Raw genomic sequence first — 58,019 nt, forward strand, 5'->3', positions numbered from 1 at the left:
AAAAGCAGCTGCTGGCCTCCTGAACAGAAACATTGCCATCTAGAGGTCCCTTGCCTTGTTTGTAGAAGGGCGTGGGAAAACTTGGGAGGAATTTCGACCCTCCCCAGGCACCTGTGCAGAAGAGAGCTGTTAGCAGGGACAGGGAAGCTGAGGTTTAGGAGTACAGCATGGGCCAGACTCCAAGAGATTTCAATCAACGTTAGATAGAGAGCTTTAAGGGATGTTGCAACACTTGGGTCTTCCTTTTCTCCTTGGGAGAACTTGGCCAGAGCTTAGGCAACTGTTCCTCCTGAAAGCTTGCCCTCAGCAACCCACTTGGAGAGACGTGAGCTGGGGAATCTTCCCTACGGCCATAGGCAGACTATCCTGAGGTGACCGAGCTCTCCTATGGGGACACACCAATGGAGCCTTACCAGAGTCTGTGAAATGGAGAGAGGTGTGAAAGTATCTGGCTCAGCTGTGGATCTCAAGCCCTTTCTGCACACAAGAAAGCACCAACCACCCAGCAACATCCTCTGTAAAGGTGGGCTCAGATCCCAGCAGTTCCCACTTTGGACCAGGTCCCGCTCCACAGTGGAGATGTTCTCCAGAAGCTTTTTTGGCTCACACTCCTCTCCAAGTTAACAGCCCCTCACGCACTGCTCTGTCTCCATCACACAAGACCAGAGGCACATCAGGCCACACAGTGGCATATCAACCAGCACCTCCTGGTCAGCAGAGAGAGGCAGGTCCTCCACAGAGGAGTATGGTTCAGGCAGCAAACAAGTGTCCCCTGCAGGACTGCCACAGTGTCCTCCACTAGCACATTGAGTGCTGCAGAGATCGCACCTATGCCAAAGGCCCTGGGAATCCCAACCCCAGGAAACCTAAACGACAGCATAGGAGGCGGCTAAGCAAGGTCTGCAGGTGGTCACACAGGCTGTGACCACAAAGAGCATGCAAGCACAGAGAAGATGCTCCCTCTCAAGCCCTGACGGGAGCTGAAACAAGCATGAGGAAGAGGGAGACCATGGCAGCCTCTGTCCTTTCCAGTGACACATTAGCCAGCAGCCAAGGCCCAGTGTTGCTCCTGTGGCTGAGATAGTGGCCCTAATAGCAGGGGCAAGCTGGACATGAAGCCAGGGGTCAGCAAGGCAAGGAAAGCAGGGGCCTGGGTAGACCACAGGAGAGAGGATGCACCAGGGAATTCAGCTGAGGTCAAAGGTAACATTCTTATTTGAGGTAAACTGAGGCTGGCCCGGTGAAACCAGCTGGCTTGCACCATCAAAGAACAGAAACAGGAGCATATAGCCTCCAAGCTGAAGAAACCTCTCAGACCTACAGAGCAGCCTGCAAGCAAGAGGCAGATCTCTGTTGGCTGGCACTTCAGCTTCCAGTCTCACCCTCCAAAATCCCCAGCAATAGCAAGAGCTGTGCCACTACCCAGTCATTGTCATGCCCAGAAAGTGGCCTAGACACCTTTAACTGCCGCACGGCAAGCACACACCCCGCTGCAACCCACCACCACAGCGGTGGGACACATCCTGGTGCTATCTCCACCTTTTCAAGCTTACCTGGGAGTGCCCTTCTCACACATGGTCTGCAACTTCAAGCACGTCCTCAAATCCCAACCAGTGCTTAGTCTGGAAGCTTTTGTCAGCAAAGATTAATTTCTGCAGTTTGCAGCCACCTCAGAGCTTGAGCTCTCTGGGGAGTAAGAGAAAAGATAACAAAATCCCCTGAATGTGTTGATCAGAAAGAAAGCCTGGTCAGGTGTCCCACCGTCCTCTCACATTTTTAAACTGGTGAATCACTGGAACTACTAAAGAAAAGAAAAAACACGCCCACCCTGAGCCCAGGAAATCGCACCTGGGAAGGTGAGAGACTAGAAAAAACACATTCAAGCAGAGGTTTTGAAGAAAAAACACTCTTCAGTCATAATTAGGGCTGGTCCAGGCCAGGCAGCCATTAAGGTGCTTGCGCAGGGAGCCATGGTTATTACCCACTAATGGATGAGTAAGAAGACACCCCATGATTAAAGCTACCAGCGCCTCCAAGGACCGGCGGGGAAGCTTCCTGCAGCTCTTTCTTCCTCTCCTCCACGGTCAGCAGGTTGGTGATGGATGTCTGAGTCCCAACCCTCCTCTCCAACAGCACATCATTTGATTTGCCGCAGACGTGAGGCTGGACATCCCCGGCAGTGCTCTGCGCACCAGAAGAGGTCACCGTCTCTTTGAATAACGTCCTCTTGGAGTGCCAAGAAGTGACATCAAGCTTTGCCCCTTGCCACCCCCTTGGCACCACAAGGACGCTAGTCAGAGCAGGGGTTACAGGAGGCGCGTTCCCTGCCGTCTCTGGCTGCTCATGCATGATTTATACCTGCTGTGTCAGACGGACATTTACATACTATAGCATTGATTGCACGTGCTGCCTCCCAGCACCAGTGGCACAGCTTACAGAGACAGGTGGGAAGAGTGGTCTGCACCATGCCAGCCCAAGACCTCCTCCATCCCCCCCTCCGCGCAGGAGAGCTTATCCCCCTTACCCTGGCAGTGTAGATTACTGCGTAGCCCTGGCAGCCCAGGGTAGATTACTGTTTGCACACAGGAGATGTTTGTAACAACACGACTGTCTCCTGGGATGCTGCTCTACAACGGATCATGTTGAACAACCTGAATTGCTCAAAAGATTCGCTGCTGAGATGCTGAGACAGTAGAAGAGTCAACAACACGCTGGCACAAGAGACACAGCCGGGATACAGACCACATGGAAGGCACTTGCCTCCCAATACCCCTCTCAAACTTCCCTCCCCGCCCCAGTACAGGCTTGCAAGCCTGCCTTCTGCTCTCTGACCCTGCTTTTGATAGGAACAGCAGGTCCACAGATCAGTGGATCAGACAAACAAGTAACAGCATGTGGCTCACGGAGCCGGGGAGAAACAGCCAAAACACATAAGAGACAGACCCAGCCACAGGGAGAGGGCAGAGGGAATCTGCACCATCAAATGGCATAGCTCTGCAGAGCAAGGACCCCTGGCCATCCCAGGTCATGGCTGGGAAACTCTCCTTCTCCCAGCATTTGCACTTTCAAGTTACTAAATGATCTTACTTTAAAACAACCCTGAACATCTCATAACAGGACAGGGTCTATGGACATATTTTCTTCTTCCCACCCAAACCCCACCTTTGCCACAGCTCACCAGCCCAGACATGAACACATGTGAGCAGCCACCTGCAAATATCACAGACCGCTCTGGAGCAAGTTAATATTTATGGTGGCATCTCTGCTGCCCTCTCTAGCTGGCAGGATCCAGGGATGACAGGGTGTTGAGGCCATCACTCTGAGGCACTCAGTCTGAAATTACAAACATTGTCCCATGACTGGGTCACTCACCACACTATCTTGCATCATCATGGCCAGCTGGAACCATCAGTAATTTTCAGCTGCAAAGTAAGCATTCAGACAGGGCTGGTGCTGCTTTCCCAGCCACAAACCGTGTATTTAAAAACCAAAGCACAGATAGAGAAGCACCGAGAGGGGTGGCAAGGGGGAAGATGTTCGTTTGTCCTTGGCAGAACAGCACCATGGCACCAGCAAATGCTTGGCTTTGAGGGCAGAGGAAAGCACCGGCAGCTACAAATTACTAATCAATGTCGGGTAACAACAACAGCAGCTAATAATGAAGGGCTGATCAGCTTACTACAGCAGTAATTATTCCTGACACCAGCCCTCAGAAGGAGCATCCAGGCTTAGCACGCTGTCTACCGTGATGATAACCCAAGATAACTAGAGAAATTTTGTGCTGGAGAAAAGGGATGGGGGGGGTGGGTGGGTGTAGAAAAAACCCTCAGCAATTAGCAAGACTTGTGGTGCTAATTACACTGCGAATGGTGTGCAGGCTTTGTCAGAGCTAACTTGAGCCTTCCCCATGACACCAGGGAGGGATGCAAAGTGCCAGCACACCTTTCACAAAGCAGCAGTGACAAACACTTTCGGCACTTGGTTATTTTTCAGAACAACAGAACTCGCCACTGCCAACGCTGAACTCAGCACCAGCCCATAGCCATCACAATTGCCTGGGGAAAAGCCTCTCGCCTCCACAGTGCAGAAATGGCTGGGCTTCTCTTCACATCTGCAGGTGGTACTGAGTCCACCTAATCTGGGTACAGGACCAATTCAGGCAGTGAGGCTTTTGGGACAAAACACAGTCAGTCTAAGGCTAGAAATCTTAATTTACCAAAGTGCCTGAGGTGTGTATGTTCAAAACACACTGCCTTTACCCACAGCCATTCAGGATCCTGTGGCGATGACACTCTGCAGTGCTGCAGTAGCTCAGACACAAAGATCCCCATCACTTCCAGCACAACTATTGGGTCCTCCTGCTGAAGAAAAGTTTCCATCAGCATCCGTTCACCAGCAGAGTAAGAATTATTGCACCCGGCAGGTGTAGCAGCGTGAATGTGCGAACACACGCATGTTTCCCCCATGCACTTCTTACTGCTAGAATAGGTGAGAAAAAAAAAATATAACAGCCCCAAAGGCTTGCAATCGCACATGCCTCCTCACCCACTTCTCTCCCAAGCAGGTGTAATTAAGCACAACATTTTCTTGCACCCTTCATTCAGGAGGCTGTCAAACTGCTCTCTCAGCAACGGTATGTATTTTATAGACCTGAGCTTCGCAAGAAGGCAGCTGCTTCATGGTGTGGGTCACTGCAGCAGTCAGCGCACGCAATCGTAAGTTCTGCGAGTCCAGAGATGAATGAAGAGGTTGCAGCATTTCGCTGCACAGATCAATGCAGTTACAGCAGCAGCAAGAGCATTCTGTAGCCAGTTCATACCCCATCCTCCCAGGCTCACAGGGTTTGGCACCTTACAGGGAACAGGGGTTTTACCTTGGCCATGTGGTCTTTGCAGAGTGCCCTGCAACCAACCATGAATACAAACCAGACATTTCACCAGCCTGCCAAGATGCAGCAATTCAAGAGACATCAGAGGTGCCCATCAGCTCTGTGTTCACCACCTGAAAAACTTCCCAATGCACCCCAAATGTAGTTCTACCCCTCTCCCTCCCTGCAAGAGTGCCCTGTGCTGGCCTGCCCCCACCCCCAGCCCACTTGCAATTCTGTGATACAGCCCACAATCCTATTACAGGGCAGCATCAGGGGGACACAGCTACCAGCCCTTGCACAAACAAAATCCTATTACAACGGAGATCCTGATTCCAGCCTTTATTTACAGAAATTATTATTACAAGGGACCCTGAGGGAAATCATGGTTCTGGGCTTTATATACTGAATTCGTCATTGCTAGGGAAGAAGCCTCGTAATGCTTTGAGACACACTGAGATGCAAACTACCTCCGAGTTGTATGTCATGAGTAGGGAAGGGAAAAAAAACCAACCACAGACTAAGCCATCACAGGAGAAGAGAAAGGGAATGGCATGCGTATTTCTTTCATCCAGCCCAAGGCAATTTCCATCTGCAAGGTGCGCTAAATCCTTTGTACCACTCGATTAAATTACGGCTGACCTAAGCACAGATTGTTGTTCTGCCAAAAAAGCAGTCCAGCCTCAGCATCCTCTGCAGGGCGAACGGCCATGGCCCTGTATGGGCATGTGGGCAGCACAAGGAAGGCAAGGAAGGGAAGGAGGAGGGAGATGCTGCAGGGCTGAAGCAGTTCAGAGCCACTGCCACGTGCAATACCACAAGCAGTGCCAGCACTGACATCGAATTCTGGGCTGAAGCATCTGCTTTCAGGTGAGAGAATACAGATGAGGAAGGGGAGCAAAGTCCTGTTGCATCCTCCTGAGATGCCATATTTGGATGCACAGGGAAAGTCAAGGCATCGAGCACCCTGGGACACCCTCCTGCCCGCAACTCATGCATAGCCCAGCAGCACTCACGCACCAACACGGTCCAGTGGTCAGAGCATTCCCCTGTCGCATACCTTGACTGGTTGATACTAGCAGAGGGAAGAATTTTGACGTCCAATAGGGAACAGACGGGAAGTCTTCCTGGAGGCAGATCAACCTGTCAGATGCACGCTGTTCAGGCATGCTGAAAGCAAGTAGGAGGAGGAAGAAGAGGAGGCATCTGACCTTATGCAAATCTATAGGAGTGGCTCCTAAAATTTGTCAGTACAAAGCAAGCAAGGCATCAGAGAAGAAGGGGAGGGGATCTGTACAGTGAGGTCCCATGACACTGCAGCATCAGGGTTATAAATCAGCGAGCTGGCACCAGACTGATTGTATGGACCACACCAGGCACCAGCAGAATGACATACACCCACTACAGAATGACCTTCTCCAGCAGAAAGGTCTCTTTCACCCTACAGATGCTTGGAATAAACAACCCATCATCATTTTGCTGGTACAGAGACAGAAATTTTGACCTTAATGCCAGTTCTGCAAGCCAAGGATGCTCTGACAGTGACTGACCTGCACATATTTTCAAAAGATGTTTCTTCAGCTGTTCCCATCCACCTGTACCTAGAAATTAGGCATTCCACCTAAAAGTATCTCCCCAAGGTGAAGGGCCCAGGGAGGTGTCCAGCATGTCATAACATCAGAGAGAGACAAATCTGGCAGATAACAGAAAGGTCCCACCAGCTGACATCAACAGGTGACCACGACAGCTCTGCAGGAGAGAACCAGAAGTGGTATTGCTCAGGGACAGCCCAGGTATGACTGGCATGTCACAGAGGGGACATCAGCGCAGGGAGCAATCTCAAATCCTGAACCAGACTTCCAGAAATTGAGGCCGGAACCAAACTGTTCCTCCTTTGCATCCTCAGTCAACTCTTATCTGCTGCTGCTGTCTCTACCAGGAAGGGAGGCCATGGTCTTCCTCACCTCTATGGACTGCAGCCAATGCAGCAGCCCTGACAACACAGGGTAACACAGGTGCTGGCCTCTGCAAAACTGTTTGCCAGCATTTCAAGGTGAATCTGACAACGCTGCTGCTTTCCTAAGTGTTAAGAACATGCTTCAGTTCAGCTTTTCATCTCAAGCAACACACAGCACGTCAAGGGCAGCTTGCCAAAAGCAAAAAACACATACAGGACAAAAAGCATCACCCCTGGGAAATCTGCATCTGAGGAAGGCTAGAAACCTCCTCCCCCCCACCCCACTCCCCAAACTGACAGAGCATAAGGTTATTCGAGTCCCTCCCCTGCTGAGACAGTCTCTTTCAATTTATTCAGTGGATGCATTTCATACTTCACCTGCAGAATGACTGTTTCCTGAAGGAGGAAGAACCAACAAGAAGTTTGGGCACAGCACAAAGCCAAACCTGGATCAGACCTCTTTTCTTTACTGCTTCTGCCCCACTAAGGAGTGATATTGCAGAGAGACTGGCAATATTGTTAGTGTCTGAGCCGCAAGCCAGCAACCCTGAACTGGAAGGAACAATATAGCCCTCTTCATGAACCAGTCCTGCTTATTCTCTTTTCCCAACACAATTGGAGGCTAAACTCGCACTCCAATAACAGTGCTGGGGATGAGTCATCTTTGCTGCTGTCAGCTGGAATGATAAGGATGAAATTGCATCGCTTATCAGTAATGAGCCAGCAGGGAGGTGGCTGCAGGACCCTCGAGACTGGCTGAGGTTTGCATTAGGAAACCGAGCTCAAAACAGGGATGTTCTCAAAAGCCCCGACCTTTTGCCCAATTCCTATGCAAGCTCAGCATTGCTTCAAAGCCCAAGACAAAGTTAAACATCTGCTTGCAGAGAAGGTAACTGCTTCTCACACCTGCCTATGGAGTAGAAAAAACTTGGGGGGGGTGGGGGGGTGGGTGAGGGGTGCTCGATGACAATTTTAGCACCAAAATGTAGCAAGTTCTTAATGTTTTCAAGCTGGGAGTCCTGCAGGGTCAATATAGGTGGACTCGGAGATCATAATGTCTCTGACTAATCACACCCAGCTCTTGGCTGGCTGCCCAGTTAAGGATCTGTATTACTCCAATGGGAAGCTGACCCTGATTTAAAGTCAAGCCCACATTTTACAGCTTCCATTGCAGCTGCTAGGCTCTACCTTACATACCTTCTTTTTGACATAGGTGTTTCCTCTCCCTGTTTTGGCTTGCCACCAATAAGCAGGACCGTTGGCAGGGTCTGGTAATTGACAGGTCTAAGAAAGCAACTTCCAGCCAGCAAACCAGTCTGATACATTAAACAGCTGAGCAACTAAAACAACTGGTTAAAATTACTTGCAGCAGAACATCAGTCCTTTGGGGACCTCTCCCTAAGCCAACTCACATTAGTATTTATTAATACTAATACCTAATAATACTAATATTAACACCTTTCCACAAACACACTTCACCCTCAAGATGCAAGAATAGGAAGCTCATTGCAGAGAAACAGCCACCCAATGTATTGGAGAAGACATTTCAAGAGCACCTCCCCAGCTCCAAAAGCAGCCCCTGATGTAGCCCTTGGCCTGCAAGACAAGTGCCCATGTTCCTGTGGCATATTTAACCCTGAAGAGTTACGGCTGACCAGCATTTTTCTCCTGTAAGTTGAAACGTAACAAGCTGTGTAATGCCAGCTCAGGCTCAATGATTCACAATAGAGTGGGCATGCGAGAGATCACTTCTTACCTAAATATATATAATTTTGGCTGACAGCTATAATGGACATCAGAGCCTTGCTCTCCATGGGAGATTCAGCCAGAGATCACCTCTGTGGGATCAGCTATCTGACCGGAATATAAAGGCAGCCGTTGGCATTTAGATTGGTGCTTCAGGGATTGAGACCTGAAAAAGGCAGTTGCCTTCCCAAACAGCAAAGTAAAGAAGATACAGGAGCTGTAGGTTTATTTGATGATTTAATCAATAAGATAATTATATTAATTCAATAGTTTGATACAAAGCCACTTCCTTTCTGTTTGATTTAACTGCATTTCAGAATTTTCATGGCTTAGTTGATCAAATACATAAAATAGCAAATTTGTGATAATTAATCAAATGTATTTTCCTTGACTATGAATTGCAAGAGGTCTGGAGGCAAAGAGCACAAACACCCAGCGACCACATAATGACAGCCCATAGATTTGCATCTACAGTCATCACGCAACCTACTAACAGTGCCAGAAATCATCTAAAAGGCAGGACAACCATACCATGAGGGGACCTGGCAGAGACCAGAGATGCTGGTGCATCCTCATCCTTTAAGTGCGTGCACCTACGCGTAATACAGAGGGGTCCAACCGCTTCTAGTAATGGAGTAAAGAAGAACTAATATCAGGTATAAAGTTATTTTCCACTTACAGGGAAAAGGAGAAAAGTGTCTTCCTTCAGGAGGATGGAAGAGCCTAGGAATGCATTTTTTAGCCTTGTTCCCTAAGGAAACACCAGCTAGAGAAGCCCATCAGCACCACCACCACTCCTGCCCAAAGGCACAGTTAACATGATGAGCCCCATCCTTAGGAGAAATGCCCCAGAGAGTGACACTGTAAGAGACTGAAAAGCCACAGCAGGAATCTCTACGTTGTTGGACTGCAGGGAATCCCTCTGCAAGGCAGGAGCAGATACTGGTCGCTCTCCTTCTCGCAAAGGTACGCCTCATGTTGCTGGGCTCCCATGTTTGAGAAAGCATCCTCCCAAGCTGGGGAGATTGGTGCTGTCTGAAATGATCCTTGAGTTTTTTGTCTTTCCCCAGGAAGGACAAAAACCCCCCTCACACACACCCCTGCCTGCAATTATAGCCATACAGTAATTCCCAGCTTTACCACAACCTGCTTTCAGGCTAATTCTCTTTTTTCCCCTCCCCCTTTCTCCACTTGAAAGTTATCCAACCCCTGACAGTGCCAGAAGAGATGCAGTAAAGGTGATCACAGGTCAGCCTCCTTCAAACAATTCCAGGGTCTTCTTGCCAGGTTGTTCTCTGGGTAATACCATCCCTCCAGCAAGAAAGAAAAGCCTCTAAATTAAAAAGACCTGGACAGCAACCCACCAGCTCCCACTCCTGCCCTGATCAATGAAGCTTGCTAATTAAAAGCAGTTGACCTGAGCAAAGAACGGCTTGGAGGAGATTAGCCCAAGGGAGAGAAGATTTAGGAATTAAATTACTTGACTGGTCTGTTTTACTTTATTTTACAACCCCGTTTTTTCCTCCTCTCACACACAGGCAAATGGTGGTTTTGAGGACTCAGTCCCAATTTGTAAGAGCAAAGGAGCAGAGAACATGGTCCTGCTGTTTAATTCACTGTCAAACACCACCATCTGAGTACTTGGGGCTGTCAGAGCAGCTGCTCAGTCTGATCGCCAGGTGACAACTGAAAAACAGCCGTGTGGCACCTAATTTCTCCAGTTTGATTAACTAGTCTTTTGAACCCTGCCACATCAACAGGACTGTGAACAAACACACAAGCAATGCTTCAGACACTTGCTCTGACTCCACAGCCAGGGTCTCGCTGATGTATTTATCTCTGCCTGTAACCCCTGGGAGATTTATGCCCAGCAGGCAAAAGGAGATGACCACCACCCAAAAGCAATAGTGCTCAGGTCAGGTCCCCATCATCTGGCCTGATCAGCAACTGGCTGGTTTGAGTGACTCACTGCACAGGGCTATAATGCAGACAGGAGGTCCTACGGCACGCCGGCACATAGCAAACACACCGGGTCTCACAGGATGCGCTAGAATAGCAAGGAAGCAAACAAAGCGCTGCGCTCTTTGGAGAGCTCTTGTATCTAATTTTCAGAGTTGCTTTGCCCTGTTCATGACAGTGGGAACTGCAGGAGCTCAGCACCTCTAGAAATCCTGTTAATAGGAGGCAGAGGAGAGGAGTGTAATGCTTCCTGGCTTCAGGAGAATTCACTAGAGACGTGGGGGGTTTCCCCCCCATACAAGCAGAAATTCCAGTGCAAATATGAAATACGTTCTCCTTCAAACATCACTATTCGAGGGCCTTCACCACAAAATAACTTTAAGGGGATTTGCCCACAGCATATGCATTTGCACGGAGAGAAAGAATATTCTTGAGAGAAAAGAACATCTTCCTAACAAAACACTTGGGATTTTGTGTACGTTCCACATAGAATCTTGGCATTCATTTTCTCTTAAAAAAAATCACTGTCTTGGAGTTGAGGGGGATAAGACCAAGAACAGGAGCCATAGCAATCCGGTTTGTATAACTTAGTAATCCACTGCCCTTTTTTCTCCTGCATCCCATTTCTTTTCTCATTCAAGACTTTTCCTTGCTTGGATGCTGCGAGACCCAGCCTCGCTGGTTCGGGAGCTCCCACACTCTCAGGCCACGTGCTGTCTCCCACTGCAATGGTATATGTACTGCAAGTTGCTTTCACCGGGTGCTGCTCCCTCCTGTCCCGGGCAGCCAAAGGAGGCAGCAGGCTGTGCAAACAGCTCACGCACCGTATCTCCCAGACTAGCATCCTCCCTTCAGAGCTTCCTTCTTTGCTCACCATGCCTTGTTCTTGCTCATCACAGAGAACAGCTCATGCAGAATGAGCCACACAACTGTGAGAGGAGCTTAGCTCACACACAAGGAAAGAGAGTAGCCCTCTACAGTCCCTGTTCCAGACAAAACACACACCTGGAAAAGGGTTGCTGCAGGCCTGGCTGTTCCTTGCACCATCCTCTCAGTGGGCTACCACATATCTTCTGTGCCCTCGCTTCAGTGGCTGCTCCAGTGGTTCGGAGACTGGGTCCTCCACCACGATCCAAAGGCTTCCTGTGCCCAGCAAGACCTGCAGGGAGAATTAAATGGTGCAGCAGCTCCATGGCACCATCAGCTGCCAGCCCAGGCAGCACAGCCAGCCGCAGGTACGCATCTCCAACTCCTTATTGTATTTGCAGTCACTAGGCACAAGCACTTGCTGAGAGCTGGCAAATGGGGCTGCTTTGGTCCTCGGCTTGCTGCTGTGGCAAACTTGCTCTCCTCCAGTTTCTACCTGCTTTGGGGGACTCCGGCCAAAAGCCAGTGGGATGACCAGCTTCTTTTTCTGCACATGAAGAGATTGCTTCTGGATAACGTGCTATGGGGATCCCTGGTGAGAAAGCAAAATGGTCATGATGCACCTGGTCCTGTTCTCTCCCACTTCAGCTCTGGCATACCTGCAGGGCCCAAATGGTCCCCCCATACTCCTGGCTGTTGATACCAGATCTTCAGAGTCAACTCAGCTTTCGTTCCCCCATCATTACGCTCTCTTTTCACCTTTATGCAGCCTGCAGCAACTTGCTTTCCATTTTCCAACCAGCATAGCTTGGACACACCTGATACTGGACTGACCCTCAGAGCAAGGCAATTTCTATTTCAGCTGCAATTCCCAAACTAAAATAATGCTGTATTGCTTCCTCCAGTTCCCTTAAACAAACTGATTGAAGGGGTGACAAAAAAGTGACTGCATAGCATCCACCAAGAGGAGCTGGTCATGAAGTAGGACCCTAAGGCATGACCACCAGAAAAAAAGAAAAAAAAAACCAAACAAACAAAACAACAATGCCTCCTTGCAAATGCCAGCCAAAGGAAAAATAATTCAGCACCAGAAATCTAAGCATAGCCAAGGTGCATCTCAGTGAGGCAGTAATTTGTATTCCTCTTCACCAAGAAAAGCGGCACATAAGCACATAGCAGTAGAGACAAACACACACCATGCTGCAAAACCAGAGATATGTCTCAGAGGTGCCCTAGATGCCCATACAACTTGTAAGGCTCACCAAGCCTACAGGGGCGTTGTGGCTCATGCGTTGTTTAAGCTGCATAAACAAAGATGTCTGAGATGTTATAATATACTGTTACTCAGCTCTAATTCCCCAGCTGCTGTGCTGTCCCTGATGTAACCCCATCGTTTTTATTACCAGGAGGGAGCCAATTGTAAACCCAACCACATTTCCTTCTGAAAGGAAGAAATTTCATCAGAGATGCAGCAAAACATCCTCATCTGACTTGTGAAGCAAGAGATGTCTTTAAAGAAAGTTCCTCTCTCCAGCAACACCTTCCTCCTGCCCAAAGGCAAGAGAAACACAGGAAGGCATGAAGAGAAGCAATGCTGGATAGTCCATCAGAGGAAGGTGCTGAGATACAGTCCCTTCCAGCTACCTGGCTGAAATTCAAATGCTGGATTAGTGTCTCTGGCATGCTGTTAATAGGAGGCAAAGGAGAGAAATGTAATGTTTCCTTCCGGCCTTTCAGATCTACAAACCTCTCCCAGGTAGCAGACAGTCTGGTCCATCAAAGGGAGACGAGAATCTGAAATGAAGCCCATTTGTCATATAAAATTTCCAGGTAGGAGGAATCAAGCTGAATTTGTATCAGGCAGAGATGCTGTAATAACACAGTAGCAGCTAGGAATTCCAGTCAGGTGAAGGTCAGGGCTGCTTGGCATCCGTTACAGTCATGGGCCTCTCAAGAAAACCAAAAAAAAGCAAAGGACGACACTTCCCCTTGGCAAGCTTGCTCTTGTCCAGCTGGATACAACGGGCTTTGAAGGCTAGAAACTCAGCAGGGTTGGCTGCAGTGAAATACAGAGAAAAATGGAGATATGGAAGAAGAAAAAAGTTAATCTTCAAAACCAGAAAGAATTTTGTTTATCTTCTCTTTGGTCACCAAGGTAGCTCCAGCTGTGACTTGCATTCTGGGCCTGAGAGGAAAACACCAGCTGGAGCTCTAGAGAATTGGAGTCACTTCTGCATCGCCTTTGTACTGAGTTACGGCTCACATAAACGTGAGGGTGGCAAGTCCTGAAAGTCCCCTTTAGCCACATAAACGGAAAAGTGCTGCAAAAGACAGACCTTGATAAAACATGATCCAAATGGGGACATATTCAGCATCCCTTGGGGTATGTGACAGCTGTCCCAACAGCTCCAGGCAGAGTTCAGGCACTGGCTTTTGCCCAGATCCATTCAGCAGGTAGGAATAAGAGCAAGCACAGAGACTGGCATCTATATATCCTATTTCTCCTATCAAATCTCTGCAAAAGCAGCAGTTTTCCACCTCCCCCCTTGGACACCTACAAGGATCAACAGCTGGAAGCCCCTTAACCACTGCCAATCCCAGCACCCAAGGACCTGCCATCTGTGTTGCAGCCTGCCTTTTGTACTGATTTGTCAAGCTTTTGCCCTGATTGCACGCCTTGGGCAGGCAACAGTTGCTTTGTGCAGGACTTGGAGAGGGAAGTTTTACAGCCTGGCTGCTGCCAATGCACAGATGTTACAGGCTGGGTCACGGCAAGGTGCTAAAGGCCTTCAGAAATGTTGCAAAACATTAATTACGTTCCTGCAGCTGTTCTTTAACCCTCACCCACATCTCCTTTCTTCCAGGGGCTGCCAGAATGACAGCTGTGACCAGGAAATCAAAGCAGGAGGCTTTGAAAGGAAGCAAAGCAGAGACTTTAAAGGTTAAAAGAAACAGCACTCTGTAAACACAGGGTGTTTTTTAAAGCTGCTTGGCCCTGCCATTTGCTTGAACACCTCCTCTTCTCCCACTTGGTCCAGTGCCAAGCTCCAACAGCACCCAAGGAGAGATGGAAGAGGTCACCCAAATCCTGACTTACCACAGAGCACATCTCCGCTGGGAGGCTGATCCATGGGCGTGGAAACGCTTTGTCTTGCAAGACTGGAGGGAATTGTTTGCAGGGTGGGGTTAGCCAACCCTCCTGTCTGTGCAGATCCAGAGATGAGAGTGCACTGTTGCCACCTGAGAGGGAAAAGGGGTTTCCTTGCAGGTCAGAAACACCCCGTTATACCCTAGTTGGACCAGAGCTGTATTGAGCTGGAGAGCAAGATTCAGATGCACCAATGACCGAACTGCTCTGCTGAACCCAAGCTCAGAGCTTCTCCCATCCCTGCTGTGGAGGCTGGGGAACGCCAAAGCATCAAGACAGGTTTCAAGCAGGCTTACCTGGAACAACACTGGCAGACGTAGGGACCTAACAGTCTCTTAAACTTGCCTCGTGCTTCAGCCCCAACAGCCACTGTGTGCCTGGACTGGCAACATGCCTCCCAGGGTCCCTGCACAGGCAATCTCAAGAGGAGTTACGCACGCTTCTTTGTAGCTACTGCTGAGAAAGCAAGTCCATCCCTACGGCACGGTGCCATTCATAGCTGCCACTATGGGAAGGCAGAACTGCTTCATTAAGGAGGCCTGCATCCAGATTTCTGAGCCCTGCTGAACATCATAACTAACAAGTGCCAACACAACACCAGGGTAGCCATTCCAGTGCTAAAGCCACAGCCTACCTGGGGAGGCATCTCCATGCCCTGAAAACCAGGGCTTCTCGTGGGGAAAGTCTGCCCATCGCTAATCTACAGACCAGCTACAAATTGAAGCCCCAGCTTGAACACAGGCATTCACTAACATATCTGTACAGGCTGGGCTGCAGCTGTGACACAGGACCATGAGCGGTTGGTTAAAATCCACCAGGCTCCTGAACAGTTTCTCCCTCCCCCATTCCCCGTGCTTTAAGCTGCAGTCAAACAGAGTATAACTCCTTTTAAGACTCGCAGATGTTGTGTTTCTGAATCATCTGGCCAGGCAGCTTGCGTTAGCAAGAGGAAACAAGATTGTCTCTGGAATCCTTTGTGCTGCAGCTCTCCATGCACAATAAGCTCCCGCACACTCGGCTAAGTAACTTTTTATGCTAGAAATGAAGTAGGGGGGGGAGGAAAGCAAAACAAAAAGAGACACAACAACAGCAAACAAAGAAGCAGAAACTGAGGTGATGGAAAAGCAGGCAGAAAAAGCTACACTGTTGTGCCCGGACACACATCCCACACAACAGCATCTTCCAGCAGCTTCCACATTTAAAAAGGCAGAAAACAATAAAGACTTTAAGTTTTGCCTGACATCTCCTAGACATGTCTTCAGCCAGGGATCGTTACGACGCAGCATGCTGGCCAGGACTTGAACTTCTACATAATGGCCCCAGACAGCTACCAATACCCTCAGCTGAAGCTGGCACAAATGTTAGCTCCATTGCAGCCTTAGGAGATAATGATAAATAAAAAAAGACCAATGTACAGACCTTGAAAGAGGGTCCACAATAGCATTAAGCACTCTAAGCCCCAGGGCCATGTAACACCAGACCGACCTCCCCTGACAGCAGGAGGTGAAGGAGTTTCCTCCAGGCAGCTTAGGACCCTCATCCCAGGTGCCCAAAGAGGATGCAAGTCCTCCCACACCAAAGCAGTGGGTGATAGCTTTCCTCCTCTACAGGGACACCCCACGGGGTGCCACGGGGAAGCCTGACCCTGGGCACGCAGCCATTTCAAGCGGAAATCAGAGATCAGCAGTGTCACCCTAACTCAATCTTACAGCACTCCCTCAGTCGTTATGCTCTGAGCTTGGGCTTGCCTTCCTTGAGCAGCTGTCCTAGGACAGCTAGGGGTGGGCCAACACCAGATTCCCACCAGGATGGACCAACAGCCAAACCAAATCAGATTAACGGCTTTGCAGGGAGCAGTGTTTGTGTTAGACATTTCTAGAACCCACTATTATGCTTAAATATCAAGCAAGGAGACAATGTTTTTATCTGCTTAATAGAGCTCTTCAAACCACACACAACCACGTGGCCTAGGCTGGCTATTTTAAAACAACGTTCAGCTGAGACTTTTGTTTCCAACAGAATAATTTAACACCCTGCTCTTGCAGAATACTTTCACGCCCAGATACCAGAGTGGTTCAGAAAGGCTGCGCTGATTTTACAAACCGGCGGGGTGGGGGGGTGGAGGGAAGGACCACAGCAACGTAACTCACATCACCTGCAATCCCAGGAGCAGAAACTCCTACTTGCCCAAAACAGTTCCCGGGGGGTGGGCAGGAAGAGAGGCAACTTCAGCAGCCTCTCCCAAACAGCAGCTTTCCTCTTTCTGCTTCTTTTTCCAGCACTTTTTCTTTCTTTTTTTTTTTTTTCCCCAACTCCAAGTTCAAGTTACTTAGATTTCTTAAACTTCACAGAGGGACTGACATCTTCTGATGAAGATGATCCCATCGGTGTTATTGTCTGGCTGCCAGCTCCCAGGAAACAGGCAAGGCATGAGGGCGGTTGCTGTTTTTAACCAGAGGCCGCGTCTGACTCGAGCGTTAGGGGAGTTAATGAGTACTGTGCAGTGGGAGGGAGAGCTAGGAGAAAGCAAACAGTGAAAGCTTTATTTTTATATTTCATTATTTTTATAAGAAAAATAAACCAGGGACGTTGGGGGGGATAAAGGGGATTTTTTTTTTTTTTTTTTTTAAATAGCAGAATTACAGGTTTACAGCTGGAAGAGCCTGCTGGGACATCCCGTGCCTAGAGGTGAATAGAAGGGAGGTGCCTGGGTCTCCATGCAGGACATTACAGGTCACCTTGCTCCTCTAGGTCTCAAGAAGATCTGGAAGGGAGACATCCCTCATGCTATATTAGTGGATCCTGTTAGGGATGCAGATGTAGTCGTGTTCAGACAGGGAAAGCTTTGACCGTCTGCAGTAAGGCCCAGACTTGTTCTCCCCAGCTGTTTAAGGTCCACCTCACCTTCTAGAAATTGAGACCTGCACTAATTTGCACAGCACAAGGAGCAGTCCACACCAGCCATTCCTGCCGACATGAACCCCAAGGTATTCACGTACACAGACTACAGCCCTAGAGGAGAGTCCTCTGTAGCTCACCCCATCCACCGAACCTCATCTCAGACACAGGATGCGTCTGCGTGAAGGACCTTCTCTTGGGGGTAAGAGTCTCCAGGCTGCCCAAAGGAGTCCAGGCACCCTGAGAGCTCCCTCACCAGCTCTGCAGAGGATTCAGGCCACTTGGAAGGTGCTCAGCAGCAGGCAAGTTGAAGCCAAACCCAGTCGTCTCTAGAAAAGATGGACAGGGTGAGCAAATCTGACACTGTTCCCCTTAAAGCAGCAAGGAAAGGGTTAAAAGAGAAGATTTATGGGTATATATCTCTGCCAGAACCACCAGGTGATCATGTGTACACATTTCTCTACTCTAAGACCTAATTTTCCACCATTTCCCTTGATTTGCTGTTCCTTTTCTCCCATTGCCTTGATTTAGGGCCCAATTATTTCTTGTCCTCTTGCCAGTGAAACAAAATATTTCATAAGCACTCCTGCTGCCTCTCCCCACTCCCTCCCTCCTTTGGATGCTGGTTTCAATGCCTGACTCATGCCTCATGTTCTGCAAAATTTAGAGTATTTTAGTGAACACCTAATGATGATTTTACCATTTTTCACAGTGATGCAAATGGGATTTGGCACCAACGAGCTCGCTGTTGGAATTTAAGTGAGTCTGTGGTCCCCGCAGCTTTGGCACGTCTTTGCAAAGCAGTCCCTGGGGATTGTCACCTGGGCAGGATTTCCTTCTGATGAGACTGCGTTCTTCACTGGGGACGAGCCACATGCTCTGTGCTGGTGGTGGTGAGACTCTGTACTGGCATAGGGAGAAGGGCAGAAAAGTCAACTCCAAAGTTCATCTATTTCCTAACCAATACACATAAATATAAGCAATGCCCTGCAAGAGTAGTGTCAGCAAGAGCAGGACTGTGCTAACACAATGCAACTCCCTGGCTAGACCACATCACCCCTTCAACATAGCTGCATGCCCAGGCCAGCCTCGGCCCTCCAGGGAAGAGCTGAGGACTGCCATCCGTACACAAGGACATCTAGGGTCTGGTCCTTCTCCTTATGAAACAGACAAATTCTGCCCTCATTAGAAGGAAATGTAAAGAGTAAGACAAAAAGGACAACGCCTGTCTCGGGTGGGTCCCCAGTGTAAACTTCCAAGCATAATCAAATCTTTCAAGTGGTTCATCACAAAAAGAACCCCCTAGGACCCACCCCAAAACCGCAGGAAATGACACACTTCTGTCGGCATGCTGAGCACCGGCCCTTGGGAATAGTCCCAGGCAAACATTCTCCTCTCCCCATGGTTTTACAATAGCTTTCCATCCTTCTTCCTTCCGCCTCTGCCCAGGCTTGCACAATCACAGCATATAGCATTTCTATAGCATCCTCCTACTAGTTCCCATAATCATATCCAAACCTGTCACAATACAACATAACCATAAAAAAGACAGTTAGAAGTGCTATTTCAATATTGCAAATCTTTTTCAAGGACATGTATCCATAAAGTGAGGTGAGGAAGATTAGGGGACCAACAGCAGAGATCAAATCAGAGGTTCCCTAGGCTGTGGGCACGGAGAAGCTGAAGTTTGCTCTGAATCAAGGGGAGCAAAGACTCAAAAGTGTGTCTCCTGTCTTCTGAACTCATGTCTCAGATCTCAGTGACCTCTGACTTCTATGACTCTCAGCTGCTCGCCTCTACCTGCACAACACAATTCCTTTAGCTTTTTTTTTTTTCCCAAAAGAAAAGAACTCACTGGCCATGAAGCCTTTCCATCCAAATGCCATCTGAAAAATTTCAAACCCTTGAAAGCTGTAGCAAAACAAGGCTGTGCTCACCAGACAGCTCTAACTTGGTTTGCTCTTCAGAAGACAAGAACAGCTGCTTGTATTGGCAAACTCCTGCTCCTGCATCACCTGTCTTGTCCTAACAGCAGACATGAAATACCACGTCTCCGGTTTACACCGTGGCTGTACATGGATTATAAATAGAGGGCACTTTAGCCAGCTAGGACAGGTGAATTCCACAGCTTCTCCTAAAGCCAGTGCCTCTTCTACATGCACATATCCCGTGAGGGGCATCTCCAGTGATTCTAGTCCTTCCAGTGGCTCAAAGTAACAAGGAAGAACGATCTTGAGCATCTGGAGAAGAGGATAGGGAGAGATACTCTCTGCTAGTTACTTCAAGCTATGCTGTTCTCTTCACCCAAGCAGACAATTGCCACAGCACACAGAGAAGTATCCAAAACCTGGCTCCATGCTCAGCCACCATTGATGGGGTCAAGTGGGCAAGAGAGTTTGACACAAGCTGGGATATGCAGAGCCCTGTCAGAAACCAGCCCCTAAAGCATCGCAATGGGAAGCCCTAAGAAGGTTAAAGCAACATTCATGCACCCCAAAGCAGGCAGCAGGATCTGGCCTTCACACCCACCACCACAGCTGTTGGCAGTTCATTCACACATTTCACAGAGCCTGGAGGACAAGTTGAGTCATGCAATGCTGTTTAGCCACACTAGACTTCTTGCTGCTCTGTTATGGGATTGGGTGACTTCTCTCTAAAAAGGTTTCCAAAATAACTGACCACCAAATGCCAAAAGAGCAACACCACTTTGGTCTTTGGTAATACAAGAAAGGACTGATGTTTGTCAGGGGGTCTCTTTATCTGAACTGAAGAAGCAGAAAACTAGCCCTAGCTAGAAACAGCAAATAAGAAGGGGAAAACAAATGAGGAGGAAACCTGAGAAAGGCTCTGCAGACTGCCTCATGCAAAGGTATCTCCTCTTCACTGCAGAGACTGCGTAAGGCAAGACCTCTCTATTTTGAGTGTGCCCTGGGCAAGGCTTCCAGGACACCCTGCCTGCCACTCTGTGGGGCAACAAACCTGCTCTGGGCTCCCTCTGAGGATCAGCCCAGCTGGAATGCACCTGCAGCTTGAAGAGGTTTAGGGATTGGTAACCCCCAGATCTGTAAGACTCAGAGCCCTTACAGGATGCTAACCAGTCTAACTTCATTCCTCTTCATAACTTGGTATAAGCTCTGCTAACTGTGTTGGCCTGGGGTTTGCTAGATTAATGTCACTTTTAATTTATCACGTGGCTGTGGCCGGCTAGAAGCATCATCTCCAGGCGAAGCTGACTCACCCTAAGCATACTGTTTTGCATAGGGCCAGCTAAGTCCTGTCCAGTAGACCAGCTTCCCTTCAAGCTACCTGTCAACCTCGCACAGGCTGGACAGTCCCCTAAAGCTAACATACCACAGTTCATATTCCTGGCAAGTACCATTGCAGGGCTTAACTCCCATGGAAAGTATTGGAAATAGTAAAAGCTGGCCATTAGAACAGTTTTATATTGGATAGAGATATCCTATGTTGTAAAGCCTGTTTGGAAAGACCATTACGCTCCTTCCCTTTCCCCTCCTCAGAGGAAAGAAGACAAATGTCTAGCCAGTTGTTCATAGCCTGGGGCAAGGGAAATACAACATCCTCCGTAAAAGCTTGCAGAAGTACTGGAGAGGAGAGACACCCAGGGACTCAGAGACAGTCAGAGACAGCATGACCTGCTTGCCCAGCGCTGCACCAGCACCAGTACACTATCAAACTCAAACCACCTCTGGCAAGCCCACTCCAGAGCCTTTTACGACTCCCCCAGCAGCCCAGGTGCTGAGATGTTAGGGAAAGAGGTGCTCATTACAGAGTCTAGCCCTGACCCTGAACAAAACAGCAGTGCCTGGGACTGCTCTCAAGATAACAAGACTACAGCATGCAAGCAGCACAGTGCCTCTGTGTGATTACTCTGCTGCCAAAAGAAACCTCTCCCATTTGATTTGACCATTACACGAGCACAGGGAGGAACTGTGTTTGGTCCCCAGAGAGCTCGCTAAGCCAGGATTTCTGTAGGAAACGGGTGTCTGTGCACCACAATCTAAATATAGCTTTAAAAAAAATAAAATCAGCCTCTATTCCATCTGATCAAGAGAAAAGTCTTTGGAGAGTAAACCAAGACAGGAGTGCTTGCTCAAATTTATAGAGAGATTGAATAACAACTTGGAGAAGTCTGAACTGTATCCATCCCTTGAGTGGAAGTGTAACTACATAACCTTGAAGTCCAGCTATAGTTTCCTTTGCTGCCTGGCAAAATCCCCAAAGGCAGAGAGGAGGAAAGAGCCCTCAATGACCTTCATCAATGACTTAGAGGACAGGGCACAGCACACTATCAGCAATTTTGCAGATGATAAAAAACAGGGAGCAATGGGTGATAGACCAGATGGTTGCCATGAAGATGATTAGAGGTTTGGAACATACAACATACATAAAACGAGAGGCTGAGACCTGCAACTGTTTAGTCCAGAGAAGGCAAGTCTCAGGGGTATCTTATCAATGTGCATAAATACCTCATAGGAGGAAGTAAAAACAGAGCCAGGCTTTTCTCAGTGGTAACAGGTATAAATTGAAATACAAGAAATTCAATTTATACACAATACCTTTTTTTACTGTAAGGGCAATCTAACACCTTAACAGGTTGCCCAGAGAGGCATCCATCCTTGGAGGTATTCAAATGCAGACTGGATGTGGTCCTGGACAGCCTGCTTCAGCTGAGCCTGCCTTTGAGCAGGCAGGCTGGACTAGACAATCTCCAGAGGTCACTCCAACCTCAGCTGTTCCATGATTCTATTGGATGCAGGATTCAGGGTACCCTATTCTGATGCTAGGAATAGGATGAATGTGGTTAGGGCCACAGCAGATCTTCTATCCCTTGTCCCACCTCATCTGATTTTTAACAAAGGTTTGGATTCAAAGAGCTCCAGCACTTTCTCCGAAAGGAGCTGTTAAAAAAAAAAAAAAAAAAAAAAAAAAAACCACAACAAAAAAACCCAACAACAACAACAAAAAAAAACATTTACAGGCTTCAGCCTTAGAAGAGCAGATGTCCACCAGAGATCAGTTTTTCCATTCATCCATGGGATGGATCAGATCAAAAAAGCAGGGGCAACACAAACCCTAAAACATGCAGGTCTTCAAATGCTAGAACAGTTCCCAGCCCTTTCTTTGCTAGATCAGGGCAAAAAAAGACAGCACAGAAGAAAGATGAAACTTGGTTTACTGGACCCTCCTAATCGAGCTCTAGTGCCTAGGATCAAAGATTAGCTGATTAAAATCCAATTTCAAAGCTTATTAACTTTTGAATGAAAAATGCCGCTATGGTGAGCTTACTCCAGCATGCTATTTCTGGCTTGGCAGAAGGGGCTGGCAGGGAAAAACAGCTCTTTGCTTATCAGCACCCAGCTTAGACCCAGATGAGGCAGGAGAATTTCACCTCCCCAGATCGCTTTAAACAAAGACTAAATGAACAAAGGGACTTCCCGTAAGCTAGCTATTACAAACAGCTGGGCATTTCCCCTTCATGCCACCACAGCTCATTTGAAAGCCACGCAGAGCCATTGTGTTGCGTTTCTAAACTTCGTTCAATTCCTTGCAAGATATTCTGGTCAGGCTGGCAACTGACAGCTCTGTCATGAACTCTCTGGGTATCTTCAGCCCATGCCCTCCTTGACCAAGCACAGCAAGGAACAGGGCTAACTCAGAAAAGCAGAGGCCTCTGTCCTGACAGCAGCTGTACCACCACAAGCAGCTCTGTCCCTCTGCACAAGGGATGAGATACCCTGGCCTTGCTGCCTGAGGGAGATGGCAAACCAAGCTGAGATCTGTTTGCCACAGGGTTTTATCCTGAGGGACGTAAATCCCACTCCTAACCTGAGATCCCTCCAGGCCCCTCAAGTATGTTTTAAAGCATGCAGCTATTGACAGGGACTCAAATGCATGTAGCAAGAGTGGCAACTGTGAAGCACCAAGGTCTGGGTCTAACTCTTGTCCCACTCACAGTGAAACATATGACATATCCTCAAAAAACATCAGAATGAGAAGAGGTTAACACCAAAGCGGGGGAAGGCAATTCATGCTATTTGCACATTAAAGAAAGAAGAGGCAGCAGGTAGTCTGGGTGACCAAATTTGCTTTGAAGAATGGCTGGTGACAGCTACATGACAAACACCATCTCTCTGGGAAGCACCTTGGTATCTTCTTTGCTCTCTCCTGCTCTGCTCCAGTTATACAGATGGGCATGAAGCAGGTAGAAGCCATTCTAACTTCTGGAGGATGAACAGTTGTGGGCTCTGCCACCAGTTGGTGGTCTGGAATAACCTCCCAGTGCATTTATGTGAGCCCTTCAGAAGGATTCCTGTTCTAGCAGATCAGGCCTGGACTTTCAGCAGAGGGAAATCAGTTATTTCCATGCATCCCTTTGCAATGACCAACCAGGGACCCAAGGGCTCGTTCCCGCTATGCACAGTGCCTCTGGGGAAGGGAGCAGTCTGGACAGCACAAACCAAAGGCCTTCCCCATCCTGACCAAACTGGACAGAGGATGCGATGATGGGGAAAGAAAAGGGTATAGCAGCACACTTTACCTACATATGGGGCAACCAGCAGCACACAGCTGGGATCCATTCTCCAAGACCAAGCCCCTAAAAAACTCCGAATATACAGAAAAATATTGGTACAAAAATGTAGTAGTATAATACCTCCCAACTGGTAGTGAAGCAGCTATTGCATTTGTTTCTCCCCATAGGAGAGGCTGGGCAGAGGTTGGGACGGAAAGGAAGCTTTTTCTAGAAATGACAGGTTTTCTCTTACACAAACTACATCTACCAGCAGAATCTAGCCCTCCTATTACAGAGCCAATGCCACCACACTACCCAAAAGGAGTAAAGGTCCCCACACAGCCTGGGACAGGGCTGGAAAGTCAGTACTTACTGGTCCCAAGACCAGTAACCCTGCTCTCTCTTGCAAGCTGTGCCGTGTTGCATTCTCGAGCAGCAAGCTACAACTGAGCTGTGAAACAACGCTCGGAAGTGAAGACAACACCAGATCACCCAGGCAAACGCTGAGGAGAGGTGCCAGTAACAAGGAGGGTTATGTTTAGCCTCACATCTGTGCTGTTTGGAGGCTCTCTTCAGGGGAGGAGGAAAAACATTTTAAGAATAAGTCTTTTACTTGGAAAAGATCCAGCCTGGGAATAAAAAAGAAAGTCTAAGAGAACAAGTAATTCAGTGGAGACAGATTGTTAAACAGAAGAGGTCAGGGGATGCAGGGAACACACATTCAGGACCACCAGCACAGGGAAGATTTGGGGAAAGCAGCCATCTTTGGGGCAGACAGGCATGCTCCTGCTCCTCCTGCCTGGCTGTGTCACCTGGATCATTTTGCAGGAGAAGGAACGAAGCCCTGTGCCACCGCCACTTCTCAGACTCTGCTCCTACAGCAGGGGGAACTAGCTTCATACTTCCTTGAGCTCTTCCATGCCAAAGCCTGGCAGAAATCCAGATGCCAAGCAGGAAACTGGGAGCTACTGGTGAAGGTAGCCCAGTGTAGAGGACATGCAAAGTCACTGAATCTGGGCCTCAGGCTGAAACTAGCTATTTCACACAGTAGCCTAACACCACAGAGCCCTCCTGCACCTCCTTCAAAAAGCCCTGGTACTTCTTTCCTTAGCCCCATTCAGCCCCACCACACCCAGTCTCCCCACACCTGGTCCTGGACCACATCCTCCTGCAACAGCAAGTGCCAGCAGAGGAGTAGAAAGGCACATTCCCACCTAGTCTTCCAGTGTTCCAGCATCTGCGAGGAGTTGGCAGACCATGGTAGCAATAAGATCCCTCCATGCCCACTGCAATCCAGTCCCAAGAACGCAGCACCATGCTCTGTTTGACCCGTTACAACTTCACACAACCAACCACCCACACCACCAAATCCAGGCAGACTCACTAGGGACATTTTCCCCGTTACTGCTTCAGCAGCGGGTGACAGATCTGAGCCTTACTGCATTACAGGAGGCTGCAAATCTGATTTCCTCCCCCCAAAACTAGGCACGTTTCCATCTGCCTTGACCCCCCTGCACCCTGCCTAAGGATGGAGCGACTGGCAGTTCAAACCCCACTAAGCATTAATCCACGTTCAAATCAGAAACCCAAATCTCTAATTTGCTTCATCCTGAAGTTACTTAAATGTAAGCAATGCTCAAGGTCCTACTTCTGTATTTATTTTTATGGTTGCAGGTATTACAATTGTTGTACTAACAGCGCTCTAGTTGTGATTATAAATGTACAAACTCACATGCCTATATATGTGCAAGCACGCATCCGCACACACTCACTCTTCTACCTCTTGAGAAATGGGCCCGTTCCGCTTTCTTCTGCTACTGATAAAATATTGATTAGGGAATTTGAAAATTTGAAATGATTTAGGAGTCCCTGGATGGGAAACGTAATGTACTGTGCCGGTCGCATTATGAGCCATCCATCACCTGTCAGCAAGCAGCAAGAAAGTGACAGAATCAATACAAACGTGTCTGAAGATGGGTTTAACTCATTTCCCTTCCCCCTCGGGCAATGGCTGGAGCATCCCAGCTGGAGGAGAAGGGAGGCTTGGTAGCTAACACCAGGCCAACCTCAATCCACCCCAAGTACAAGGGGGTTAACTCCTTCCTCAGAAGTCGACCCACACCAGGGCCAAGAGCCGAGGTAAGTGACCTCAGCCATGCTACCCAGGGAGCACAGCCAGGCCAGCCAGCCAGGAATTGCTAATTCAAACGCTGAGGGCGGCGTTCAGCTGCCCCCGTGTCAGCACACAGAGCTGTTTGAGACAGTCCAAGGTACCCAAGACCTCCATGTGGATCACAGTACCTGCATGGCTCCTACTAAGGTTGCTTCTACCAACTTGGGCAGATTGTTATTTGTCCCTAAAGCCTCCCACAACTGGTAAACATTTTCAGCTCCTGCCTCACCCAGCACACTTTACCCCACAGAACATTCCCAGAGACTCAAGTAACATTGCTCTGCTTTCAAAGGGACCAGGCTGAGCAGTATCATGGTATAAATCCCTGCCTTGCTTGCCTACCCATTGCTGCCTGGTTCCTCCTATATACATACTCAATTTCCCTTCTGCATCACCCGCCTTCAGTTAGCAGGGCCTGATCCCTCCTCGTTACACCACAGAGCTTGTTCCCTAAGTATATGTTGTTCTTACTAGGTCCAAGAGTCTTTTAAAATAGAAAAAGAAGGGGAGGGGGAAAGTGGCAGAATCCATCCATAGGGTAATATATCGTCCTCCCATACTTTGCAGATGGATTCAATTGGCCTGTGATCCTATTTTGCAGATTCCCTTAAAGCACTGTAATTCATCCTGCAAGGAATTTCAAATGAGACTGGACAGAGCACTGGAGAAATGATAGGAGCTGAGTGCTCTGACTCGCTCCTCGGCGCAGGGTGACCAGGCAGGCTATTGCTCACGTGGTAATAGAGTTAATTATTCTGAGGGTACACCACAGGAGGTGATGGCAGCACAAGGCCAGCTCAAACAAGGCCAACAGAGTGGCCTTGGTCCAGAAAGGCTGTCCCCAAAAGCTGCTCCTCAACTCAAGCCAGCCCACTGTGGGCCGCATACGGCAGCAGCATTAATACTGGCTGCAGAGCACGTGGCATGGCACGAGGGGTAGAGCAGGGAAAAAAAGGATGTTCCAAAGCACAAGACCCCTTTTGACCTGCCAGCTGCAGGGTGGAAGACCCAACAACCTGCTGGGTGCAAGCAGTGAGGATCTCCAAGCTTGCCCCCTTGACTGGCTCTTCTCTGTCATGGCAGAAGCCTGATAGACATCCCATCTTGATGCCTTTCAAGGCTTCAGGGAGGCAGCACTGGCCGATGGATATGGGAGCAAGCACTCATCTTCTGGGCAGCTCTTTTCTCTTCTGTTCCTTCTGCAAGGGTGAAGCTTCAGCCTTCAGGGAGAGTCAAGCCACCACCTTGGCTTTAGGAGGTTCAGCCCTTCTGCAGGCAGCAGCAGCAGCAGCCAGAAGGGTGCCACCGCCCAGCTCTGCCATGTTGGCTGATGATGTGACTGCAGGTAAAGCTTCTTGGACAAAAATTTCTCATTTATTTTGCTTTTAATTCCATTATTTAATAGACTGCAAAACCCTTAATGTGGGAGTCTCAACTACTGCTTCTATGCAATTCACTCCGGATACATCCCCTCTACCTTACCATTCCTAATAGACTCTATAAATGGTTTCCAAATCCAGCAGAAGTGGTCTATTTGCTGCCTAGTATACCATGTAATCTTTTGCAGAGGTGGTATTGATCTTATTAAACCTGCAGCCATTGAGTCCTCAGATGTGTCTCAGCATTTGCTTTCCTACAGCAAAGCAAAGCACCTCTTCTAACCCCACAGCAACACGCAGGTGACAGCACCAGCCTACACTGACCCAGAGACGAGACAATCACTGCATTTCTGAGAACAATTTAATAGTCAGTAGAGCCATGGCTGTAGGGTACTTAGTCAGAAGCAATACCCTGTCTCAAAAAGAAATGTCTGAGTCATTTTAACTGCAAGGGACAGAAATTAGGGACTAATTCATCCCATAACTGGTACTGAATGCTGAGCCCAGAAGCAGCTCTACTCGTGGCTAATGGATTTTGCACAGTGGGATTGGCTCAGGGCTCTCATCTCACCGCTCCAGGATGCTTACAGGACTCATTTGCAGCCACCTTGCCAAATTTTCCTCACCCATCCACAAAAGAAAAAACTCGTGCAATTATTTGCACAGCCCTTTCCAAACAACGAACCCTTCCCACGGCACACAAGCTGGCTCCAGGTGACAGATGAGAGGCACACAGTCCTGAGACTGCAGGAGGCCAGGCAAGGGAAGAGGCATCAAGCCACAAAGCACAAAGTTGCAGCTCTCTAAAAAATATATATATACACATCTATATGTGCAGGTACATGAAGCTCACCTTTTCGGAGGGGAGGCAGCACCACAGTGTGCTGGGAAGGTAGAGACATAGAGCACAGTCTAACCAGATGCTTATCTGACAGAGCATCAGTGCTGGGTTATGTTCCCAGGCTGCCTTGGCAGTGGCATCCAAGGAGAGGACAGATGGCAGCTCCACAAAGCACCATTAGGACCATGACTAGTGTCTTTCTTCTAGACGAGGCTTTCATGCTGCCAGCTTACAGCAGTCACTGAAGGAGGTGGTGATAAGTGGCCACTGTCTGGCCCAGAGGCACTGGGGTGCCAAGCAGAGGGGAGATAGTTCCACCCCTTCGACATTCGTGCTGACCCAGTTGTGTCAGCCCCACTTGTCAGCCCATCTGTCACAGTGCTGGTTCCTGCTGGGGCGTCAGGACCTGCAAAGGTGGCTGCGCATGTTGGACTATTCATCTTCTCAGGTTGTTGGGACAAGGGGTCTGACAGCCCTATTAGTTATCCCACAAAGCAGAGCCCAAACACATCCTCAGAGAGGGGGACAGGGAATAAGCCCAGGGAACAGGGGAACACCACAAGCCACATGGCTTCCAGTTCCCCAGGCCTCGGGGAAAGGCAAAGCAGTAGCACAGCCTGAGCACTGAAATCTTTGCAAGCAGTACGTGAGGAAGAGCCCTGGAAGCTGAAGCTTTCACTCATCATCTGCCATCTTTCCTTAGCCAAGAGTAAGTTACCACTGTTAATGGGCAGGGGTCATCCCCACTTTTGGGCTGACCTTTCAAGCCATATCCTGGGACGTCCCCAGACTGGAGGGTAGGACATCAACATTTTAAACAAAGCTATACACTGCAGCCCCAGAGCTCTTCCAGCAAGAAGCTCAGGCCCAACACTCACTTGTGCTAGGACCAAAACAACACTGTGCCTTCACTGGACTGGTATCATGGAGATCTAGACTATTCCTGCACCACCCCCAACTAATCATACAGTCTTCAAGGCAGCACATCAGTGCTCCAGGAACTAGCCACCCACACACACACACTGCTGTCTATGAAGAGGAAGAAATATTGCTCTGACAGCCCAAAGAAAGAAATCATCCATACCTACGTGATGCCCACATGTTCTGGAAGCAGCAGTTTGGGACCTGCATCTCTCTACCCCAGAGAAGAACCAGAATGTATACAACAGCTCACCAAGGCACTGAAGGAACCAGGCACAGGCATTAGCGGTTAGGCGACTAAGAGAAACAGTGTCCTACAAGTCCTCAGGACACATCAGTGGGAAGTGTTGCTTCAGTAAGATAGCAAAAGTGCCCTGCTCCCAAACCAAGAGTTCCTCCAACCAGTACAAGTGTTTCCAAGTGGCACACACCACCCCAGGCTATGCATCAAGACAGCTCCTGACTCCCTATCTGTGATGGCTTTTGGGTAGGGATCTCCACGTGAGTGATTATGAGCCAGCTAGTCACCATCACCGAAGGCCGTCCACCTGCCCTGCCAACACCTCCAGGAGAGCACAAACCCAGCCAGCACTAGGTCCAGAATCCATCCCAGCAGCTCAGGACACAGCCAGGAGCCAGAGACCAAGCAAAGGCTTAGTAAAATGGAGTGTGTCGTAGGTGGGGAGGAGGGAAGACAGCTCTTTAAGCAAGTAATTTCAATTGCCTTGAGAAAACAGGTTGTTAAAATGATGGAAATAAATGGGTTGTTTGAGCAGCCTCAGAAATGCTTTCAGAGAAAGCTTCCAGGTAGGAACGTTGATTGCAAATACTTATTAACTGCTCCTTCATTATCAAAGAGATGTGATACATATGTTTACATATTTTGATAGGTTTTTATTAATCCTACTTACTGTTTAATTCCCTAAACCTGCCCAGAAGAACTGTCACCAAACAACTCCCTAAACACAGCCTCAACTCCCGCACAGGCAGGCGTGGGCATTAGAGAAGTCACTCAAGCATCTGCCTGTACTGAGGAATGTGTGTTGCCAGTATTAGACCTGAAACAGCTCTTTTGATCACACCCTCCCAAGAAGGGAGACTCTTCCTTCAGACGGTGCATGGTAGGGTCATTTACCCACCTTTGTCCACTCATGACAACCGTCAGCCAAGAGAACACAGGTCACGCTAATTCAGCCTTCTGTCTCCAACAGCAACCAAGCTTGATGCTAACGGAAAGAGCTGAACAGAAGGTGGAACACGGAGGTGTTTTCCCAGGACATTTCTCCAGCTCCTAGCAGCCCAGCACTTACAAACTCACAAGCTGTAAATCACTCCACGGCTGCGTTTAGGCCCATCGTCAAGAGTTACCTGCAATGAAATTGCCAAATTCCCTTTTAAAGGTTCATGACATTTTTGGCCTCCACTACATCCCAGGACAACAAGTTTCCAGGGCTAAATTACTTCCCCCAGTCAGCATGTAATACTGTTTGGTTTAAACCTACAGCCCAGTATTTTTGGTGGGGAGCCCCAGCATCTTGCCCTGAACGAAACAACAATTGCCTCCTAATCACCTCTTGGGTTATTTTATAGGTGTCTCTCAAGTTGTCCTCACTCATGTCTTTTCTAAGCTGATGAGTCCCGATCTAGGCTATCCTCAGATGGAAGCTGCAGCACCATGGAGTTAAATAAAGCACAGCTCTGCTCCAGCCAACATCTTCTCCAGAAGCAACGTCAGTGTAAGCAATGCACTGTGCTAGGACAAGGGTTCTCCTCTGGGGCTCCTCACTGGAGCTATTCTTCTGATGGAGAACCTGAAGGTCTGTTTATTTTAAGCAGGGCTTGAGAGATGCACAGGCAGAGGATGGGCGAGGAGGATCCCTGCCCCTCCATGACCGCACAGCCTGCCACAGGCCATTGCTTCAACAAGAGACAAGATTTTCCCCTGAGGAGGCCTGTGCCAGAAGGATGCAGAGATTGTCACCTCCTAGCCACTTGGGCAGGGGTTTCTGTCCAAAGCAAAGGCATCATGCTGATGGCCAGATCCCTACAGGCTTCCACAGCTTCCATCACCCTGCTGGAAGCAAAGGGCCCTGCCAGCCCTCCTTCCAGCAATCCTGCCCAGGGACTGCAATGTTCCAGCTAGAAACTGCCCGCCGAGTACATGAGAAGCACGACGATGTCGGTATGGCCTGCAAACTCCACCTGCCACAGAGAGCCAATCCACAAACACATTTCATTTTCAAAAGGAGCAAAGTACTGCTGAGAACCCTGGTGTGCCGCCAAGTCATGGATTCTTCATCATTAGCACCTTGCCTTGAGTCTGCAGACAGCATGGCTGGTGTTTGCAAGAGTAAATGGGAAATATCCTCTCTCCACATATAGCCATTACAAAACTCTTCATCTGGGGTACACCCAGCACGACCCAAAGCAGATAGTCTCATAAGTACAAATTGGCAGCCACGGTGTATCTGATGGCCTTCATTCCCTGGAAAATATCTCCTATCAGCTCAAGCACTGGAGAAAAAAAAAAAAAAAAGAAAAAAAGAAAGCAGTTATAGCTATGTACAGTGAGGACACTGTCTCAGTGTTGCAATTTTCATACCGTTAAAGCAAAGACACTGGGTCACAGCAACCAGATGTGTTTTGGCATCCAAATGTGAGATCCACAGAGCTCTAGGCCCTCAGCATCTCTGCAGACTCCCAAAATGGAACCACACTCTTTGGCACAAAAGCCAGTCCCCAAGTCACCTGTGGGCAAACCCCAAATTCACCTCCCAGCCACACACCCTCTGTACACACCTCCACCAGATGGGCCAACACATTAGTCCAAGAACACCATACCTGGTTTAGTTCAATCCTAACCCAGCACCTGCAAAACCCACTGAGAAGTATAACAAAGCATCTCTTTTACCAGCATCCAAGCAGAGCCCACACACCCAAAGCTTTGGACCTGTCTGTACAGCCCATGCAGTATTTCCACCACAGAGAGAAAACAGTGGCAGGACATTCCACGTGCACAGACCTTATCCCTCCCTCACTGCAACCGTATGGTCCCGGGGGCCTTAATTAACTGGCATGCCTTCTCGCAGGGAGCTGCTCTATGGGAACATTTACATGTTCAACTCCTTTGGACAAGTTCACAAGCAGGCGGCTAATCCTCTCCCAGGTCTCAATGTCATATCAATTTCCTGTTCGAAGCTGAGCTCTCTCCATCAGGGTTTTTATACTAATGAGATGCTCCGAGGCCTTCAACTCTGGGAATATCAAATGCAGTGGGATTCAATTTCACTTGATTTTCATGTCGTTTTCCCTTTGTAATTAACACCAGACGGTATGCAACTTCTCTTCATCCTACCACAAGATACAATCTCCGCTCAAGACAAACATGTCAAGAAAGGTGACGCTTTTACCCTATACTGCCAAAGGCTTCTAACATTTTTTTTTTCCACTTTTTTCCCCTCCATGAATACAATCCACATCCTTGAGGTGATATTCAGAACATTAAATCTCCAAAAGCAGTGGCACAGGTCCCTGAGGGCTCGCAGGTACAGCAGCCCCTCCTGCTTCTTATTCACACGGATTATACTCCAGAAACACTGGTGCATGGGCACAGGCTCAGAGAGGATTTTGCACCGTCGTTAGGGGGCTAAGGATCTCCAGTGTGGCCGAGCAAAGATGGTGGGGCATGAAACGATCCTGCATCCTTCACAAAGGCAATCCATTAGTCTTCCTGGCACAACAAATGTCCCTTTTCCTCTTATTTCTTCCCACAACCCTCCCAGGCCACGCTAACCAGGTCACAGAACCGACTGCCAGATCCCTGGGGCACATAATCCTCCTGCACCAGCCAAGGTCTTCCACAAGTTTTTGGGGAGCTAAAGGGAGGGATGAGCTTTCTGATCTGTTCATACCTTCTTTACTGTAAAAGGAAGCCAGTTTGACTGGGGTTGTCGGACACTATGAAAACAATTAACACAGCCATCAGCTCCCACCTTTGCATTTCATCCCTGGGTGTTAAACGAAGGAGGTGAGCAACTTCACAGAATGCAAAGTTGGGTCCTGAAGACTTTCTACACTACTAAGACATGACAGCCCGCAATAGCCATAGCTTGGAAACAACACAAGCAACAGCCACCTTTTTTTTTTTAAGCCTGACTGAGCTCAGCTGTGTCCTACCTGGCAGGACCTGCAGGAAAGGTAATGCTCCTGTTGATCAGAGGAGTCTGGAACAGTCCCTCTGTGGAGCAAGAAGAGGCTGCGCAGCAATATATAGCATGGTGCAAAAACCTGGTCAGCAAGGGGCAATTCTGGCAGGCACTGGTATATGAAGGTTTTAGGGAGGATGTGTGTATTTTAATGTCCATTACTACAACCAGACACTGCCAAAATCCTATGACCCTGATCCAGCAGAAATCCCTGCAGAAGGGACCCTGCGATCTCTATGGCCAGGTAACACCTGAGGTGGGAGCAGAAGATAATACTCTAAGCAAAAGCAGGGCAAGTCAGGTCTGCTTTACTCCAGGAGTGAAGCAGATTCTTCTCCACAGATAAGAAATGAGAGTTCCCGACCATCTACCCCACACAGCTTGACCCTGGGCTCCCATTTCAGAAGACACATAAGGGTTCAGAGCAAGATCTGGGGTTCTCTCTCCAAATTAACCTTTTGGGGGAGCAATTTTGCTGCCATTCAAGCGCAGATATTAAATATACCCCATTTAAAGGCACAGTGCATTGTGCAATATATTCCAGATTAATATGTAAAAAGCCTAATTTTTCCAAAGACAACTGTTTTCTTTACAAGATCTCAGTTGTTACCCTGACTTTTCCACACAGGGTAGCAGAAATTGGAAGGGACTTGTCTGGATTAAAGCAGCAACAGCCTGCTTCCCACAGATTCAAAATTATGCTCTTCCCTTGTACATATGTAACAGTCACCATCCCACTCCTTATGGTGATTCCCAGTTGGTACCAGCAGCCCTAAAAGGCCATTTTAAACAGATGTTGCATTGTGTCCACCCTCACCCTGATCCCAGTTCAGAGCCTCAGAGAATGTTAGGTTCCATTAACCAGAGTGTTTGCCACCTGAAGTTGCAACCAACAAACTCTCTTGTGCCTGCAGCACCCAAAACGTCCCCATGAGTCCCTCCCCTGCTAAAGCTCACACTGCTGTGCAAGAGCCTGCTTCAGAAAATGCCAAGCCAGTCTCACAGTGCTGTGCCAGGAGTCTGCAAGTTCAAAGTCCTGAGCAGCACCTCGGAGCAGAGTTCACAAACACTTTATTACCACTCCATCACAGAGTTCCTCACACTGCCCAGCAGCTCCAAATGAGCCCTCCATGGCCATGACGGTTAGCTCCACAGGACCACTAAGGTTTCATTAATATTCATGTCCCATTGACACTCAAGCAAGCAATGAAAGCTTGCTTTCTACAGCAGATCATTAAGCGAGGGGAAATGAGTGACCTCTTAAGACCAGTTGCATCACAGATGTCACCAGGAGCTGAAGGGACAGAGACAGGGTCATCACCCAGCACTTCTTTTAATAAATAACAATTCTAAATGAGCACAGCCTCGCTGTACCCGGTGGGACCCACATGAGACTGAAAGCATCTGGGAAGTGGATGCCTGAAGTGAGAGCTGGGCAGGCCAGTGCCTCCTCTCAGCAACCCTGCCCTGGAGAGGCTGGGCAACAGGAAACTACCGTATGGCGGGGAAGCGAGGATGCAACATCTCACCAGCAGATCAGGTGTGTAATTCTCAAATAAATCAGCGTTTTGGGCACAGTTAGCCTAGTTCAGTGGGAACACTCTCAGCCTGCTGAGCCCAGACACACTCACCTCCCTCTCCAAGCCATTTATGCTTTTGAGCATCCCAGCACTTCCTCAAAGCATCCCAGCTCCGGGTACTTAGCAGAGAGCTTCCCAAGGCAGCAGTTACAACACTCCACATAGCAGAGACTTGATCTCAGATTACAGACCCTAATTGCTGCTATCAGTCAGAGTAACAATTAGCATCAGGTTAATGCATTCCCAGAGCTCTCAGGAGAGGATGAGGAAAGAAAAGGGAGTCTTAGTCCCAGTTTACCTTGAGTTCACTGGGAGGCCACAGGAAAGCAACTCACAGGCAAACTTCCCAGGCACCCAGTTTCCCCAGGATATTTACCACCTCTGAAACACTCAAAGCAGCACAGAAAAAAGCTCCCCCAGCCCTCCTAGTCCAAGCTGACAGCTGCCCTACCTCTAAATTTCCACAGAAAAAAGCTAATGGAAGATCACATCTCACCCAAAAAGAGCCACCCTCCCTGCTTTGAGAAGCCACCAACATCACCCACAGCCTCTCCCTTTTTTAGCTCCTTCATTGAAGCCTGATACCCAACTCGTGAATTGGGTGTGCATCAGACAAGGCAGATTCAGCCTCTTAACTCCTTCATGACTCTTATCTCCGTACACCTACAGTACTGAGACTATAAACAGTGCAACAGGCCACATGCAAGCAAGAAAACTCATGTAACCCCTCCCCACATGGCTGCGCACTGAGCTCCCTCTTTCTGTGGGGATTTGCACCGCACACTACTGCAGAAAAATTTTGCTATCTGACTCTTTACAACCTGTACAAACTGAAAGTCTGACAAGTCATCCCAAAACCACAAGTTTTATTTCTAAAAGTATTTGCCAGATCTGCAAGCTTATACAAGTAAGAAGTCACCTGTGTTTATCATTTTCCTCCCAAAAAGAGATTGCCCAAGGACGAGGACAGACCACGTTCAAGCTCAGAAAAGCAGGATGAGCTTTGTGTACTGCTCAGCCCATTTAAACCAACTCAAAAGACTGGAGAATAGCAAAAAGCCCTTACAAAGCCAGGGAAGCAACATATTGATCCCCACAAAGGGCTGCCCCACAAGCACTACTGCCCAAAGCATCCTACAGCTGGGACTAAGGGGCAGAAAGGTGTACAGGCACAGGGCTACAGCACACAGAGCTGTGAGGAAACCCAGCAGGGCCATAGCCCCAGCACAGCCCAGGGGTCCCTCTCCCTACACCCAGAGAGGCAGAAGTATCCCAGCACTAGCAGCCCCGTCCCCAAGAAATCTGCTGGAATTAAGTGCTGCAGTCAGCCAGACTCACCCCAGTGTGGCATCCCAGGCTCTGCCAGTTGCTTCCACCTGTGCAGCCCTGTGAGCCAAACCCGGAGGCACTCGGCCCCGGAAGGAGGGAGAGCCTGGTGAGCAGCACTCAGGGCGCTTGTTTGCCCAGGCAGCCACCCTGACCGTGCATCGGCCCTGGCAGACTTTTTTTAAAAAGAAAAGCAAAAGGCCCCAGTGCTACAGAGGCTCATGTTTCTGGAGACATTTTAAAGTAAGCCGCCTGCATGCTTGCCCACTGCCCCAAGCCCTCACAGCACCTCCCTGAGCCTGCCAAAGGCAGCCTGGGCCCAGCCCACAGCCTGTCACCGACAGGGCTTGGCCCCACAGCCCAAGACAAGCAGGTCCCAACCCCACAGTCTGTCACAAGCGGGCACCAGGCCCACAGCCTGTCACAATGGGGCACCAAGCCCCACAGCCTGTCACAATGGGGCACCAAGCCCCACAGCCTGCTGCAAGCAGGGCTTGGCCCCACAGCCTGTCATGAGTGGGAGGGACCCAACCCCACTGCCTGTCACAGGCAGGTTTTGGCCCCACAGCCTGTCACAAGTGGGCCCCAACCCCACAGCCTGTCACAGGCAGTTCTTGGCCCCACCTGTGTCACAAGAAGGGCGCCAACCCCACAGCCTGTCACGAGTGGGCGCGGGCCCCGCAGCCCCATCGCACTGGGTGCCGGGCGGGAGGCAGTCCCCAGCCGCCATCCCGCGCTTTACCTTCCACTCAGCGCGGTCGCGGGCGAACATACACCCCCACCCCCAAGCCTCCGCCTCCAATGGAGGGGCGGTTCCAAATTAGCATACAGCGCAGTGCGCGCTGGGTAGCGCCGGCGGCTCACCCTGACCTGTAAGTAGGAAGAGAAGTGAGTCCATATATAAGAAAAACTGAACGTAGTTCTCAGCGTCCGGGGGAAGCTCACCACCGAGGTCACCTACTGGGTGTCTGTCACCCATCGCTCCGCCTCGGGGAAGGTCTGAGGGAAGGGCCGCCGGCGGCTCTAGCAGAGCCCCGCCCGCGAGGGGGCGGGTGAGCCACCAGCAAGGGGGGGCGCCGCGTATTCATGGGCCGGCCTGGGCAGGAGAAACCGTGGGTGGAGTCAGAGGGGGGGGCGCCGCCTCACCACTGCACGTAAACCCCGGCGGATGCTCGTGGCCCCGCGGTGCTTTGGGACAGACTCACGGCCGGCAATCGTTGAGTTCAATGGGTGAGGTGGGGCACAGCCCTACAACCCAATTCAGACTACTCTCCCCCGGACGCCCTTTATGTTATTTTTAATAATCCCGTTATTATGACTTTAAACCCCACCCAACACCCACAAAGTGTTGGGCAGAGGTTAGGCCCGCAGCCCCGGCACAACGCACCACATCATCCAGGGCCGTGGGCCCCACCTCTGCCCACTCCCCCCTCCAAAATAATCACAACCACCACTTTGGTTAAAAACTTTCCACAAATGGTCACTTGCTGTTGATTTCTGCCACACACACCCCCTCCCGCCCCCTTTTCCCTCCCCTCTCTCTCCGGCTCTCCGCTCACAGCAGGTTGGGGTAGCGGCGCTGGGAAAGCAGCCTGGTTTGGTTGGGTCGAGAAGCAGCAGCGAGCTGGGGAAAAGGAGAAATATGGTGTAAGGGAAGGTCGTGCCTCAAAATGTGGACCCCCCACTGTCGTCAGGATGCAGCCACAAGCATCCCCTGCCGTTTCCCTCCTCCATCACCACCACTCCCCCCACATCGCCGTCCTCCCCCCAATTTATTTTCTTATAAACTCCAAACTCATATCCAGGGCTGGTATCCCCTATATCCCCCTGCCCACAACAGATTGCAAGCTATCTGGCATCACCCCAAAAGCCCGGCGCCACCCTCTGCCCTATCTAGCAACACCCCAGGAGGATGCTCTCACCTGAGAGACCTGGACAGGGTTGAAGAGAGGGACTGTCCCCACCGGTGGGGGAGATTTGTAGGAGCCGGTCTGGAAGGGGTGAAGGGAGAGAAACTTAACAGCCACCCCCCAATTTCAGAGCCACCCCGAGCAGAGGGGTGTTCTGGACCCCCCCATCACACACAAACACATCTCCCTCCTCTCCTCACCTGCTCTCCTGTTGACTCCCCACCATCTGCATCCCACGAGCCTTTCATCTCAATGGACACTGGAGTAATAGGAAAGGTATTTTCACCTTGCGTTCCCCCTGGGGCATGCAACCAAAAAAAACCAACCCAAACAACTTAAAATTAAAAGGACCAGCTTCTAAAAGGCTAGCAGGGAGAGGGGCGAAGGCATTTACCAGGGTTTCTGGATGGAGACTGAGCCAAAGGGTTTGTCCCAGCCGCGAGAGGAGCGTCAAGTGGGGATGGCGACGTCCGTTCCTAAAACCACATCCACCCATTTAGAGCAGAAGCTCCTTGCGTGTTGAGAAGACCTCTGCACCAGATACCACACCACATTTCCAGGGGTACTGCTCTGCACCCATCCTGCTGGAGAGGTACCCCAAGAGCTACAGGCACCTAAGCTAAGGGGGAGTACAGGGTCAGGGGAAGCAACTCCTGTCACAAAGTTAAACCACCCGGAGAGCTCAAAATCAGACTGGAGGCTGGACACCAAGCCTGTGTACAGTGTTAAGGGGCCACCAGGACCCATGGGTCCCCCTTCATTCCTCATCTCCTGCTAGTTTTGGAAGAATATCCCAGTGTCCTGCTCCAGGCAACCAGAGGGAAACTTCCAGGGGAGGATCTCCCTCCAACATATACCTCCAAGCCCGCCGTTGGCCTGCAGTCAGGGATGTGACACCCTGGGAGCTCAGCCAGGACTGGGATGACCACGCATGACTGCTTCCCCCTCTCTGCTGCTTCGTCGTCTCTGCTGCACTTCCAATTAGAGGTTTTCCTTCCCTTCATCTCCTAAAACCTGCCCAAGCGGTGCGGCTCACAGCTGCTGCTTTCCGCTCTGGTGGAGGGCAAGCAATCCCTGCAGAGTTTGCCAAGTGCTCGAAGGACCTCCCGGATCAAAGAGGCTTTATAAATTTACAATTATTATTAATCAAGGATTCACTTCGAGGCTAAAAGGGCTCCCAGTCCCACTCTGTCCCCATACAGAGTGGCTACGGCCATGAAGAGCAGTGCAATGGCACAGCCCAGCCACCTGCATGAGGATGGAGGGAGAAACTGTGGGTGAAGGGGGAGATGTGTCACCTGTCCCCGTGGCTGTTACCCTGGGTGTCACCCGGGGACAGGACAGCCTTTCGTCCCCTACCTGTGGTTCTGGTGTGGGGGAGTCCGGGGCCATTTCAGATGCAGCTTTGGGAGCTGTTTCCTTGGTGGGCTTTGACCGAAACCAGCCAAACCACCTGAATCCAGAGCTCTGGGAAATAGAGGTTCTCACAGTCAGTGGAAATGAGTGAGAAGGGGAGGATGCCATGGCCACCCAAATGTTCTCCCATGCTGGCTGGAAGCGGGCACCATTTTGCCCAGGTCAGGGCAGGCCTGGCAGGCATCAGGGACAGGCAAGCTCAGAGCACAAGGCTTCACATCGGTTCTGGCTTGCTCACCTTATCCTCACCCGCCTTCACCGCCTCTGCTGGTGCAGTCTCTTTGGTGGCATCTTCAGCTGCACTCTCTGAGGAAGGCTGGCTGTCATCATCCAAGGAGACGGTGGAGCTCTCTGAGATGGTCCGAGCCCTTGCCTTTAACTCCTCCTAGCATCGGGTATCGGAGCTGCCACTTGGTGTTCCCAGAGGAGCCACCGCAAGCATGATCAGAGCGTCCCTGGGACTTCTCCACGCCAGGCTTAACGGATAGCATCCCCAGGGATCCCCGCGCATCCTTTACACAGCAGATGGGGAGGGATAGCACCCTCAGTGGGGTGCAGTTGCCCCAGAGGTAGGAGGCTGGAGAGGGCTACCCTAACCTGTCAGATTCCCAAGAGGACACCTGGCACCATGATGGGGGGACACCTGGCACCATGATGGGGGCTTTCCATGTGAGTTAAGTGCGTAGAAGGATGATGAGCTAGTGAGTCCCAAATTCCCCCAGGGCCCTCAATGGGATGGTCTCCCCGACCCCTCTGACTCACCTGCTCTGCTGGGAGGGATGGCTGTTCCCCCCCAGGGGCCAGCGGAGCGCCCCAAGGTTCCCAAGCTTCTCCTGTGGAGCAAATGGAAGGACACAGTCAGGGTTTAGCACAAGGAGCTCCTGCCATGTTGAGGTATTTTCAGTGCTTCTATCATCCCACCCCAGAGCAAGGCCATGTGGCCAAGACATCCACCCCAAGAGATGCAAAAGACCATTCTGGACCCTGTCCCTGTCCATGCCAGCACCAGGGAGTCAGCCACAAGGCTGCACTGGTGCATCTCAAAAACATGCCTAGTGCTGCTGGACGTGAAGTTGGTCTTCCCATCTGGCAGGGAAGTGGCAGCACTGCCACCAACCTGCAGTTGGCCTCCCTTGCTGCTTTGGGCAAGGTCTTCCAAAAATTAAGACCCACCTGCCCAGGGCAGGTGGTGGACACAGCTTGCATACATGGCACCAGGGCAAGTGTGGCTCCACATCTAGGCAAGGTTAGAGGGAAACAAGATGCTCGGTGAAGGCAGCACTGGCAGGGAGCAGCTTTTGAAGTGACACACGTGCCGTAGGGGATCACACTTCCCCCGAGGGACACCCCATCCCACTGCTTGTAATGGGGACAGGCATTTTTGCAGGGAAACAAGGCTGGAGCACTCACCTGATGTTGACACCACCTGCGGAGGGGGCTCAGCAAAAACCCCTCCCAAAGGGGTGGCCATCCCTGGGCCAAGCGAGGGGGGCTGCAGCTCTTGCTGAACACCGAGCAGTGGCGATGCTGTGACAGGAGCAGGTGCCAGCGGCTGGAGAGACACGTCCTCGTAGGAGCTCGGTTCCTGGGGTGGCATGGGCTGGTCATACTGGTAGCCTTTGCTCTGTGGAAGCTCATGGTCAGGCTCTCCATCTGAAAAACAAAACCAAAAAAAAAACCCAAACCAACAAAACAAAAAAGAACACAAAATGCACACCTCAGGAGTTTACTCCAGGGTTTATAATTTCATTGCGCCGTTGCACAGAATTCTCCCCTTTTCCATCAGCAGAAACCAGGGGGGTGAGGAGCGATCCCGGGCACCACGCACAGGCAAGGAAGGAGGTAGGGCATGGCGGGGCAGCGGGGACCTTTCAGAGGCTTCAAGGAAGGTGGCCTATGAAAGACAGGGGGCAAACCTCCCAAGAACATGCCTGAGGTTGCAAACTAACTCGGAAGGGGAATACTACGGAAGCGAAGAGATCAAGCATAAGCAGCACGTGCCCAGCAGTTCAAAAGAGGCGGGGGCCTCCAGCCTTTTCTTCCACCCCTGCTGCACACCCTGAGCAGGAAAGAAAATTCACCAGGAAGCCTCAGCCTTCATTCCTGCTCCACAGGAGTGCCCACGGTTGAGTTTCTTGCTTTAGGCAGATTTATTCAGGGTTGGATTTTTTGTTTGAAAGGCAAGTTGAGCAAGTGGGGTTTGTTTTATTTAACACACACACACACACACACACACACACACACACTTCTCTGTCTGATGTTAGACATGGTGCAGGCAGCACACTGCTGTTGGTACTAAGAGTGCGTCCTGCTTTCTCCAGCTCTGCAGCCTCTGGCCAGAAACGTGCTGGGCAGTAAGAAGTTTCTCTCCCATCGCCATGAGACATGGCCAGGCAGGACCCAGACCCCAAAGGTCTGAGACTGGGGACAAACTATGGCACCTCTTGGATGCGGTGTTACAAAACCCTTTGCTTTGCCTGCTGGCATCTCCTCCAGCCTGCTCAAGGTTGGCTTTGCACCTGCAAGATGCTCCTGCAAGGCCTGGAGATGCTTGAGATCCACAGGGAGAAGGATGGATGCTCGACTCCATGCTGCCTGACAGGCTTAGCTGGAAAAAGTCAGGGAGGACAGCCCAGGCTATAAGGAAGGAGAATGAGATTGCTGTGACCATGTGGATCCCAGCTTGGCACCTTGATTCAGGCTCTGTCTTTCCAAGACGGATGAAGTCAGCACCAAGCCAGCTTTCTCTGCACACAGGTCCCTCAGGGGGCAGCTCTGTATGGCTTTCTCGATAAACAAAAGGGCCAAGCATTGGGAAAGCGAGCTTCAGAGACCACATGGAGCAGACCTGGCTGTTCAGAGAAGCCATCCCATCATACCTGGGACTTTTTTCCAGGGAAGGGTGATCATAGCCTCAGCACTGATAGCAGCAGAAGGCAATCAGGATTGATGATCCTTTTTACTGCCTGGAGAGCTCTTTGAAGAGGAATTTGGCAGCAGCAGAGAAAGCTGATAGGAAGAAACGGCTTGGAGGAATTTGTCATGTTTTATCCTGTCTGCACCAGCCTTTACTCTCCACCCATCAGTGTTGGCATTCCCAGCAGAAAGCTAGATCTGAGCAGCAGCAAGGACCAGCGGGCTGTGCCGGGGCATCCTGCTGATGGAGGTGGCTGTGAAACAACACCGATGGGTCACCTGCCCCTGACTTCTCCTGGATGGGATATCCCAATGGACATGCTGCCCAGCTAGGAAAGGAAAGCTCGCCAGTCCTTCCCTTGACAGCCACCTAGGGGAGGCTCATGTCCCTCATCTTGATGTCTCTTGGCCCCTGGGTGGATTGTCACTGGAGGGGACTCTTAGGGTCACCAAGAGGCAAAGCAAAGGGATGAAAGAGGCAGCAGGTAAGGGGAAATGCTGGGGCTTCACTAACAGGCCTGCTGCAGCCCAGCACGCAGAGGGACGAGCTCCTTCCCAAATCTTTTGCTCCGCAAGTGTGAAATCTCCTTAGTTCAGTTCCAGTTTGCAACCTCAGAGGACTTCCTAGGAACGGGGACATCTCCCCTGAGGCTCATCCGGGAGACACGTGCTTCATCCAGTCACCCAGCCCTACCTCCTCTTCTCCTCCCACAGCACCCACAGGGACCCCCGAAGCTGCAGTAATTAGGCCCAATTACTGAGACTTCCTATGGAGGGCACAAACATCAACCCCTCTGGTTGCAACCCATCCCCAGCAGCCCCACGCCAGAGGGATGTATCCAGGCAGAAGGAAAATTTTGAGCTCTGGGGGAATGTAAGGAGCAAGGAGCAGCTGCGAGAAATGCTCTGGAGAGAAGGGAGCTGCACAACTTCACATGCAGAGAAGCCCACTGTGGCAACTGCAACCTGCTGCTTCATTTTCTTTACCTGCCATCGATGCAGCAGCCCAGGAGAGCCCTGGCTGAGCAGGTGCCACCTCTGGAGGGAGGTCATCTTCCACCTACAAAGAGTCAGAGGGAAAACATTTTAAAACAGATGGGAAAAGGGATGACACAAGGCAAAGACTAAGGAAACCACGAAGCCAATGTAAAGGAAAGCATGGTGCTCATGGGTCTGGGGCTCACAACCCACCCCAGGCTGTGCGAGCCCAGGTTACAGGTGACACCCGTACCAGCACGGTCACAGCTCTTCCCCAGCAAGCGAAGGGGGCTGCAGCACCGCTGCCCTGCTGAGAGCAGGCAGGAGGGGAAATCGGAGACAGAAAAGGGCACAAAGCCAAAAGCAGACATGAAACCTGAACGAAGAGCATTAATCCAAGGACCAGACCAGAGTTAAGGGACCGGAGAGCACATGTCTGCAAGGTGATGCCCCGCTAAGTGTCCTCTGCAATATCCTCACCACAAAGGAGATCATCATTCACAGACCAGCCCCTGCCTGCCCTCCTTGAGGCAAAACAAGGAGCGTTTTGCCCCCTGGGAAGGTCTGCAGCCCTCACTGCTCACACCCTCAGGTGTCGCAACCCCTCTGCTCCTGCTGAAGCTGCAGGTCCACCAGCAGAGACCACATCTCTGAGCTCACAAGCCAAGGGGAAAAGCACCTGGGTAACAACAGCCTTCGAACCTCCATACCTGTCCCCTTGGATCCAGGGTAGAGAGGGAAAATGCTTCCGCAGACAAACTACAACGCAGACCTGCTGCCCCCCAGCATCCCTGCTCCTCCTTACCTCCCACTCCCGGCAGCAGGCTCGGAGTTGTACCAGCCAGTCGGGCTCCAGCATCTGGTCCTGTTCCGGCATCTCCAGGAGCAGCGGGTCGGAGAGCTTCAGCCGTTCGGCTAGCTGCAAAGCCAGGAAGGCGACAGGGCTCATCACACATGTCAGCTTCACAGGGGAGAGACCAACCCTCGCAGCAATTGCACATGGCTGAGCACACAGGCCCAGGGGAAAATAGCACCAGAGCTGCACTTCATAATACAGGGGTTAAAGTAATACCAGCCTCTTGTGCAACATTTATTCCCTCTCCCGCATTCCTGCGGAGAGGTGCTGGCCCATCCCATAGCCCGCAGAGAGGGGCTACCCTCCCAGCAGGGCTATCTCAGCAGACATGTCAAAGTACCGATGTCAAAGATGGTCTTCACATCAGAGAGGCAGGTAACTATTACCATCCTTCTCCCCTCCAAGGTAAATGAGCACCTTTAATCCCACTTGACAGCTAGTCCAGGGCACCGGTGGGTTTGCAGGAACCCCCAGCAGAAGCTCTGGGAAGAGCCCAGCTCCCAGGGCTGTGCACCAGCCCTATCTATACCTGCCCCACAAGGATGGATGGGAGCCAGTAGGGTTTGAGCCAAGCGTTCACCCAGCCATTTCCTCACCCGGCTTTGTGACAAGCATTACCATCACTAATAACCCCACAGAAAACAAGTACAGGGCTGAGAGGGACCCTTTGAGGTTACCCGATCCATTTGCCAATGCTCGAGAAAATCCTGTGTGCCCACACCATCTTGTGCAGCCTGTGTTTGTCTGATTTGCACTTACAAATCTCCAAGGAGAAGATTTCACAGCCTCCCAGGCCTGTCCTGATGCTTAATGTCCTTAGAGCTAAAGAGTTTTTTCTTAATATCTAAGTGAAATCTTCCCTGTTGCAAATTAAGCCTCCCGATTCCTGCTCCTGCGGAAGCTGTGGGGACAGTCAGGCACCATCCCCTGAAAAGCAGCCTCCTGTGTGCCAGAGGGCTGTTATCACATCCCCCATAGCCCTTCCTCCCCCAGCATATCTTGCCTGGAAAAAAATAACCCCGAGGCCTTCTTCAGAGGTCATTTTCCCCTCAGTCTCTTATCACCCCAGTTCTTCTCTTCTGCTCTTGCTCCAATTTGGCCCTGTTGCTGAGTGCAGCATCCCAAATGGGCCACAGTGCCCCAGCCGAGACCCCTGAGACCCAAGCATGGGGGGATTAACACCTCCTTGTCTCACACATGCCGTTCTTGCTCTCACAGCCCAGAATAACATTATAACATTGGATTATTTTTTTCTTTTTCACAACAGCATCCTGTTATGTTGCTGCTCAGTATTTTTTCCATGCTCCACTATCTCCCCCAGGTCCCTCTCTGCAGTATTGCTGCTGTGTGTTTAATTTCTCCTGCAAAAGAGGTGTCCGTGCCACCCTGGCTGCAGCCGTCTCAAGGACATGGGGCTCCAGCTACTGTCAATGGAGCAAGAGGCTTTTCTGGGATGACCCAACCCACCAGCCCAGGGTGCGATGGAGGGCTCCCTGCACAACTAAATCAGTCTGGACAAATTGTTTAGACAAGGATCCAGTTTTAAGACAGCTGGATGAGGGGAGATGACACTCACCTGAAGCATGACTCTTCAAACCTTTACTGCATTTTCTCTTACTGTCATCGACCCACTTCTTGGGAATTTATCAAGCTCCCTCTCAGCTCCTTTGCACTGACTTATCTACCACACTTTGCTATTAGGCTGCCTCTTCAAGGGCCACCAAAAGCCATCCAGAGGTGACTTGGCAGCTCAGTCACCCTCTGCAGCCACATGGTTCTTAGCTATCCGTCCCACCCCACATCAGCTGTTTCTTCCTATTCCCAAAATTGTTCAAAATAGTCTAAACCAACACAAAATACAATTCCCACCTCCAGGAGGTTACAGTGAGACATGACCCACGCAGCCGGAGCCTGGCTCAGGACAGGGGCCAGCCACAACCAGCAGCGTAACCCAGCCAGAAGCTTGTACTACCAGAACCCACCATCCCGTCTCTTTGCAAACACACGTGTTCATCCTAAATCAATTGCAGGAAAGAGGAAATTATAAGCATGATTACTCCTAAACGGGGGGAATGTTTAATCCAAAAGCTAATGTGCACTTTGATCCAATATTAATGAACCAGCACCTGGTTGTATATCGTTCCCAGCTTCAAAAGAGGGGAAGTCTTAATCAAACACTAATGTGTATCATAATTTGTAACACAGTCTAAAACATCAAAGACAAGAGTGTCTTAGAATGCACTAGTTTTTCAGATGAAAGTGTTTTCTCCCAGGAGAAGCATTATCCCCAGCAGAACGGTAGATCTGAGAGGCTGTTAGACAGTAAATAGCTTTTGACAATGGGGTGGGGGAGAATGCGCCAGCCGAGTTTTGGGCAATTTCTACAGCACCTGCTTCAGACAGGCATTCCTGCTGCCCCTCATCTTCCAGCACCACAGCTTTTCCCCCCTTCCTGATGGAGAAAGGCTTCAAGCAGCCTTGGTACTGCCCCAGTGATGCACGTGGAGTGGGCAGACCTGCTCTCCTGAGAGCCCAACCTGCTTGGAGGACTTGGGACACTTTGCTTCTCCCCTCCTTGTCCCAGCACCCCACTCACGAAGTGGAGGAGCTGGGCTCAGAGCTACAAGCTGGGACATGCTCCTCTTCACTGTCACCCCAAAAGAGCCCCTGGCAGGTAAATGCAACCGTGGGATGATATGCTGGAAGGGAAATGTCAAACACTCACACTTCAGCTTAAGTCTGTTCCATTTAGAAGTTCAAAAAGCCCCTCCAGAATAGAAAACATCCTTTGCTTCCAAATAACTCTGCTCCTACTTGGCAGTCAACACAATTCCTTTGTTTTCTACCCTAAATCCATGGGTATTAGATACCCTGCGGAGGCGTTGGCTTTGCCATGCTCAGAACATGCCAGGCAGCAATATGTGGGGGGACTACTCAGAGCTGCCAAGCACCCCCGGCCATGGGGAAACCCCGAGGATGCTTCCCACCTCGCTGGGTTTCTGAATGGGTACCACCCTGCCAAGAATGCAGGGGAGTAGGATACTCACCTTCATCACTTGCTGGGCCAGGACAGGGTGGCTGGCTGGATCGTCGGCAAGGACCGCAGTGGCAATCTGCTCACAGTATTGCAGAGCCTGGGCTGGGAGCCCGTAGTCGGCCAAGCGAGAGGCGTAGAGGAGCTTGTACACCTTGGGAGAGGGAAGCAGAGCAGAGGTAGATGAGCGAGGAGATGCTTGTGCCCACAGGTCCCCTTTGCCCTGTTGCTGGCACATCGTCTCAACATAACTCAGAGGACCCTGGGGCATGGGTCTCATCACCCAGAGGTCACTTGCAACCTGGGGACACCTCACCTATCCCCATGGGGCAGCCCAGCCACAGTCCTCAAACCATAGCGCTGTTGCAAGGCCAGCCCACCATCTTCATTTATCCATCTGATTTGTGCAGCACCCGAGGCAGCAGCAGCAGCCAGGTGCTTATTTGCAATATGAAAAGACTACCCGTTACCCAGGGAGCAGCAGGGGAGCCAGATCTGAGCAAGCACCAATCAAACACACTGTGCCCCAAAACCTGCCCAAAGCCCTGCCCTGGAGGAGCCCTCAGCTGGGGCAGCCTCCCCATCGCTGCCAAAGCCCAGCGAGGGGCCAAGCCCTGGAGAGCAGCCTGAATCCGTGGCTTCGGGAGGATGATTGCATGTTTTAGGGCAGGTCTGAGCTGCTACACCAGATATGCTTGTGCATGTCTGCTACCTGGAAGGGGAGCAGGAAGAATTTGGGCTGTCGTAGCTGCTGGCAGTACTCAAAGGTTTCCGTCCTCTGGATGACCTCCGTCCTGGCAAACTGGGCGAACGCCTGACTGCAGAGTAGAGGGATAGGTTCAGCAAGTGGGAGCAGAGTTCTCTCCCCAGACAGCCCCACATACAGTTTCACAGCTTCACCACTGTGCCAGCCTGCAGCTGGAGAGGCCCAGAGCAAAGCTCACATTAAGAGTAGTAAAAACCAACAACCAGGAATTGCTTCTGCATAAGAGTGAGATCCCAGAGATGGAAAGAAGGTAGAACACAGCACTCTGGCAAGAGCACCACCTCCTGCGCTTGCTTACCGGTGGCTGCTGCCCAGCAGAGCCATGCGGTCTGCCTTCACCCCGAAGTACCCAAAAGGAATATCTGCCATCAAGTAGCAGAAATGAGCTGCTTCGACGGCTCCCCTGCCAGCTGGATGGGAAGAAAAAAGGCAAACACTTAGTCCTAAGAAAGAGGTCACCATGTCGTCAGCGTTGCTTTGGAGGCCCCCAAGCTCACACGAAAACCCAAACCCAACCGCCCCACTTTTCTTCCCTGTCCACGCAGACCCTGATCCCTCCCTTCTTCCTGTTTTTTGCCCATTTTCCCACAATTGCTGCTTTCTGTACCTAGGAGGGGGGTTTCAGTTCAGTGGTGGGACCAGGGGAGCCTGAGCAGGGTCCAGCTCCAGCTTCAACTCTGCAAGGTGCCATTATTGGTATGAAATTCCTGAGAGTCCCTGCCACTGGGAGCAAGTCTCAGTCCCTGCAGTTACATGTGCCCTCCCTGGGTCCATCTGCTCCAGGTGTCTCCAAAAGAACAGCTAATGGATGTGCCTGAGCATCTGCCAGCATGAAGGGCAGCAGGACCCATCAATGCCTCATCCCTGCCGCTGCACAGACACTACAGCTCTAGGGGTACACGCATGTACACCCCATCTCAGCACCAACATACATTCTTGACAGCAGGGACATGCATGGTGACATTGCGGCTGTCGACCCACTATTACAAGACAGCGGGAACATAACTGCTCACAATGGCTTCGGCTCACCCAAAGTGTCTCCCATGGTGACGATGGCTCGGTGGTTCAGCTCCGTGTCTCCAGCCTTGTTGGACAACATCACAGCCAGGTGGGGCCTCCAATCTCCCCACGTGGCATCCCCGCAGCACTGGAGGGAGACAAGAGGAGAGCTAAAGTGAGCAGATATAGTCACCACAAAGTGGGTGTCACAGGCAAGGTGACCGCACAGGGGTACATGTGCCAGGGCCAGCCTCTTGCTCACGGACCAGCGCTGCCTGAGGGATCCTTCCTGACATGAGCTGGAAGAGGGTCTGCAGGGGGTCATTGGTGGCCAGCGTGCTGGTGAACCTGTGAGGACACAGCAGAGAGAGAGCTGCCATGCCAGGACCCCAAATCCTCATTCAACTCCAAGGAGACATCCCAAATGTTCCAGGAAAGCAGTGTCCTGAGGGGCTTCCCGGAGAAGGCAGAAAGGATCATCAGCCCACTAGGCTGATGATGTGCATTACCTTCAGAGCAGGCAAGCGTCTAGGACAACACTGGAGAAAACCTCCTTAAAAGGATTCAGGTTTCACAAGAGAAAATTTCTGCTTAAATCCCCCTGAAGGGATAAACCCAATCCAGACTAAATCCATTAATTCCACCAGAAAATGTTCATATGAAAGGGATGAACAACTCAGACCAGGCTGGGTCATGGTGAAGATGGCTCAGCTCCACCTACCCTGATGGCTGCCTTTGCTAGGGCAGCAAGGGCAAAGCCAAAGACTCAGAATAAATCAACCCCACATCTGCAGGGAACTGCTTTCCTTCTGCTTTCTGGCCCCCACTTGGTTTCTCCTGTTCATCAGAAAGCCCAAAGGACTCAGGCTCATTCAGATTGATGCCTCCTCTCCACTTTCTTGCCTCTGAAAAAGTCCAGCTGAAATCAACGTTGGTTGTTTTGTGGGTTTTTTCAGTGTGCTGGGGCTGAGGGCAAAACCAGCCACAGAGCATTGTACCTTGCTTTAGCTTCTCCAACTTACCCAGTGAGCACCCAGCTATAGGTCCGAGGGTCCATCTTGCTGGAGAGGAAGAGGGCATGGCCCCACAGCTGGTTTCTCATGGCCCAGACAAGAGCATCCTGCAGCCAAGGTGGAGGAGAAAAACAGTTTGCACTAACTCTGTTTTTCCCTGCCCTCCGCCACTGCCAGGGGACCCTCTGCACCCCCAGCTCAGAGAAGAGACACGATAACTACTCTGGCTTTAAGTAATACCCTCCAAATACTCTTCCATGTTCACAAAGGCCCCTTTATCTTTTTACTTTCCACAATAACAAAAACTGGGATCTTCATAGCAATACTATCTTTCCTGGATTTCCAGGTCTGTGCTGCCTTTTAGCTCTCAATGCCACCACTGTGGGATTCCAGCCTGGGCACCCAAGCTTCTCTGCATCCAACCCTCCTCTCTTCCCGTGCCTTTGGTAGCCCTTGAGATCACATAACTGTAACTACACCCACAGTAAAGGCTGGTAAAAGCCTCTGCACCTTGTCTTCACTTAGGCCCTCATCCAAATATCCAGTGGTGGGAAATCACTGCCATAAGCCCTGTTGTACAAACACAACTTGAAGGGTTGATCCCACAACCACAAGGTACCTCTTGACCAATCTTCTCTTCAAAACCTTCCAGAAGAGGCCAAAGGGACCAAAAAAAAAAAAATGTCACCCCTGTCCTGGATCCCACTCACCACTTACTTTCTTCCTGCCATAGTAGAGGAGCTTGGTGAACTTCTCCACTATCTGTGCCTGCGTCTCCACAACAGGAGGGACCTCCCCCGTGATGAGGTCTAGTGTACCCGGCTGACGCGACATCCACTCATCATCTGTGAGGCCGATCAGGTTTGCTGCAGGGTTTTGCCTCTTGTACTTCTCTTGGCGCTTGCAGTCTTGCATCAGCAGCTCAGCTGTGTCTGAGCCCACCATGGACTGTAAAAGGGAAGGGGAGAAGGGAGGCCCTTGGAGGCTGCCCCATGAGTGAAGACTGACAGCATTTCCAGTCTGACACCCTTACAAGTGTATCCTCATCCTAGCACATCTCCCAGCCTTGGTGACCAGCATGAAGTTTTAGAAGGCAAAGGATTCAGCACAACTAGCAAGACCTTCACAGCACTCACTCTGAAGATCTTATTTATCTGTTTCCAACAAGCAGCCACAGATTAGATTGGGTGGATTTCATTGGGTTAAGGGAGTAATCCCCTTTTAAGCATAAGTGCTGGCTCCTTGATAAAGGTGGCACCAGCCCCTTTCATAGCTGCTACAGTATTGGGTTGTTGGTAGTTCACAAGGATGAAAAGCAATCATGGAGAAGGGTTTGCTCCAAATACCCAGGCTGTATCAAACTGACTGATAGTACTATGGGAATGGGATGTTTTTAAAATATATCCCCCCTGAAAACAGCAACTGGATCAAGAGACACCTAAGGGGCATATAACTTGTCTCACTTCTAAGATCAAAAGGGTCAGAACCTTCCACAGGACACCTACCCCATTCTGCCGGCAGAGGAGGACCAGAAGTTTCCAGAGAAGAGATGAATCTCTGCCTCTCTGTGTTGAGAGATCACAGCTCGTAGCTATCTTCTGTTGGCAAAATGTCATCACATCCACCTTGTGCAGATCTTCCCTACAGCAGCGAAGAAAGGCATCAAAAGAAACCCAAGGCAAAGCAATCTAGGACATCAGTCAGACTCAAAGCATCCCCAGGTTCACTGATGGGGATGCCAAAACTTCAAAGTGAGAGATGGAACAGAGGAGAATCCCAGCGCCAATGACGACACACCACATTTGCCACACCAAGCTCAAAAATGCTTAAATTTTATCATTATGATGACTTTCTGCAAATTTCTGTGTTTCAGGTATGCAGAATGCATCTCCAACCCTCTCTCTGCCCTCCTAATAATATTTTCATCTATCCATCTGCAAAGAACCTCAGTTTTGCTTTGCTATGCTGTTGTTACAGCCATGGATGTCCGAGGCTGCAGGAGCAGGCACACATACAGGCAGTATCTTTTATTTAACTGGCACAGTGCAGGGACAAAGACACGCTTGTGACCACATAAACCCTTTGGGTCAGAAACAGAAGGAGGAACCTTTAAGCTATGCGCAAGCCAGGCAGAACTGCTGTCTTGCAGTAAAATAATCAGACATTTGAAAAGAAAAGGTAGCTGAGAGACAAGGTCAGCCAGGGCAAAGGGACAGGGGATGGAGATGCTGATCCTGACTCAATTACACCAGCATATCATATGGAGATTCCTAACGACCCCTTCAGCACAAGAGGTAATCTCCAGGTCTTCTACCCAGCTTCTGGGCATACACAGCTCTTTTGCTCAGTAAATGGTTTTCCTCCTTCTGCACACTCTTTTTCTCTCCCTGCCTTGGTTATGAGTGACCAGAAGACACACCAGTGTAACCAGTATGATAGAGACAACCTGATGCATGTGCTATGATTCATGCCCAGGCTCACACTGGATGAAAGCACATACTGGGTCTGACCCTGCCATGCTCAACAGTGTCAGGGGACAAAAAACTTAAGAAAAGCTAAACCCCAGGTTGACCCAGGCCTTTAGACATCCAAAGAGATCTTCCAAAAATAATTTTTCTGGGACATAAGTACAAAATAAGGTCAGACATACAAACCACACTAAATCCACACCCTATAAATATTCAAAAAACCCATCTCCCACAAGCCAAACCAACCTACACCTCAGCAAAGGGGCTGGGCTCCCAAGCTGAACTTAGACTTGGCCTTTGCAGATATCTCAAAACCACGGGGACCATAAAGTCTGCCTTGAGCTCATGTTTCCTTCCAAAGGAGAAGTTCTCCCAGGCCAGCCATGCCAGCACAGCAAGGAGGACACAGCTCCTGGACCTGCCAGCGTGGCATACCTGGCCAGGGGCCCCGGGAAGGCCTGTAGCTCCTGAAGCTCTTTCGTGTCGTGAAGGATTCCCTAAAAAAAACAAGAGAAAATTCAGCAACTGGACTCCAGCAATCAGGCCAGCCCCAGCTGGGCTAGCTGAAAGTCAATGCCTTGGCCAAGGGTTCAACAGTGCTGGTGAACACATTCTCTGTGCTGTCTTAAGGTAAGCCCAGAGCATGGGCCCTAAACCATCACATGGACCCCAATGCTAAGATCCAGGAAAGAAAAGCCTGTTGAGATGGCATTTGCCTCCTTTGGGAGGCAAAATTTGAGACAAACGCTGTGGCAGACTCAGGGGATGTATACAGCCTCTGTATCGGAGCACCTCAGAAAGGTGAGCAGATTTATCCTTCAGAGAGGTGTGGACCACATGTGTCCCTATCAGGAGGGATGACTGTGAACAGGTCACAAATGACAAGGGTTATGGAGCTGAAGGAGCGGGTTGCAGGGCCCAAAGGCTGAAAGCAATGCCCAGGCACAGGCTGGCATGATGCAGTCTCAAGAGTCCATGTGGGCTGGAGACAAGATGGCAGCAGGGGATGGAAAGGCTGCTAAGGAGGCTGTTTGGGTGACAAACGGTGTTTGCATTCCTTGGGGAAAAAGAAGCCACTCCAGCAAGGGGACTGAGGACAGTCTGGGGTGCCAGGCTGTGGCATACCTCTAGACTATGTAGCTCGACGTGGGCTAGCTGCCCCTCAGCAGGGCGGTGGGGACACACCAGCACCAGCTGGCCTCCGGCTCCAAAGCACACTGCCACGTGCGGCAGCGAGAACTTGAGGGGTACCACCGGGACTGGGGTGGACACCAAGGGCTCCCCTGCAATGACACACATGCCAACATGAGTTTCCTCACCCTGACCCCATACCACTGCCACTACGGAGGACATGACGAGGTCCCAACCTGACCCCCCAACTCAAGTAACCCTCCACTGACACCCCATCCCCCATGCAAGAGCTGTTCCCTGAAGCAGAAGGCATGCACAGCAGCTCCTGCACCTCCTAGGGCAGAGCCACCAGCCCATGCACCCACCCTGCAGCCCCCTAGTCATGCTGTGTGCTTGCACAACCTCCTCAGGAAAGGACCAAGCTGAGACAGCAAATCTCCTAACACCAGCCATTTATTTCCTTGCTCCCCACTTCTCAGAGGGGGCCAGGGCCCCATCACACCTCACCTGCTTGTGCCAGGTTCCAGGTCCCTGAAAGCATGGGGTCATAGTGGTCGGCACCGTCACGGATGTACTGGCTGAGTTCGTAGCCACTGGAACTGAGTCCTGACTCACGGTACTGGAGGAGCAGGCTGGGCTGGCCTGAAGACTGTGAGGAAGGGAGAAAATACAAACCTGGCTGAGAAACTAGGGACACCACTGCTTTTCTACTCCCAGGGCAGTGGGACAGGCTCTGCTGCTCCATAAGATTGCCCAGCAGGAACAGCACAGCTCATTCCCATCTGAGCAGCTCACTCTCTTCAGCATCTTAGGTTCATCATGACACATACCCTGGTCATACCCAATGGCTTTTAAAATAATTTACATCAGCCACCGGTCTAGCCCAAAGCTTTCCTAACCCTAACACAGACTCCCCAACACAGTCAGCAGACAGTGCTTGGGAATCCAAAAAAAGCTCTGTCCAGGACCAAAACCACCAGAGCAACTTTGATTTGATCTTTTAATTTACTCTTTGGCCAGAGTGATCACAAGCGTGATGGAGGAGACCTTGGTGGACAGAGCTGAAAATGACACCCAGCTTTCTACTACCTACAGAGGATGCAGGAGAGCATCCCACCAAGTCTGGGTTTCTGTCCTGCTCTTGGTCCCATGCAGGAGCAGTGTACAGCCCTATGCCTGGGGGAACAACAGCCCAGCAGATGAGGAATTCATAACTACTAATAACCCACTATAATCATCCCCAGAGACTGTTAAGCACTGAGTGCAACATAGCAAAGCAACCCTTTTCTCCTCAGCCTCCTTCCCAGCTGGAGGAGGGACACGTGGATTGCTCCCAAAATCTCTGGGAGATCTCCAAACCTTTTGTCCTCCATCCCAGCCCATCTTGAGGTTACCTCTCGGGGCTGGCCACTGGCCTCCCCTGATTTGCTTTCAAAGGTTTCTCCCCCTGCCCACTCAGGCCGGGCAGCTGAGACGTGTCTCTCCTGAGAGGGGTCATAGGTCTGCATCCTGCAGAAGGGAGAAAAAGGAGATGCCCTGAAGGTCAGAGATTTTTGGTACCAGCCACAAACCTGCTAATTTTGTAGCAGATGGTTGCATCAGATGATGCCCACACCCCCACCCTTACATGTCTTGCCCCGGGGAGGTCGTGGTGAGGTTGGGGTGGTAACCCCTGTAGTAATGCTGGTCCTGGTAATTGGTGCTCTTGACGTAAGTTTCTCCCTGTCTCAGGTCTGGAGAGAGAATCAAGATTTAGCGATGCCCCTCCAGAGCAACAAGCCATAATGGACTTGCAAAAGAAAAGCAATGAGTCAGACAATTTGCCATGCACACCCCATTTGCTTCCAAATTAACCCAGCAAGTTGGAATTATAATAAAGCCCTCTACACATTTGCCAAAACAACACTGATGTCCTTCCCTCTTTCCTCCCTCCCCTTTTCTTCAGCCCAGGAATTCCACAAACAGCAAAAACAAGGCCCCGGCCACCCTGATCACACAGCACCATCGGCATCATTGAGTTCAGCCTGGAACCAGAAACGATGCAGGTTTTTAGCCATGCAGATCAAGATTAAACATTCCCTTGGGTGCACCTAGTTCCTGCTCATGTCTCCCAAATGCAAACTCAGAGCAGTGCTGCGTTGGGACAACAGCACCGATGGCCTGGAAGCATGGGCAGGAGCCAGCCCTGGAGATGTGCAAGCCCTGGGAGAACAATCCATCCTAGAGAAAGTATTGCCTCTTCTGCAAGCAGCAAGTTGCCTCCATCCCCAGACCTAAAGGAGAAGCCCATACCTCTGTCATCCTGCCATGCCACCGGCTGCCACTGGTGGCTTTGGTAGGAATAGTCACCCTGGTAGCTGGCTGCTGGATACTGCCAGTGGGGGTCTTCATATCCTTGCCTGGAACACAACACAACGTACTTAATCTGAGAAAGGGCACCGCTGCAGTTTCTGGACTGCATCTAGGGTTAGACTCATGCCTGGACAGGATCTTTGGAGGCAGAAAGGGTGATGGAAACAAAGGCCTGTCCTCTGCCCAGGTGCCCTGCTCAGCAGCAGGGTGAGGAACTGGTCTAGCATCACGCCTAGAAGGAGCAGCAGGAGGTTTGGATCCTTTCCCATCCCCATCTATGGCAAAGCTGTGCTCTGCAGTTTCAGGAGATTCCCAGTTTCAGCTTGATGGTGTGGACTTGTCACAGGGATCAACTTTCACCCACATTTTAGGAGGGATCCCCCCCAAAAAGGCACCTTCTCCACCAAGTTCTGGAGCCACTGCCACACAGCTCAGTGCAGGTCTCCGCTTGCCCTGCAGCCCAGCCCCAGACTAAGCTGCCTTCCCAGCACCCGCAAACCTTAACCCTTCACAATTTGCACAGCCATTTGGTCAGCCCCATGCAACATCCCCCTTACCAGTGTAAGCATCACACAACCTCAGCACAAAACCCTGTGTATCCACACCATAACTTGCCAAGAGCAATAACTCAGGCAAATCAACCCAAATTTGCTGGAGCACTTGAAGCTCGCTCAGCACCAAGAGCATCCTCTAACCCACATTTTATCCTTCCACCCTCCGCTGTTTCAGCAGCTGAGCTTGCAAGCTCCCTTTTGCTCCTATATTACCATTTATATTTTTATTGTTCACCTTGCACTTAGTAAAAAAAGAACTGCATTTAATCAAACCTCCGAGAAAAATGCACCTCAGGACTGAGATGAAGCCTGTAAAATGGAAACCGCAGAAGTCACAGCTGTAAGAAGAAATCAGAGCTGCAACAGCTGGCTACGCAGCCTTAAATATAGAAGTCACCAGCTGCTTTAATAGCCGGACATCATCTAATCGCGCACTGCCTCCTCGAGGCTGCTGGCGGCTTCCCCTACGCAGTTGCAAGGGCAGGACCCGCGTTGCAAGCCCACAAGAGCAGTGAAACAGCCAAATCTTATATTAAGAAGGTTTACAAGGAAGGGGCTCAGCACGAGCATTGCAAAGTTGGGCAGCTCTCACCTGGAGTATGGCCTGTTGGGGCTGCTGCTTTCATAGTACTCAGCCCGGGACGCCGGTCTGCTGGCATCCCTCCGGGGGTGGTGGCTCCCATCCCAGGAGCCGGGCCGAGGTGGGGGCCCTGTACGGAAGAGCTGTCGCCTGGGCTGCGGTGGGGGGCCACGGTGCGCCTCTCCCCATGCCCCCGGGGCTGCCTGCCTCTCCCAAGGCTGGGGCGGCCGGACTGGGACCCAGGGGTCCATCACAAGCTTGCCAGCGAGATCCTCTCCGGTTTTGGGGTGGGAGGGGAGGTCCCAAATGGCTTTAGTGGCCTGCAAGCAATGAGATAAGTCACAGTGCATTTGATCAGTGGCTTTTCACTCCCCTCAAAGCCCCCGTCCTCCCCCCCCCCCCATCCCCCGAAACCTGTTGCCACCTACTTTCAGCTTTTGGGAGCCTGCTGGAAACCCAGCATCCTTTCCAAAATGCCCAGTCAAGGAAAAGTCATGTCTGTATCCGCCTAAACTTGAAGCTCCCCTTAAAACATCAGGATGAAATGGTCCTTTTTTTGAAAGCAACAGGCATACAGCTGTTGCTGGAGCAGAGGTAGCCCCCAGGTAGCATTCTCTTGCACCCCCAGCCAGCCCTGCAAAGCACCA

General features: G+C 50.5%; 1 protein-coding gene across 1 annotated transcript; it reads right to left on the reverse strand.

Annotated features, from left to right (window-relative positions):
* Window positions 1–37,941: 37,941 nt before the first annotated feature.
* LOC309672295 (protein transport protein Sec16B-like) lies at window positions 37,942–57,623 on the reverse strand (the record flags this gene model as incomplete). The annotated part of the gene is made up of 26 exons (XM_082483761.1): window positions 37,942–38,023; window positions 38,322–38,390; window positions 38,510–38,607; window positions 38,704–38,785; window positions 39,669–39,776; window positions 39,964–40,110; window positions 40,488–40,558; window positions 41,136–41,378; window positions 43,629–43,701; window positions 44,425–44,538; window positions 47,523–47,707; window positions 47,973–48,004; window positions 48,222–48,323; window positions 48,574–48,685; window positions 49,305–49,422; window positions 49,541–49,622; window positions 50,297–50,394; window positions 51,005–51,235; window positions 51,793–51,928; window positions 53,191–53,252; window positions 53,881–54,038; window positions 54,394–54,535; window positions 55,281–55,395; window positions 55,514–55,619; window positions 56,179–56,285; window positions 57,385–57,623. The coding sequence occupies 26 exons, from the start codon at window positions 57,621–57,623 to the stop codon at window positions 37,955–37,957; spliced, it is 3,099 nt and encodes a 1,032-aa protein (XP_082339887.1). The 3' UTR covers window positions 37,942–37,954.
* Window positions 57,624–58,019: the final 396 nt, after the last annotated feature.

Source organism: Vanellus vanellus (genome assembly GCF_965231255.1).
Source record: "Vanellus vanellus genome assembly, chromosome: 5".
Lineage (NCBI taxonomy): Eukaryota > Metazoa > Chordata > Aves > Charadriiformes > Charadriidae > Vanellus > Vanellus vanellus.